The 72,089-nt window shown below is 34.6% G+C and overlaps 4 protein-coding genes and 1 long non-coding RNA gene across 6 annotated transcripts; 3 read left to right on the forward strand and 2 right to left on the reverse strand.

The window, feature by feature from the left end:
- Positions 1 to 15,308: 15,308 nt before the first annotated feature.
- Positions 15,309 to 17,537, reverse strand: LOC126707087 (uncharacterized). The gene is made up of 3 exons (XR_007648805.1): positions 17,023 to 17,537; positions 15,981 to 16,067; positions 15,309 to 15,626 (listed from the first exon to the last, which is right to left on the reverse strand). It is a non-coding gene; the product is annotated as an uncharacterized LOC126707087 (long non-coding RNA).
- Positions 17,538 to 28,473: 10,936 nt separating this feature from the next.
- On the forward strand, positions 28,474 to 39,137 carry LOC126707215 (uncharacterized). Its single transcript, XM_050406805.1, has 13 exons — positions 28,474 to 28,906; positions 29,562 to 30,669; positions 31,387 to 31,593; positions 31,689 to 31,909; positions 32,733 to 32,807; positions 33,459 to 33,530; positions 33,614 to 33,712; positions 33,844 to 33,915; positions 33,992 to 34,106; positions 35,220 to 35,288; positions 35,580 to 35,922; positions 37,367 to 37,490; positions 38,156 to 39,137. The coding sequence occupies exons 1-13, from the start codon at positions 28,757 to 28,759 to the stop codon at positions 38,660 to 38,662; spliced, it is 3,162 nt and encodes a 1,053-aa protein (XP_050262762.1). The 5' UTR covers positions 28,474 to 28,756; the 3' UTR covers positions 38,663 to 39,137.
- Positions 39,138 to 42,035: 2,898 nt separating this feature from the next.
- Positions 42,036 to 44,000, reverse strand: LOC126706160 (amino acid transporter AVT3B-like). The gene has a single exon (XM_050405471.1). It carries the CDS (start codon positions 43,532 to 43,534, stop codon positions 42,269 to 42,271), a length of 1,266 nt encoding a protein of 421 aa, XP_050261428.1. The 5' UTR covers positions 43,535 to 44,000; the 3' UTR covers positions 42,036 to 42,268.
- A 5,385-nt stretch (positions 44,001 to 49,385) lies between these two features.
- On the forward strand, positions 49,386 to 57,508 carry LOC126705873 (alpha-1,3-mannosyl-glycoprotein 2-beta-N-acetylglucosaminyltransferase). 2 transcript variants are annotated; one of them, XM_050405100.1, is made up of 19 exons: positions 49,386 to 49,678; positions 49,900 to 49,950; positions 50,042 to 50,129; positions 50,987 to 51,049; positions 53,173 to 53,201; positions 53,301 to 53,377; positions 53,466 to 53,511; positions 53,661 to 53,723; positions 54,050 to 54,116; positions 54,187 to 54,255; positions 54,357 to 54,426; positions 54,536 to 54,597; positions 54,742 to 54,831; positions 54,925 to 55,019; positions 55,717 to 55,779; positions 55,880 to 55,918; positions 56,003 to 56,173; positions 56,810 to 56,937; positions 57,101 to 57,508. In XM_050405100.1, the coding sequence occupies exons 1-18, from the start codon at positions 49,607 to 49,609 to the stop codon at positions 56,924 to 56,926; spliced, it is 1,332 nt and encodes a 443-aa protein (XP_050261057.1). In that variant the 5' UTR covers positions 49,386 to 49,606; the 3' UTR covers positions 56,927 to 56,937; positions 57,101 to 57,508. The 2 variants fall into 2 exon arrangements, with proteins under 2 accessions (XP_050261057.1, XP_050261056.1); XM_050405099.1 differs by having other exon boundaries at positions 49,387 to 49,678; positions 53,173 to 53,207.
- Positions 57,509 to 62,969: 5,461 nt separating this feature from the next.
- LOC126705276 (putative F-box protein At3g10430) lies at positions 62,970 to 64,091 on the forward strand. Its single transcript, XM_050404165.1, has one exon. The coding sequence runs from the start codon at positions 62,970 to 62,972 to the stop codon at positions 64,089 to 64,091; it is 1,122 nt and encodes a 373-aa protein (XP_050260122.1).
- The last annotated feature ends 7,998 nt before the right edge of the window (positions 64,092 to 72,089 follow it).

The following is a 72,089-nucleotide window of genomic DNA, read 5'->3' on the forward strand; positions in this document are numbered from 1 at the left end:
TAATCTCTTATCCCATTCCCGATCAAACCCTTCTTAACTCTTCTATTTATCAACAGACTCCATCCATTCTTCTTGTTTGGATTTGAAAGGCTTTATTGCCTTGGGGATTACGTACTATCCAACAGTTGGTCTTATTTCTTTAATCCAATAACTTGCGAATGGATTTCAATCCCTGACCCTCCATATCTCCCCCAAGACATGACTTCTATTTTTTCTGTAGGTTTGGAGGTGTCACATCCATTGATAGTAGTAGGTTGTAAGGAGCCTAACTCCCCCATTGTTCAAGTGTTAAATGTTTACACAAACCAGTGATCAATTCAACACTTTCAAAAAATTTCCCTATAATTGCCCTATACTTTAAAAAAAATTGTCTTATATCTGCCAAAACTAGTATACATTAATGTCATGTGCAAATGCTACCAGATGTGCGAGGTGGGATGGCTTTGTTGTCTTTAGTGAAGCTATACATTAAAAAAAATACACATAAAAAGAACAACATTAATAATGCCCTATACTTAAAAAAATAAAAATCCCTATACTTAAAAATAAATATAAAAAATGACTACATCAAAATGTATAGGATATTACTAATGTAGTATTTTCTCTTTTTATGTATAGGGTATTATTGATGTATAGGGTATTTTGGTCAACTTTTAGGTTTTAAGGAATTTTGGTCATTTTCCTATATCGTACTATCCAATAGTTGGTCTTTTTCCTTTAATCCAATAACTGTTGATTTCAATCTCTGACCCTCCATATCTCCCCCAAGACATGACTTCTATTTTTTCTATAGATTTGGAGGTGTTACATCCATTGATAGTAGTAGGTTGTAAGGAACCTAACGCCCCCATTGTTCAAGTGTTTAATGTTTTCACAAACCAGTGATCAAGTCAACACTTTCAAAAAATTGCCATATACTTTAAAGAAATTGCCCTATATCTGCCAAAACTAGTATACATCAATGTCATGTGCAATTGCTACCAGATTTGCGAGGTGGGATGGCTTTGTTGTCTTTAGTGAAGCTATACATTAAAAAAAAAAAAAAAATACACATAAAAAGGACAACATTAATAATGCCCTATACTTAAAAAAAATAAAAAAAGACTACATCATTAATCATTTAGGCATGATGTAGTCTTCAAAAAAATGTATAGGATATTACTAATGCAGTATTTTCTCTTTTTATGTATAGGGTATTATTGATGTATAGGGTATTTTAGTCAACTTTTAGGTTTAAGGGAATTTTGGTAATTTCGGTCATTTTCCTATCGTAGGCATCTTGGTATTCACTTAGACTATAGAATATAATCTTCATATTTTCCTTAAGATGTACCGCAAAAGAGTTCATGAAATTCATAAGAAGATGAAGGATACCATGAAGAAAAGAAATCAAGAACAATATAAGAAAGAAAAAAAGCATAGAGAGAAAAGAGGAAGAAGAAAAGAGAATTTGTGGAGAAATTTCAGTTCTGATTTCAATACTGCAATATCGATTACAGACCCCAATATATAGGGATTAACCACTTCCATATAATGTGGAATACACTAACTAACATAACTCAGATGCTGACACGTGGACAAGAGCATAGGATGCTGACACTTGGACTCTAAACTGTAACAAACTTATACTACATGTAGTTTCATAGTTTCATAGCTAAGCTACAGGTTGTGTAGACTCTGCCTTGAACTCAGTACCTCTCATAAGAAGAAGATGAACTATATTTGGCAAAACTAGTACATCTGCATCATGTTTTATTACTACCAGAGGTGCAAGGTCAGATTGGGCTTTGCTATATTTTTTAAAAAATATACATAAAAAAGACAACATCAATAATGGCCTATAATTAAAAAAAAAAAAAATCCTTATACTTAAAAAAAAAATTATGATCTGACTTCAACAAAAAAAAATACGATCTATTGCTTTCTTCTTTTTTCTTTTTCTTTCCTTTTTCATGTAATTTCTCTTGCATCTTCTGGTACGTGACATGTAGGGGTGGCAATTTTTATCCATATTCATGAACCCACCCATTACCCACCTTATTTGGATAAATCTTAACCCAACCTATTTGAATATTTGGGTTAAATGGGTAAATACCCATTTGGTTATTTAATTAGATGGGTCTAAATAGATAAATCCACTAATACCCACTAAATCCATCTAAAATTTAAATTTAAATAAACCCACTAAACCCTTCTAAAATCTAAAACTTAAATAAACAATATAACCTCTAGATTTCTAAGCCAAAACATTCGGCCCTCAGTCTCAGTCTCACTCTCCTTAAACACTTTCCCTCAAATTTTCTCAGTAACCATACAAAAGTAAGGAAATTCTAGAGAGAGATGGAAGGTACCTGAATAGTGATTTGAGGTCGGGCTTTGATGATGGCGTAAAAGGTCATTGAAGGCATCGTTGAAGGCATCAGATTTCTCAGGTAAGTCACTCAATTCTTGGGTTGATTTCTAAGTTAAAGTTTTCGAGAATTTTGGGTTTGGGGTTTTCGAATACAAAAAAATTTCGGGTTTGGGGTTTTTCATATTTTTTGTTTATTGTTTTGTGATTGTTGCTGACCATGATTTTTTATTTTTTGGGGGGGGGGGGTGGTTTGATTAGAGGGAAGCAATGAAAAAGACTAGGAGATAGCTCAACAAGAACAGAAACTATTTCCCTTTGAGACCTTAGCTACTGCTAAAGATTTTCACAACTCACAAGCTTGGTGTGCCCCATAAGGATAGTGATGTGTATGGTTACTATGTTATCAATAGGGCATTCCCTGTTCATAAATTGGTTGAGCGTAGTATAATGAATTGGTTGTTTGTAACTTGTTCATAAATTCGGCATTATCTAGGGTCTTTCAAAGGTACTAAAGATCAGGGGATTGATAAAATATTGCAGAGGCATTTATATTTAGTAGTAGTTACAATAATTTTAAGTGGAATTGTTTTGTCTTCTTTTATGCTTTCTAGCTACTTTTCGTTGTGAACTTCATAGGAAGGAAACTATACGAATGGCTTTTTTTAGATTGGTGGGTGGCAGGGTTGATGATAATCCCATGTTATGAGTTTTAGTGGCAACAATTGTGATCGTTTATTCTAATTTAACAATTGGCTTCACTAGATTCTTTATTATATCTGCTAAAGGCTAAAAAGCTTTGTGTTCTGGGGATAAATTAGAGGAGCTTCTTATTGTTGATCAGAAATTGAATACTGCATTTGCAATATAATTTCATTTAATTATTATAGTTCAGAGACCCAATTAACCAATCAAACTCTGATTCAAAGTTTGATGTAAAGTCTCTGGTAGTCTATAAAGAAGTTCTTAATTGTGTGTTCATGTATCTAGAACTTATTCAAATAAAAATTTAGATTGGATAATTTTTATTCAGAACTTAGATTGGATAATAAATGATTTTTATTCAGAATTGTGTTTATGTTCTTAATTTTTATTTTTTTAAATGATTTTCAAGTGATTGTATTTATAACTTATTCAAAGTTTGAGACTAACAGGGAGATGGGCTCTAGTTTTGATGGGAGTTATATGGCGTCTGTTTTGGAAATCTCAGAATTGTTCTGAATCTTACCATATTGGCATGCTGTTGTCTGGCTTAACAATCTAAGAATATGGAATATCCAATTGTTGTTGTAACAATAGTTTTGAAAACTCAAATTCTTTTATTTGAAGTGACCATCTTCTTTCTTTCAATTGACATTATTTTGGGACTCTATTGTACCATGAAAAGTGACAAGCATGTCTTTTTTGATGTTTTTTGAGTGTGCTAGGTGAGACTAAATTTATTCACCTTGGTTTGGAGATTTGCTGAAGCTTAAGTACTTCGGAAAGCATGGGACGTAAAGGATGGTGCCAATCCATGCTTGCCTTACTCTTTTGTTTTTGATTGCTTGGAAGCCCTAGTTTTATTTTAGGCAGTTGTTGGTTCATGAAAGTTGGGATGGTTTATTGCTTTGTTTTGTTGGACATGACAAATGAACGAAATTGGGTAAAATGCTATGGTACTCATCCATTTCAATTACACTTATCATTCTACTTAAACTTAATTTTAACTCTTATATACCCAGTACCATATTATTTCTTAAAGTTTGATTTTTTAATGTATGTGTGCCATTAGATACTTGCTGAGATTGATGGGCACTTGTCCTTTTGCTTATTTGTGTGGATAAAGTTTTGGAAATGAAGAGGCCATGGTTGTGAGTTTTGCAGGTTGTTGTTCCCTTGGTATGCATATCATGTCTTTGGTGTTACTTGTATAAAAAGGGGAAAAACCTCCTCCACAGTTTGAAATCATGACTTAAAGTCACGAGTTCAATTATTTTTGGGAATGAATGGATCTACACATTGTATGCAATAGACACTGCCCATATTAAAAGGCAAGTATTTGGCGTTGGAAATATGCTTTGATATCTCTAGCTTGATATTTTGTGTTTCCAAACTGTTATGATTGTATGTAGTTCCAAAAGAAATGCCTTGGCTTCTATTATAACTGGATCCTCCCTTGCCTTTGTTGGTGTCTGCATGAAGCTCTTGAGTAAAAGAGTTAACCTTTGCCTTTTGTACTGTTCATATTGCTGCCATAGCCATAAAATACTTTGAAGATAAGTCATTTGATGAGCATCTTTTGCCAACAAGGCTTAATTAGAAGTTCCTTGCTCCCAGTCAAATGAGTCCCTTGCTCCAAGTCATTCAAAAGTTCTCTAATTTGGTTGTCAAATGCTTAATCAAACTTACAAAGGTAGATTATAGTTTAAATCTTTCAGTCTTTCAGTCTATTTTACAACAAGAAGAAGATAAATTATAGTTTTATTAGATTTGTGGGGAAGGGGAAGGAAAGGAATAGGTTCAAGTGTCTTACTGAGCATGGACAATTTCATCAATCCAATGGTTTTTCTAAAAGCTTAGATTTATCATTCTAGGGGTATTTTGGTAATTTTGGATGTCCAAGGGTATATTGGTAATTTTGAAAGTGTAGGAGGTATTTGGGTCATTTTGGGTATTTAAGGGTATTTTGGTAATTTTGAAAGTCAATAGAGTATTTAACTAGTTTTAGAGGTATTTGAGTCATATTGGTTAAATGGGTGGGTTACTAATTAAATGGGTTGGACAGGTAATAGATAATTAATTTATATATAAATGGATCATAAATGAATAAATACGTAATTAGACACCCAACTTATTTATGACCCAACCTATTTATAACCCAATCCGCCCATTTGCCACCCGTAATGACATGACATAGTGTGCTTAGATTTATTTGAAAATACGTGACATGATATAGTGTGCTTAGATATGTTTGAAAATACTCCCCCATAATTTGGTAAGGACATGTAGCAGAATTACGTAATTGTTTTTGGGCCAGACTCAATACCCACAACCATCATGCCGGAGACTCTCAACCCCATCTAGATACCATAGCTGCTGGTGTTGGTGGAAGCCTGTACAGTTGTGTACATTGGCTATCCCCAACAATGATTAATTCCAATCCAATGCTACGGACTCTACTGCCTCAAATTCATCTTGACCAAGAACCAACCTCCCAGAGGATCAACAACCTTCTTAGATACACAAATTTTGTGCTGCCAAAATTTTCTTGTGTGGGGTCGAAAAACATATTTACACTTGTTCGATAGGTATGATTCTACATTTTTCTTGTATAATCTAAGTTTATTTTATTTTATTTATTTATTTAGGGTATACTTCCTAAATTTATAATCTGGTAGATTGTGGTGGAAAAAAAAAATGACCCTAGCTTTTTTGAAATTGTTTTTGGTCTGTCATTGGTTTATCCTAGAAGATGGCAGGAAGAGAGAGATGACCCACTTGCATACCTATTCTGTTTTGCCAAAAAAAAAAAAAATCTTCTTGTAATTTTTTTTTTTTTTTTTTTGATGAATTGTACTTTGTTATTCTAGTGATGTTTTTGTTCCAATGTGTTACTGTAATATGAATCATTGTCATTCTCTTAGAGCATTTATATTTTTAAATTAAGTGCTTTTAATGGACCAAGGATCTGATAATATTTTTTTGATTTTTTTTTTTTTTTTTTTAAGGGCTGGCCTTTGGAATACCCATATTTTCCACACCAACGTCAATTGGAAGACTAATCAGTATGTTTCTACTCTTTTCTAAGTATAATTTCCTTGTTTTTATATTTTTTTATTTTATTTTTTGGCCATGGAATAGAATTAGCCTTGAAAGTTGGAAATAACATAGATCTTAAGGTGTAGGATGTGATGGACAGAATGAAGATGTTATTTGCTTGTCATGAATGTAGTCTTTGGATGATAGTATGTGTTTGTGCCATATCTGTATGGGGGTAATCACTAGATTGTGGATCGTCAAGATGGTTGTAGTGGGGGCATGTTTGAGCTTTAAACATCTTGTATCTGCTGTGTTATTAATTAGTTGGTTGTGTGTGTTCCAGGGATTTTGAATCTCGTCCTCTTTAGTTTTAATATTCTTTTCATTTAGCTGTTCTAGTAAAGGATCATTGTTCTTTCTAGCTTTTGGTCCATGCCACTTGTCTTAGAAATTGTTTTAATGAAGATTCTGATATTTATCCTATTCATAGTTTTCTCAACAAACATTGATGTCTTTTCATTCATGCTAGATTTAGATGTACTCTTGCTACTCAGGCTTGCAACCGATGTGAAACTGTTTTGTAGAATGAGGATAGGACTCTTTGGAAACTTGGTTCATTGCCACCGGGGGACTCATCACTTTCTATGACTTGATGTATCCACTGGCAATGACCCAGCCCTGAATCAATAGGAGATGATAGAGAATGCCGCTATTATTCGTTTCAGTGGAAACTACAAGCCATGGCTGGATTTGGCCGTTTCAAAGTATAATTCTTACTGGTCTAGATATGTTAACAACCATTATCTTCAATTTTCTGAAACTATTCTCTCTCTCTCTCTCATGTAATGTTTGAATTTCAAGAAAAGAATTTCAAAATGCCTCGTTGCCTACCGAGGAGGTGTCAATGCTAACCTTTTGTTTTATGATCTTTCATTTACGCTGTGTTCAAATAATAAGTTCTTGGACACTTCATTTTTTCACAACATTTATATTTATATTTTAATTTATTTTACAACTCTTGACATGATACTGTTGTAATTGGTGCATAATATAAAGAATGTTAAAATTGGACCTACGTGAAATTATGTTTACATTTAGGCATTTAGCCATGTCGGGAGTTGTGAAAATGTTGTCCCTATATACTGTTGTCCAAAGATGAACATGCAGGACTGTGCCTTAAAAAATCGTGCTTGGTGAAAGAATAGAATGACTGAGGGTGACTGTTCATTTTTTTGTAGTAATACTTGGTAGAAATTTTATTAGCTAAGTAACACAATTTTAACCCTTACAAACCATTCATCTACTTTTCTTTCCTGCCAACGATATAATGCATACTAGCAACATAACCATAGGAAAAAAAAAATCTTGGAACTAGCTTTGACTTTCTAATCCACATGTTTGTTCAAGTTTCCGATACTCAAGATCAATGAAGGAACTTGAGATTCAAAGACTTGAGTTCTAATTGCTAGAACAATTGACGTAGAATATTAATTCATGTGGACTCAAGCCTCTAAATATATTTTGTTACCATTAATACCGGTATATTGTTTCGGAATTATATATATATTGAGGGTTAGTGGGTTTGTTTTTCATCTTAAAATTGATGAGAAAGAGAAACAAAGCAGGAAAGGTTGAACCTTTTTTGTCTGATAAGTTCAAGAGTAATACTACAGTCACAAACTATTTTATAACATTTTTATAAACGGTTGATGTGGCCAGCTTTTTATTGGTTTTTATCTAGGTACACTATTAACATCATTTTTTTATTTACTAATAACTACTTATTACATCAGCCGTTTGTAATTTTTTTTTTTTTTTTTTGTAAACATGTTTGTATTTCTAGTATTATTCTAAATTCAAATACTCGTGTCCAAGCACAGGAGGAGTGGATCAGCCCAAGTGAGGTTTTAGTTCCATCCGTGAATAGTGAATACCCAGTTGCAATTCTGTTATTTTATTTCCCAATGGGTTTGCTTAATTCCTCTTTACTTTGACAGTACCCACAATTTCGGGCTTATTATTGCGGGCTGTGGTCAGTTGCATGGATCTGTACTACTAGTCTACTAGTCAGTCTCTTTCCTCATCTAAATCAAAGGAATTTTTTTTTTTTTTTTTTTTTGGCTTTAATATAGGTAAATGTTAACTAATATGGTTTTCTTAACGTGGGTCTTATGTAATAAAAAAATAAGATAAATAAATGAAAAAAACATAAAAGCACTTATAAATTTTTTTTTTAAAAAAATGACATAAAGTTGCAAAAAAATTGTCAAATAAAAGTAAAAAATTTTGTTGTTAACGGGTACCGTCAAAATAGAATTAAATATTTTTAATAAACTTATCTTATTTAATTGGAATTAAAAAAAAATAAAATCTCTTATTTAATCACAATGTTAGTTTAATGAAGAAGAAGAATGCCTAAAGCATGCCACTTCCCCAAAGCTTCTAGTACATCCTCAAGACAAAAACTACCCCCCCCCCCCCCCAATTCATTATTCTCATATCCAGTTTTCTATATACGACCCTGCATAGCTAAAAGTCAGTTACAACTTACAAGTTACAACCAAAAAATGGGCTCCATAGGATAGCAATCATATTTCTTCAATCCAGTTTTGCTTACTAGCTTGTAATTGTTTTAAGGTAGTGATCTTCCTATCAGCTCTTATATATCATTGCTTCTGCTTCCACATTAGCAACCAAAGCAGCAATCACATCCTCCTTTCCTGCATCATCAGAAGGAATGGGCACAGCAGCCACAACATGCATGTTGTTTTAGGTCATCTTGAACCTGCATTAAGAATGAAGAATAATTTTACAGTCCACATAAATAAATTTTCGAGCAGTCAAAGTCAGGCTTCTTTCATTGCAAGATATGGGCTGAAATCCCAACTCAACTAAAATGCATATATATATATACTCCATAAACAACTAGTTTGATTTTTCCAACTTTGCCTTAAATGATTCTCCAAGTTCTAAATTGCAATAGGGGCATAGATGTGAGCTTGAGTACATATCATACTATGCACACTCCTGTCCATGTCATGTTATATATAGTGACACAAATTGTCTGGGTAACAACACCTAAAAACTTAAATAGTAACTCCTTCATGAGCCCCATCCCCTCCCCCTTCTCTCATCTCTCAGGGCAGTGAAGGAGAAAAAAAGGGTTGAAATATTGAGAGGAGGTGAGACTTTGGGAGGAGGGGAGAGTGGGGTGAGGGATCCAAGAGAGTGAATTATCATGGATTAATGGACACGTGGTTTGTCGTGGATCCAAGAGAGTGAATTATCGTGGATTTTGCACCCAATAATTCACTAATTATAAAACTTAAAAACTTGGATGGACATTTGGCAAAAAATTGATCTTCAATTGAAATCTAGTATATATATATAGACTCTTCGATGGACACATCTAATATTTTTTAGACTCTTTGGTTTTTGCATCCAATAATTCATTTGTCACAAAAATTAAAAACTTAGATAGACATATGGTGGAAAATTTGACTTCAATCGAAATCCAATTTAAAATCTAATTGGATTTGGATTCTTCAATTTTTACACTCAATAATTTACTTGGCACAAAATTAAAAATTAAATGGAATACATGGCACAAAATTGAGAATCCGATTAAAATCTTATTAGATTTTTTCTGAGTTTTGATCTAGTGTCATAATTTTCCTTTAAAAAAAAAATTGGTTAAGTTTGTTTTGAAGACATGGATTAGTAAGAGAGTGTCCTATTTTGTAGGCATTTTAAGTGAAGTTGAAGATATATTTTTACTAAGTTGTCCTCAAGTTTTTTCCCAGTTAAACATAAAGTTTAAGAGTATTTTAAAATTACATAAAAGTTTAGTACAAAAAAGGGAATCCTCTTATAGATAGTATAGATGATGTCATTTTTTCCTTACTTATAATTTATCAAATCCTTACTAAAATGCGTATCACTTCTAAAAAAGAAGGTGTCCAAAAAAAATTAACGAAAGGGATACTAAGAACAATTAAAGAGAAGAGAGGAGAATAACATACTCACCTCATGTGAAGATATCAAAATTTTACCCATCAAGCAATATTTTTTGTCATGAGTGAGTGTGAGTGTGAATGAAAATTATGTGTCACTTTGCATGATTCAAGCAATTAGATGAAGAAGAGTGATGATGCTCAGATCGTTAGCCAATTTTGATCGTCCAGATGGATGTCGTCCACGACCAACCCAATCCTCAGTAACGAGTGAATGGAAGAACGGGTGTAGTTCGCCGGCGTGGTGCCTGCAAAAAAGTCTCCGATGCCAAAGTCAGAAAGATTGACAAAAGAGAGCTGTGAGAATAATGTGCTAGAGTTTTTGCCTTACCTTCACCCCTTTTGGGGTTAAGTATTTATATACGTGTGCTCACAGGTGGTTTCTTCTAGCCGTTGGTGGAGTCTTGATGGAGGCTTTATTCTTGCCTGATAACGCCCCTGCGGGGTGTTAATGATGAGTTGTCCTTCCCAACAGTCTGAAGGTTGATTAATGTTTTATAACGGCTCCTCGAGGAGTAGAAATGAGTTTACCCGTCCTTGAGCGACGGCCTTTTCTTTCAGGACGATCTTGTTTAGGTCGTCCACCACTAGTCATGTATGGACGATCATAATTTGATCGAGCCTATCAAAGAGTATACAAACAAAAAATTGGTATTTATTTACAATGTCTTTCTCGGTTAATAATAGAGGACACACTAATTTTTTTTCCTCCTATAATTGTTACTTTAACCTTTGAAATAGTGGAGGAAACCAAACGCAAATATGATGACCTGACAGTGCCGCCTCTAGCCACTCGAAGGCCCACCGGTTTCTCTGCTACGATTGCGCCTCACTCTCCAAACTAGGCTCCTCCTTCCTACAACACCGTCGCTCCTCCCATCGAAGGCCTAATCAAATCCAAGCAGCGCGCCTCTTAATAAGCTCCGCCGGAGCTACTGCCGCCACAATCGGCGAAGGACTCAATGACAAACGCCCTAAGTTCGAGAATAGCGCTTCCGGATTCGATTCTCACGATTTTGGCTTCAGCTCCATTCCTCCTAATGTGAAGCCACACACAATGAGCTCGGCTCCTTTGCCACCCGTTTCATATGGATACCAGAATGCAAGCTCAAGTAAGAAGATCGATATTCCAAACGATAGAGTTGGTGTTATTATTGGGAAAGGTGGGGAGACCATCAAATATCTTCAAATTCAATCTGGAGCTAAGATTTAGGTCACTCAAGATATGGATGTGGACCCCAATTCTCCCACTAGGATGGTGGAGCTCATGGCCATGGGTACCCCGGAACAGATTGCCAAGGTTGAGCAGTTGATAACTGACGTACATTGCATCTACCCTAGTGATACATCGACTGAAAGGACATTACAGATTGATGGGACCAGTTGCTAAACAATTGGTCAATGAAGTCATCAATGAGGTATGTTGGTTAATGCCAGTTTGCAGATCTGGACTTGACTATAGACTCTTGGCTTCTCATGCGCGTAATTAAAAAATTTTGGTACCAATGTCAAAGATTAAATAGGTACATTTTGACGAACCATTAAAGAACCAAGGTATTTCATCATTGAAAAGCTATCTCTAAGGCTTGAGTTCCACAAATATAATTTAATATTTTCATCACCATCACCAAGAATCATGATGCTATTATAGAAGCATCTCAAATCACCAGGGGTTTGACACTTAGAAATCTAGGTCAATATGTGGTTGCTACACTTAGAAATCTCGGTCAATATGTGGTTGCTATTGTAAACATACGAGGACAATTATGACCCTTCCTGAGACCCTTCTTCGAGTTGTAGCAGAAAACCATTATCATTGTTATCCATAACTGATTTGGCTTAGTTGATGAGATGTTTGTTCTTGAAAACGGGTCTACTGGATCCGGATCCTCTCCATTTCAATATGAAATGGAGAAAGTCCAGTTAAAGGCTGAGATTGATTTAAAATCAATCAATGGCCTAAAATCAGCCATGCCATTTAAAATACACTTAACAGAGCAATGAGTTATAATTAACGTTAGTTTTCAACGTTTCTTCTGTCTCTATGGGTTCTCACTTTCTCTGTCTCTCTCATCAAAAATCCATGGCTCCTCTCTCTCACCTCAACCAAGTTTCTCCCTCACTCTCCCTAGCGCTCCACTCTCTCAACCCCGACTGCGCCTCCACCAGTCTCTTCACCTCCACACTTGCTCTCTGCCTCTCCCTTAACCCCGTCGTTACCGCTTCCCGCATTCCCAACTCAAACCCATAAGCAAAAACAGTACCAGCTGAGATCCCGACCCCACACACTCGCACCCTTTTTAGACCTAGATCAGAGAGAGAGTAAGGGTTGGGGTTTGGAGAGAATCGGGTGTTTAAGTGAGAATTTGATGCTTTTCAGACCCATATCAGAGAAAGTAAGGGTTAGGGTTTGGATAGAATTGGGTAAGAGAGAAGTTGATGCTCAATCTCCATAGCTATAGCTAGTAGCCACCGTGTTCCGCTCCACCAATTCCGGCGGTGGTTCCGATAAAGTTCCTCTGTCTCTCTCTTTGATTTTTCCTTCTTTTAATTTTCTCAACAAAAAAGAAGATTTTTTTTAAATTTTTTGTATTGTATTAGGATTTCATTTTCTTTTGATAAATAAATTGAATTCCCTATTGTACTTTGGAAAAAAATAATGTGGAATTTGTGTTATTTGATACAGAGTGTGTTCAAGTGAAAAGACAACAAAAAAACAGAATATGTTTGTATACTAAAGTAAATGATGGTTTACCTACTTGTTTTCCTTTTAAATAAACAAGCATTTATCTTTTGTCATTTTTCACTAGACTAAATCTCAAACTTTGCTAAGTTTCGCTTTGTTGATTTAAAGTTGTTATATATTCATCATAATCTTTAAGTTGATGAATGCGTTTTTTCCATTGTCAAACTAATTCATGAATTTTTCTAATTCATGTTCCATGTTTTTCTTGATTAGCTATAAACCGAAAATTACATCAAATAATGATTTTTTTTAATTGCTTAATAGCGAGCGAGTATTTGCTCTAGCAGACCTTTGAAATGAATTCCTCAAAAGTTATGAATTTTTTTAATCATAATCTTGTCTTGTATGTTTTTAATTTGATATGTCATTGGTAATAATTGAGCCGAATAGTTTTGTTGAATTTGATCAAAGTAGATCTATTTGAAAGACTAGTGAGAACTGATGGTCAAACTCCCTCATACAGGGAGCTGTGAAGTGCCATTGGGTTAGCTATACTTATGATCTGATTGTACTCCTTAGCAGTTAGTTGATATCTTAGATTGATACGGAGGCTTTAGGATTTATCTTGTTCTAGTACATACTGGTTGAATAATTGGTTGTTTTTTGGGACTGTCTTGTTTGTTTCCAAAGTGTTATTTCTTCAAAATGTGTTTTTAGTTGGCTAAAGGTTGAATTTTTATTTTGTGCTTGTTTTATGTCTTTCATGAAAAATCTGATTTGTAAACAGTGGCCAAAAGGCCATTGGCTATAATTGAGAAGAATAGTTTGTTGAATTTGATCAAATTAGCTTCATTTCAAACAATGCTGAGAATAGGCGTCAAAGTGCTATAAGGTTAGCTCTACTTATGATTTGGTTATACTCCTTAGCAGTTAGCAAATATGGGGGCTTTAGGATTTATCATAGCTTATTAGATATTGATTGATTTTTGGGACTCTCTTGTTTGTTTCCAAAGTGTAAGCAAACTTGCAGCACTACTTCTTGCACAGAAAAAATAAAGTTCTTTTTTTACTAGAGACATGCTTTCTTGTAGCTAAATTCATGGGCAGTATTTGGGTACAATTCCATTATCATGATCAACTTGTGAGTATTTGGGTAGTTTTAGTTGAATTATGGCTTGGAGTTCTGTGTAGCAAAAAGGCTTGATACAAATAGCTCAAGCTTGTGACTTTCAAGCTACTCACTGTGAAGCAAACAAATCCCTGCTTGATCTAATTTTTATGTTTTAGCTATTCCCATAAAAGTTTCAAGTCCTTCAAGGCGATTGGATTAGTTGTAAATGGATGTGATGGTGGTGATCAGCAGTTATTATTACCATTAAAGTAATGCATGATAGGAAATTTTTTTGGTCTTATTATCATTCATCAAGTTTCTTTACTGCTAGATCAAGTTTTTTGGAAATTTTGATATATGTTAATCAATGAAATCACTCTTTTGTTCTTTTGTCAGGTTGAATGGCATGATTGGTATGCTATTCTTCTTTTGATCACTGAGAGCGAGAAAAGGCGAGTGCTGGAGGGATTAGTGAAGACCATGAAGCTAGCTATGTTCACAATTTTTTTTTTTGGGAGAAATTGTTCATGAAATTTTAGATATAAAGAACATGACTCATATCTATTTTAGTTGGGATCAAAATCAAGATGAAGCTATTTTGGCTTTCTTGAAACACTGAAATCACATATTCATATTGTAAAGCTAATTTAGCTATGCTATAAAGCCTTTTTGTTTTGGATTTTGTTCATTTGGTTGTGGATAAAAATTTCAATGAATTTTTATTGTCTTTGAGAATCATAATTATGAGCTTGTCTTTGAGAAGAAATTACTAGCTTTTATGCGCTTTGGTTGTGCCTTTTATATAAGTACTTTGTGATAACTGATTTGGTGTCACTGAAGCAATTAAGGATTAGTTTCTTAAAGATTTATAAGATACTTAAAAGCAATCCTAACATATTTATTGCTAACAAAATCAAAGGCCATAGCTTGGAGAAACTAGCATAGTTATATATTATTTGTGCAGCAATTTTACATTCTTTAAGATAAGTAATATGAGGTGGAATACTGCCAGCCACGACAAATTTACAGTAGATACTGTAGATACTCCTCAACTGAGAATGGTCATGCTTCAATTTTTTTGCTGTATGACCGATGCTTCTAAAGCCAAAAGTTAAAAATCAAATTATTATTAGAAATTCGTCAACAACAAATAGAATGCATCTTGAAGTTAAGCACTAGCAGCTAAGGATTCTTTGAAATTTTATTTTAATACAAAATAAGAAAAAGGAAAGGGAGAGAGTAAAAACCATTGCACTATTCATAAGCTCAAGTGTGCAATCTCAGGTGGAAAATCTGCTACTGATTGTGTGAAAAAAAAAATCCACAATACTCTATTGTAGGAATGTGAAAATACCACGTGAGAGAACAATTAGTACCTAAATATAAATAATTACTACTAAGAGAAAATTACTGTGAAACAAATCATATTTTGCTATCATTTCTAGTAAATTTTTTATATAAGTACAATCAACCTGAATTTATTAACTGAATAGAAAATTAAAAGGGATAAAGGATTCAAAACATTGTTTTTCCAGTACTAATCACACGTAAATAGTGATGGTTTATATGGCAATTACAACAAATATTATGTTACATTGAAGCTCCAACTTCATCTAAATTCACTGTAGCTCCATTAGGGGCATCATCCCCATGAAGCTGAGCAGAAACATCGTCAATGGCTGAATTCAACTGAGCAGTCTTCTTTGTTAATATTTTGCGGGTTCTCTGTAGTCATCACACAACCAATGCAATATCAATGCATTGCAAACATTTTAAAAAAAAAAAATGATAACTAAAACAATATCAATAATAGTTAAAAAAGGATGAAAATACAAGTTAACACAAACAATTTGTACAGTGTTTCTTTTTCTTATTTTTTTTATTGAAGCACAATTCATAAAGCTTACTTATACATACGAACCATTATATTTTTCTTGTTTTTCTCATGACAACCAACCATAACTAGGCCTTTATTTGTAACCAAAAAGAATTTACTTTCAAAGCTGAACACATTAACAAACATGCATACACACATAATGAATAATTTGAAGGATTGCAAATGCAAGAACAGCTTCTCACCTCCAAAGTTTTCTCCTCATCATATATAAATTTTGGCAACTTCCTCATCAGATCTTTTCTGTCAGCTCCAGCAAGTGCCTTGCTTATCTGCAAAAACTAAACTCATCAGTACTTCAGCATAAAAAAATTTTGAAAAATAATTAAATAAACAGTGATTCTGAGCTGTTAATTGTAAGAACAGTATATAAACCACATCAATAGCCCAAAAGTGAATCAATAGCCCAATACTTACTGATGCATCACATGGTTGTCTAATTAGGCCAAATGATTACATACATTTACATATTTTTTGATACTATGACTTTAAATGAAATATTTTTACTCTATAGGCTCAAAAATGTGACAAAAACACATGTATTACTCCAATTAATTAGAACCTAAGGAGACAGATGCACAACACTCTCATTACAAAGCCACTAACAAAGATACTTCCACAATTTGGTTTTCCATCAAATAAACCAGATTTTAGATCATTAAAGTATCAAAACGAACACATACACTACTCTACTTAATTGATAACCTAGGGAAACATAGACACCCAAGACCAAATAAGTTGGATTTCAGTAGGTATATTTTCTCAAACATCTTCAATGCATTTCACAACTCAAACCACAGTAGTAACATAGGGAATGAGAAAAAACTTATCCATTGTGACAAACTTCAAACTAAGAAATTATTATCAAGCTAAGAATCATAGTTCTGTTTCAGTGAAAGAAACTAAGGAATAAGAAATGGATACTCTTAGGCAAAGAAATCAGGATCAGAGTAAAAAATCATAGATTTAGTATTATAGGTAAATCATCATTTACTTTAGTATACATACAGATTCTGTTTTTTTGTTGCCTTTTCACTTGAACACAATCTGTATCGAATAACACAAATTCCACATTATTTTTTTCCAAAGTACAACAGGGAATTCAATTTCTTTATCAAAAGAAAACGAAATCCTAATACAATACAAGAAATTAAAAAAAAAAATCTTCTTTTTTGTTGAGAAAATTAAAAGAAGGAAAAATCAAAGAGAGAGACAGAGGAACTTTACCGGAACCACCGCCGGAATTGGTGGAGCGGAACATGGTGGCTGCTAGCTGTAGCCATGGAGATTGAGCATCAACTTCTCTCTTACCTAATTCTATCCAAACCCTAACCCTTACTTTCTCTGATCTGGGTCTGAAAAGCATCAAATTCTCACTTAAACACCCGATTCTCTCCAAACTCCAACCCTTACTCTCTCTCTGATCTGGGTCTAAAAAGGGTGCGAGTGTGTGGGGTCGGGATCTCAGTCAGTACTGTTTTTTCTTTGTTTTTGCTTATGGGTTTGAGTTGGGAATGTGGGAAGCGGTGACGACAGGGTTGAGGGAGAGGTAGAGAGCAAGCGTGGAGGTGAAGAGACTGGTGGAGGTGCAGTCGGGGTTGAGAGAGTGGAGCGCTAGGGAGAGTGAGGGAGAAACTCGGTTGAGGTGAGAGAGAGGAGCCATGGATTTTTGATGAGAGAGACAGAGAAAGTGAGAACCCATAGAGACAGAAGAAACGTTGAAAACTAACGTTAATTATGACTCATTGCTCTGTTAAGTGTATTTTAAATGGCGTGGCTGATTTTAGGTCATTAATTGATTTTAAATCAATCTTAGCCTTTAACTGGACACTCTCCATTTCATATTGAAATGGAGAGGATCTGGATCCGGTCTGGTGATGGTGGGCTTCCAAACCTTTTGGAAAGCTATCTTTCAAATGGGCTAAACGTTAAGCAAAACTTATATATAGACACAGGTGTTGCTAGTGGCAAAGGCCTTATCAGGTATTCCCACGATCCAATGGGTTTTCCTACTAGTTTGCAACAGATGCATTGGATACGATTAATAGGGGGTTGTTTGGTTTTAAAAAAATGGTCACTCATCACTCAGTTTTCATCACTCCTCACTCATCATTCATCACTCATCACTATCACTCAAAAATACCCTAATTTCTGATAACTCTATTTGTGGCTTGTTTGGGTTAAGTTTTGAAACTCCATCACTCACCTTTATGTCAACTCACTGGGTCCCACAAATATCAATTAAAAATCAAGGGTACAGAACGGTCATAACTCTTACCCGCGTTCTCTCTCTCTCTGTCTCTCTTCTCCACGCCCTTTCCACCCCAAAACGTCCCCAGCATCCAGAAACCCAAAATTTGCAAAATGGAACTGTGCAAAAGTCCAGAATAGCAAATCGGAGTGATGCTCTTCTTCCTTACCTCGAACCTGTCTGCGCAAAACCCCAATTCCTCTCAGCATTCGAACCTGGCTTGAGGATCTCGTTGCCCCTCACTTCCCCGCCTCCACTGCGTTAGATCCTCCCTCAGCTCGAACTCTAGAAAACCCACACGAAGGAATCCCAAACTCCCAACTCTGAACATAACCCCGTTCGGGAGGACGCCGGAAAGTGGGCCTTACACGATCAAAAATCGCGGTAGCATGTGGTAATCATTCTTTTTAAATTTGGGTCGGTTTTTATTTTTATTTTTATTATTTTCATTTTTATTATTTATGATCTTGATTATAATTGTTTATGATTATGATAGTGTTTGTTATGTTTATGTAGTGGGTTTTTGTTTATTTTTGCTAAGAGTGTTAACTATGAAATTGCCTTATTTTTAGAATTTTTTTAAAAAAATCTCACTTTATTTTTTGTTTTAATGAGAGTTTGCCGTATCCAACGTTGCTCATCTTCCTCACCTTCAACTTGTAAACTCATCGCAGCACTGTGGGTCTGCTGAAGAGAAACTCGTGAGCCCTCTGTTGGTACATGCACTAAATTTCTCTCCGTTCTCATGATTTTGCCTTTATATTTCATAAATATTTTACTGCAGATTTTGTAAATTGGATTTGAACAATCAAATGCTGTGAATACTCTGCTTGGATTTGAACATTTTTATGTTAGGTTTTTGTTAATATGAAGATTGTAAGACCTCTGTCTTTTGAGGCCTCTGTCTTTTGCTTATTAGGATGGGTGATTTCCCTCTGTTTCAACTATAATCCATGGGTCTGTTGAGGTCAGAGAGTTTTGTTTGGGTAAAAGATGATAATCGGCTGGTTATATAATATTTGTAACATATATCTGACATGCATTCTTTATCTCTTTGAACATTTGTTTTTAAAAAATTTTGAGAAACAATTATCTCTTTGAACTGCAACATTCAATTTTAGTTGTGTATACTCTTTACTTACCCAAATTCATGTACCTAATTGGAGTTGATTTGAAGCATTGGATGTGCAATAAAGGATTTGATTAATATTGTAACTTTATAGGCACCACTATACCTCTCTATTTGAAGAAATGCCTTTAAATTTTCATATCTTATTAAGTGTAGCACTCATCCTAAAATATAAACACCCAAACAACATTAGTTCATAAAAGGCAAAGAAGGGCAGGCTGGCTAGGCTGGTCTGGTCAGAATTTGCAGGCACTCTTTCTAAATTGAAGGGTCAATGAAAATAAGGTCAACTGAAAAATAAAAATAAAACTATAGCAGGACTACAATCTGCACTAGTGTCATTGACCAAAATAGGATATAAAATCTGCATTACTGTCATCTCTTACTACATACATGTTGATGAAAACTTTTAGTACATGGTTGGCTATGTGTTGAATGACAGTGAATATGCCTTGTAGGGCTAGACGATTCACCACAATGTCGGAGGGAAGTGCCAGTAGCTATAACTCCAACTATAGGGGGCATGTGTGTGACATGAATCAGTGCGTGTTGCGGACATCTTTGCAGCTCCATAATTTCGGTAGACGGTTTTATGGCTGTAGACATTGGAAGCCTGTAAGTATCAGCTGGGCGCTTACTATCATTGTTGTTTCATGGTTAAAGTTGCTATGCTCCTCAGTTCATGTACTTACCAGCTTTGTTTAATACGCAAGGCAGTGACGAACATTGTAAGTCCTTTAAATGGTTGGATGGCATCCCATGTAGGCGTGGAGCTGAAACCGCACCGATTGTCATTGCGAAATTTACTAGGCTTGAGGCCGAGGCAGCTATGACAAAAAACAATGAGATGGAAGCCCGTGCAATGATAGCAGACCTACTCCACAGGGAAAGAGTAGCAAAGTGTAGTGCTGAAAAAGCAAAGGTTTCCCTTCGTATGGCCAATGCGCGAGCACGTAAATATCAAGCTGCTTTACTTATGTCATGGTTGGCAATTGTGGTGTTCATTATATGTTCACTTGGTAATAGGGATGTTGGATTACGACAAATGTGTCTGCCATGACCTTTTTAATTTTTATTAGTTGTTTGGAAATGTATTGTACATGTTGCGAGTGCCTTTTAGTGTAGGTGTTCGACCTGGCAATTGTATGTGTCAAATGACAGACTTATTGTATGATTCGTATACATATAATTGTTGTTTTGTAATGGTAGACATTTTGGTAGCATTCTTATTTTTAGTCATTCCTATTGTTTATGATTTAGTTGTGTTGTTAGTATATTTAAGCATTGATATGAATAAAAACAGGGCAAGCATAATAAATTGCCAAAGGTTCAGTTGTGTTGTATCTGGCTGTACCAGGGTAATAAGTGTACTATTAATAAAAACCTACGTGTTTATCAAAAAAAAATCTACACTTTTTAACAAAATAAAAATTAAGAATATGTTCTTATCTCAAAAAAAAGAAGAAAAGTGCACTCTATATATATGTTAGGTGTAATATGTTTCAAAAGAATAAAATTACTTATTACAAACAAAATACTAGTATAAAAAAAATTAGTCCTTTAAAGAAAAGCTTTTTTGATAAACCCTTTAAAGAAAAACTTAGAGAAACTCCTGATATTTTCCCAATCATTCCACATTGGAGGCTAATTCCACATTGGAGGCTAATGCCACTAGTTTGTATTGTGAATAGGCTTTGTTCTGAAACTCTTTTGGTTGTGTTAGTGTTTTATGAATTTCCCATCCTACCAAAAAAAAAAAAAAGATTACATGCCTTGTTTTGAGTTCCTATATATTTTAGAAGGTGATATAACATAACTATCCACCTATAACCATATCAGATACACAATAATTGGTCCTTCAAAAATACTCCATTGCAAAATACTCCATTGCTCATCAACAGTGGGATCGTCTTGGGTTACGCCCTCCATGTTGGGATTGTAGCAATCATCATCATCCAACTGGGTACGATGTGCCTCACGTTCCTCATTGGCAAGTTCCTCTTCCAGGACACGCTCTTCATCACTATCTGGGGCTGGCGTGTTTGAGGAAATTTGAAGGGAACCAGTTGCAGTATTAGGGGCAAAAAGTTGCTTCAGCTTCTCATAATCAGGACACCCTTTCTTCCGTAATGCGACTGCCTTATTATCCCCCTGAAATGACAATATATACATCAAAATCATGCTAATATGAAATAGAAAATTACAAACAGATATACAAAGAATTAGGATAGTAAATATAACATATCGCAATCACGTTAGCCCACACCTCATCAGAAGCCGTCACCGTTTGGGTTGTCTCATCCCACCCCAACCCGGTATGCCTCAAAAGCTGACCCCACTTTCTTTGTTTTTGCCTAAGCCTATTATGCTTGTCTTTCACTTGCTTAGGGGTGAAACCCTTCCCAGTTTGCTCATTTAGGGTTTTCGTAATTGATAACCAAACTTTGGCCTTAAAGACACCATGTTCCATGTTCCCCTTTTGTTGTTCATCGACCATGAGGTCAATGAAAAGATGTTCAATGTGGGGAGGCCACTTTTTCTCCTCAACATTCTGTGTTTCTTGTGCCATCTAATACAAGTTTCCCAACACAATTGCATATGTTAATATTTGTATATTCATAGTTCTATGAATTGGCCACTAAAATGATTCATTTATAGAGTTGTTTGGGATTACCATTAAAAATAAAAAAACTACAATAGCATGTGATTATATGGAGGGGATTCATGAGGCAGGTTCAGGGTTGGGATTTTTTTTCCTTCTTTAATAATTAAATAATGCTTCATGTAGGAAAATTTAAAATTATATAAGGAACCAAAGCACACAGGCAGTGTACTAAGTAACCAGCAAGAAAAAGAAAAAAATGAAGAAAAATATGATTTATAAAATTTTGAGACTGAATTATATAATTGTGGAGCTGAGTAACATATTATTTAAATCCTAGATTTTAAGTTAGGTTGTGTTTTCATGGAACAAGCACCTGAGCAATCTTGGGCTAGTTTTCACCCCTATCTGAATCTGGCAGCATTAACACACCATAAGGCTATATAAAATTCTTGTAAGCGGCAACATTGATTATCTTATTACCCAGCCCTTTAAATCAGTACAAACTAGTCTGCTATGGTCATACATTGTTTTTTTTTTTGGATAAAATGCATCTAATAAAAATAACAATGTATATAGCATTCTAGGCTTCCAATCACAAAATCTTCAAGAAAAATTTCACTTAAGACTAAATATAGTTTGAAAAAAACAAGCTGTGGCATTTAATCTAAATAATGGCTCATTCTATAATACTCCTGATTATCTCCCTTTTTTTTTTTTTTTTTTTTTTTTTTTTCACTTACATGCTCTGTTTTGGACCTATGGTATTAGAGTAAGATAATACAAATTTTCCCTAAAAATCCATATGGGAAGAATTCAATCAACATGTCTCACAAGCCACAACCAACATCAGTAGAATAAATCAAAAACCCCTTTCACATCCAACGAAAAACCCAAACCAGAACCAGACCAGGGACATGGAAAATGGAGAGGGAGAGAGACAGATTTACTGCACCTGGGAGATAATGTCGCACCTGGGAAGGGGAGAGAGAAGTATGGACACGGTGACAGAGAGCTACACTCGCCGGTGAAGATTCCGGCCTGGTTCAGAGCTTCGATGAGGCGTTGTTCTTCAAACACGGACGATCTTCTCAGGCCTCGTTCAGTCTTCGAACACAGACTGTGGTGCCATGGAGCTACCTCGCTGGGATGTGAGGATGGAAGTGAAAATGAGAGGGAAGTGAGAAGATGGAAATTTTTTAGGAAAAAATTTTCGGACAAATGCAGAGTAACAGGGAAGAAGCTCCAACGGTCAGATAGATGGGACAAGTCACTGGTTGAATGGGCCCCACTGAGACAGCTTATTACAAAAGTGCCACTGAGTCATGGGTGATGAGTCTTGAAAACAAGGAAATTGTGTTTTCATTTTTGGTCTTCATCACTCAGTTTTTTGAGTGATTGGATGACCAAAACCGGGTGACCAGATATGAGTGATGGTATCCAAACAAAAATTTTTCTGTGGGTCCCACAAATTTTGGATGATGAGTGATGAAAACACAATTATATCACTCAAAACTCTCTCATCCAAACAACCCCTAGACTACCAATAGGATTTGAAAACCAACATGAATTTCTAAAATGATAATGCCAAAACCCAACAAATAATATTCCAAATATGAGTGAAGTAGGTCGGTATATTTTAAACCATCAATTGCAATCCATTAGTTTGATCATCATCTCATCATTGGTTGACACTAGCTTATATCAGTATTTCTTCCAAATATCTTCAAAAACTTAGATTTAACCAAAAACAAAAAGTAATTAAGGCAAGCCAACAAATATTAATAGTGGAGTCCATTTTGGGTTTTGGCAAAAAACAAAAGAACGAATAACATAAAAAAAAAAACATGAAAATGAGTCAAAGCAAAAGAACTTGATCGGTACGTAAGAAATCTCTTGAATTGCTTGATAGCTAGCAACTTAAACATGAGAGCCAAATGCATGCTGTTGTAAGAAAAGAAATAGACAAACTAGAAACTCCCTGGCCTACTATTGCACACTACTGTTCTAGTGATGGAAATAAAGATTTCAAGCAAAAACAAAATCGTATGCCAAAGATGTGGGAACTTGTCAGCACCATCGAAGGGCTACTAATTTTGTTACCATGTCTTAGTCTAGTTTTTTATAAGTTCATAAAATAAAAATAATTTATATTTCATTAATTATATATTTTTTATTAGAATATATTTCCTTAATTAAGGGATAATATTTAACAATTTTTTAATTTAGTTAAAACTTTAACAAATTTAAATTCTATTCAAACTAAAAATTTATTATAAATAATTTATAAACTTAAATCTCACACAACAACTCCTTTTTTTTTCCTTGAAAAAAAATTACGTTTTGACTAAGAGATAATATTTAACAATAATTTAAAACAAATTTAAATTCTATTCAAACTAAAAATGTATTATAATTTCTAACCTTAAATCCCACACAACTGACGTTTTTGTTTATGTTTTTTTTTCTTCAGATTGAATGATTTAATAATAATTTAAAATAAATTTAAATTCTATTCAAACTAAAAATGTATTATAATTTCTAACCTTAAATCCCACACAACTGATGTTTTTGTTTATGTTTTTTTTTTTCTTCAGATTGAATGATTTAATAATAATTTAAAATAAATTTAAATTCTATTCAAACTAAAAGTATATTAAAAAATTTTCTAAACTTAAATCCCACACAACCCACATTTTTTGTTTTTTGTTTTCCTAAATTTGCATCTTTTTAAATTAATATTTTATTAGGATATTAAGCTACAAAACTCTTGACTAAAGGAGACGATTTAACAATAATTTAATTTAGATAAAGCATTATCATCTAAGTTTTATAAATTTAAATTCTACTCCGACTAAAAATCTATCATAAAAAAATTTAGAACTAATATTGTAGGGTTAAGGGCTCAAAATCATGCATTGAGTCAAAGCAAAAACAATAATAATAACTTCAAAATAATAATAATAATAAGAAGAAGAACAAAAACAAAAATAAAATTAAACATGAAAATGAGTCAAAGCAAAAGAACTTGATCGGTAAGAAATCTCTTGAATTGCTTGATACCTAGCAACTTAAACATGAGAGCCAAATGCATGCTGTTGTAAGAAAAGAAATAGACAAACTAGAAACTCCCTGGTCTACTATTGCACACTATTGTTCTAGCGATGGAAATAAAGATTTCAAGCAAAAAAAAAATCGTATACCAAAGATGTGGGAACTTGTCAGCACCATCGAAGGGCTACTTTTGTTACTATGTCTTAGTCAAGTTTTTTATAAGTTCATAAAATGAAAATAATTTATATCTCACTAATTAGTAAATTAATTATATATTTTTTATTAGAATATATTTCCTTAATTAAAGGATAATATTTAAAATTTTTTAATTTAGTTAAAACTTTATCATTTAAATTTCAACAAATTTAAATTCTATTCAAACTAAAAGTCTATTATATTTCTAACCTTAAATCCCACACAACCAACGTTTTTATTTTTGTTTTAAATTTTTCTTTAGGTTGAATGATTTATCAATAATTTAAAAAAAAATTAAATTCTATTCAAACTAAAAGTCTATTAAAAAAATTTCTAAACTTAAATCCCACACAACCTAAAATTTTTTTCCCCTCAATTTGCATCTTTTTAAATTAATATTTTATTAAGGTATTAAACTACAAAGCTCTTGACTAAAGGAGACGATTTAACAATAGTTTAATTTAGATAAAGCATTATCATCTAAGTTTTAGAAATTTAAATTCTACTCCAACTAAAAATCTATTATAAAAAATTTTAGAACTAATATATATTCAGCCATGACTTTTCAATACAATCCATCTTAACCAATCCCTATAATCAAATCCCACACAATACACCCCACGTTGTTATATATATATATATATATATATATATATATATATTTTCAAAATGCAACTTACGCTTATATTTTAATCTAATAAATACATCTTACTTATTATTCTTTACTTATGAATTTGTGTGTGGGATATTAAGCCAAAGAAAATTTACTATAAAGAAGCAAAACAATGGACACCCATTTAAGTTCTTGGTCCTCCTATGTAAGTTTTTATTTAATTATTTTTATATTTTCAAATTTGAACTCTTTTGTGTATGTTTTGGTTTTGGTTATTGTATTTAATTTATGAGTGTGTTGATTTTTTCAATTAGACTATCACTAGTAAAAAATTGGTATTAAGGAACTATTTTGTTTATTATTGTTTGTGTTGGTTAGGATATAGATTAAACATAGCCTAAATAGGAATGATCAAACTCATTCCATATCTTATATTAAGAAGTTAACACAAAACACAAAGAAAATTTGAAAATATAAAAATAAATAAACACCGATAAAGTCTAAACTCTGTACAGTCAAAACTTAAATTAATTTTTTATTAAAATTGTAGGGGCCCTATACTTGAGCCTCCCACTATTGAACAGTTAAGGAAAGCCCAGCAAGCCCAACACAATATATTTGTTAGAGAGTAGATCCTACAAGAAAGAGTGTTTCAACAAACCAAATATAGGCCTCAATTGAATGAGATTAAACCATTAAGAAAAACACAATATGGCAATGGCATTCCTCGGTCAAGTCCGAGGATAAGTTGTTCTTATATATATTCAAGCTTTTTCTCAGTACAAGATATTCTCTCTCTATTTCGTTTGTCTTTCCCAAAGATTACATACCCCATTTCTCACGACGTCCTTTTCTTTATAAAGTCCTATTCTTTTTCAATCCTAGCATTCCACTTGTTGATTGTATAGGTGATCTCCTAGATACTTGTCCCATCAGAGCCCTCATGGAGACTTTGTGTGTAGCTGTAACGCTAAATATCATTGTTCAGGAGTCATTTCCACATAAATGCGGCCAGTTGGTTAGGTGCAAAATATTTAATGTGGTGGTAGCAGTCTTCTTCTCAGATATTTCTTAGTTCATTGTTGACTCCTTTCTTTGAATCATATCTTCTAAAGTATGGTTGCCTTTTGCACGATATTCTTTGGATGGCCGGGCTCCAACCTCCCACAACGCCTTGGGAGACATCACTCATTTGCTGTTATAGGTCCTTGTCCTCGGCCTATTAACCTACATGCTTATCTTATTGTTTGATCATCCTTAGGTTCCTTGGCATCCTTGGGCATGGCCCACGCCCCAATACTCCTACTCAGTTCTTTTACCCCACAAAATTACTTACTTATTTTATAATTTATTATTACTATTTATTTAATAATTTAGTTTTAATTATTTTAAAATTTTTGAGCTTAAATATAAATTTTTATCAAGTTATGCATCGCATATGAATAATACCAGTTACTAATATAGAAAATAATGTTTTCCATAAATATTGATATTTTCTTCTCCAAACAGCATGAAAATCATGCATCCATTTGGCGTATTTTATTTTAAATATTCATATTATGTTGCAAAGGCTAAAACTGTTAGAATAATAAATAAATTATTGGTTCTTAATCTTATAATAATATAATAATATTTTACCTCTTTTCTATGTATTAAGAGGATTAAAGTTAGTTATAACTTTAAAAAATACCAAAAATACCTCTAATCTAATTAAATAATTCTTGTTCTTAAAAAATAAAAAAGTAGGTTAAAATTTTAATTAAAAAAATATCAAAGAAATATTTTTTTAAAAATTAGCACATACTCTATTTAAATATGAGATGTGGTACGTATACAATATTTTTATAACATTCTCATAACAAATCATAGGTGATTAGTTATTATTGGTTATAATTTAAATTTACCACTGAAATTAATTTTCTACTCCATCAATAATAACCTGTAACAACTTGCCATGTGAGATTTGTTGTGAATATCATATATCATTTATCATTTAAATATGAGAAATGATATTTCCATAACATTGTCACAACAAATCCTAAGTGGCAAGTTGTTACTAGTTGTTATTATTGGGGTAAAAAAGTAATCTTAGTGTTAGATTTAAATTTGAACCAATAACAACTAACCATTTATAATTTGTTGTAAAAATGTTCTGGATATCTTAGGTACGTTTAATAAATTTTTTTTCTTCTAAAAACTAGCACACACTAAGAGCATTTCCAGCAAATTCATCAAATTTTTGTATTGTTTGGAGATTGAATAGTGGCTTTTACCTTTTATCTCCAACTTTTTCAAATACACTTTCCAACAGATTCTCTATCCAATTTTCTATCTCATTTAAATATTATTTCTTCATTCATTATTTATTATTTTTTTAACAACTACACATCTTCTAACATTTTTTTTATTCAATATTTGATTATTATAATAGAAAAAAAAAATTTGAAGAATGAATAGTAGCCCATTAGACTTGATGAACTACTGTTCATGAGCCAAAAAAATTTTTGGGTATAGAGAATCCATTGGAGTGACTTTTTTTGGTCTCATTCTCTATTATAGAGAATATTTTACTTTTATATAGACCATCAGAGATGCTCTAAACCCAATAGTTCACTTCATTTCAAATCCTAAATTCAAATAAAAAAAATTACATTAATTTTATATTATTTATTTAGCTAAAAAAAAAAGAAAAAGAAATTTATCATAGTTAGGTAATGGGCCGGAGGGTGGTGAGTGGGTCTGGGCCAATGGTAGTTTTGAGAAATGAGTAAGAAGACAGAGGTAGTTTTGTCCTTAAAACAGAAAATTAAAAACATCCATCATTTTTTTTTTTTCAATCTCTTTCTCTCTCACTATCTCCATCTGTTTTCTCTTTCATCGAATCACACACCCAAAAATATATAAAATTCATTTCATTAACAAATCGAAAAATCGAAACCATATTTTTTGATCGTTCCCGGTGCTTCTCACCATAACGATTTTTTTCTCATGCACTCGCGAACGATTTCGATCACTGCCTTTATTTTGATTCCAATGTTCTGACTGATCGATCCTCCACACACACACACGCGGAGGCTGTTTTGAATTTCGGCGGCGGCGGCGGCGGGAGCACAAGAAATGGCTTCGGCGCAGAACCAAGCGTCGAATGTGGATCTCTTCGATGCGTATTTCCGTCGCGCCGATTTGGACCGCGATGGCAAAATCAGCGGCGCCGAAGCCGTCTCCTTCTTCCAAGGCTCCGGTTTGTCCAAGCAAGTTCTTGCTCAGGTCTCTCTCTCTTTCTCTCTCTATCTATCTATTTGTGTATGTAATTTGATATTGAGTTGGATCGGATTGATTCGAAAATTTTGATGTATTTTAGTTGTTTAAGCTTTTGTAAATGTTATGTAGTTATCTGATTGGTGCTAGGGTTTTTTGGATGCCAAATTTTGATATCAATTGGGATTTCGATTATAGTTAGGAACATGTGTACGTTAGAGCTGTGTGCAATGGGACATAGAATGGGTTAATGCATTGAATAAAGTCTTCTCTTTTTGAAGAGTGTTCTTGATTCACTTTCGGGAGTGGTAAAAAAGGATATGCCTTTTAAGGATAAATGTGGCGACTGTGATTAGTTTGTTGAGAATTCGTAGCTGACTGCAAAATTGTTGTTATTTTGATAGTAATTACTCGCCTGTCGCACTGAGATAACAGAGAGTATTGACTTTTAGATTTTCTTTACTGTAAATTTTAGTGCTTGATATAGCTCTTTGGGGGAATTTCTCGTCTGTATACTTCTTGTTGTGTATATGGGTTGCAGCTCCTTTGGCACCTAGCATTCTTAGTTATATAAGAAATCGAGAACAAAATTATGGGAACAATGAACATGGGAAAGTGTATGATTTAATCAGTTTTAGTTTTATGTTGGTGTCTTTATCTGCAGATATGGGCAATTGCCAACCAGAGCCAGAGTGGTTTTCTTGGTCGGCCAGAGTTCTATAATGCCCTTAAACTTGTCACTGTGGCACAAAGTAAACGAGACCTAACCCCTGACATAGTGAAGGCAGCATTGTATGGCCCAGCTTCAGCTAAAATACCTGCACCACAGATCAGTGTTACTGCCATGCCTGCACCTCAGTTCAATACTTCCGCTGCTGCATCAGCTCCTACCCCTCCAGTTGGTCCGGTTACTCCAACGTCCTCCCAAAATCTTGGGTTCAGGGGACCACAAGTTCCTCCTAATGCGGGTATCAACCAGCAGCATTTTCCTTCACAAGGAAGTCAGTTGATGAGGCCTCCACAGGCTGTAACTTCCTCTGCTCCCCGCCCGACACAGGGTGTTGGCATTCAAGGATTAACTGGTGGAGTAGCTGGGACTGGGCCTCGCCCTCCAAATCCAAGCATCTCAAGTGATTGGGTTGGTGTAGGGACAGGTGCCTTACAAGTCCCAGTCAGTGGAATGAGTACCTCAGTCAGTTCTGATGGATTTGGGCTGGCAACATCTGGATCGCCTGCCACACTGCCACCTAGGCCACAAGCAACATTTGGAATGAGGCCATCCGGACAACCGGCTAAGGATTCTAAACCCTTGGATGTATCTGGAAATGGTTTTGCATCTGACTCAATTTTTGGTGGTGATGTTTTTTCTGCTACCCCATCTCAACCAAAGCAAGATTCTTCCACACGTACTATTTCTGCAAGCAATTTACCAGTCTCATCATCAGTTGTTCCGGTATCTTCAGTGATCCAGCCTTCTTTGCAGACTTCACTCACAACACAGCCTGTTGGTGGTCAGCGTCAGCAGGTCCCGGCACTTGCAAATCAGTACCAAAAGGTTTCAACACAGACCACTTCTGCATCTAGATCATCTGGAATATCACTTGGTGCTGAGATTTCTGCTTCCAGTCAGTCCCAGCAGTCATGGCCTAGGATGAGTCCAACTGATGTTCAGAAGTATACCAAAGTATTTATGGACGTAGACAAGGACAGAGATGGGAGGATTACTGGTGAAGAAGCCCGCAATTTATTTCTTAGTTGGCGACTGCCAAGAGGTAGAACTATTTTTCATTATGGAATGTATCTTTGGGCTTTATGCCCATTACTAAATTGCTAATGTGGTTTATGAAAGGTTTATACTTTCTTGTATTTTCTTTTAGTCTGAATGCATAATATGCTATCAGTTTAAAGCTTCTGCTATCCTTATATCTGAATTTAGGTTGCCGTGAATTATTGTTTCTTTCCTGTTTAACTTCCTGCTGGAATGTTTATTCAAATTATTAAATTATGGCTTTAAGTGCCCAATTTCCAGAATGGTCTAGATCATCTGATATATAACTCTAGTATAGAAGGAGCTTGGCTACTCGGTCAGTTATTGTGCGTTTGTGACTTGTGTGCTGTTGAATATCTTTGGTGATCACAAAGCCTCATGAGTTTGCACAAGCTCCATGTCATGGACCTATTGTTGTATAAGATGGGTTTTATCATGTACTAATGAATTTTTTTTTTTAATCTTGGTATGCTTAATGTTCAACTCTAGCAGATAATTTTATTTACAGAAGTTTCTAAAGTTTAGTGGCTTCCAAAGACTGGCTTTAATCCAGGAAAGGTCTATCTTGGTATTTTCTAAGGCTCAACATAGCCAGGTCTAAGGCTACGTCTTGTTTTTTGGCCCAACTTCTTACATATGTTTTATGCAGATAATTTCTTAATGGCAGCTAATAATTCCATGATCACATTGTTCTCACTAGTATATATTGTTCATATTTCAGAGGTTTTAAAGCAGGTGTGGGACTTAGCGGATCAGGATAATGATAGCATGCTTTCTCACAGGGAGTTCTGTGTTGCTCTGTATTTGATGGAGCGGTATAGAGAAGGCACTCCTCTTCCAGCAGTGCTCCCAAGCAGCATTATATCTGATTTACCTACCCCTGGCCAACCTACCAACTACTCCAATGCAGCATGGGGACATGCGCCTGGTACTCTTCCACACCATGAGTCTTTTAGTTTATGGTACCAACTGGTGCAATTTTTTACAAAATAGATCCTATCTTTACCCTTTTTTTGTTCAAAGGTTTTCAACAACAGCATGGGATGCCTGGTCCTGGTGCTCGGCACATGGCAGCAGGAAGGCCTCCGAGGCCTGTTGCAGTCCCTCAGGCTGAAGGGTCACAGGCCAGTCAGCATAAGGCAAAAGTTCCAGTGTTGGAGAAACACCTTGTAGATCAACTCAGTACCGAGGAGCAGACCTTGCTCAATTCAAGGTTCCAAGAAGCAACAGAGGCTGATAAAAAGGCACTTATTCTATCTCTGTTTCTTGCATCATTTTTCTTTAGCCATTTGATCTTTTTGCTGGATTCCCATTATTTGCTATATCTGGGGATGTTGCAGTAAAATTAGGTGTCCAATGACATTTGGTTTCTTTGACTGGTTCTCCACTTGATTACCCTTGTGTTCTACTCTTTGCCAAACCTTGCAAGCTGAACACAAATATTGCATGATCAACCACCAAGAGAAAGCTTTTTCAACCATGCTGGGCCTGTAGCCTTTTTTAATTGTTGAAATCTACATCAGTTTGGTAGTGTTTGTTCTTCTATTTCTTCATTATATTTATTTCACTTGGAACCCTATACTTTTCCGTAACCTCTTTATTTAGCATCTAAATCTATCTACTATTTTTAATATCACATTTCTGTTTTTCCCCCCTATCTTTGTATCTTACATATTTTGTACCATAGTTCTCTAGTTGTTAACTTGTTATAGGTTTATGGTTGCATACAATTGACCCATTCACCCTACCCAAGCCCTTTGTGTTTCTCTTCCAGCAACATAGCAAATTATAGATGACCCTTCTTGCAACATTGAAGTTTTAACTTTTGGTTTTTCCCTGAATTTTTTGTTTTCTTTTATTATTTGTTCCAATTTGAAGATCTATGCTAAGGTGACATAAAAGCTTTCTGTTGTGACAATGAGTCTTTAGTGCATGGCGTGGTATAGACTTGAATATACTTTTTATCATCTTCACCTGGTAGCTTTTTTACTTTGACCAAGATTTTGTGTTCCTCTTTCCTTCAAGAGTTGCTAATCATCTTTTGACCTGATCCTTTCTTAATTGTAGGTAGAAGAACTGGAGAAAGAAATATTGGATTCTAGACAGAAAATTGAATTCTGCCGCACTAAAATGCAAGAACTTGTGAGTATTTAATGTTCTTTTTGAAGGTTATATGACATTATATGTGTGTTCCTTTGATTGTTGTTGGGGATCTAATTGTTACATATTGATAAATGAAAATACTTGTTTGTCCTTTGGCCTACAGCTAATGACAAGCTTTTATGAACAACTTTTTAAAACTTCACTTTTTCAAAATACAAGTATACTTCAACACACTTTCAACAAAAAAATTAAAAAAAAAAAATCGAACACACGTAATATATGCAATGCTCTGCAAAATAGTGTTTCCTTTGCATGTGACATTGTTAGTTATGATAACTGAAAAAAAAATGTTTTGATGCTAGCAGCATGGACATGTCTTTAGTTATATAATCCACCTAGGTTTGTTTGTTTGTTTTTTTTTTTTTGGTTCCCCAAATATGAAAAAAAAATGACTTATTTAATCATCAATTTGTTAGTAGACCTCTTTTTTCCTGATCATTATTCTGATTGCAATCTGTATTAAGGCGGATAAAAAATGTAAAGACATGTTTCTTACTTTGAACTTATAGGTGCTTATTCTGGATGGCTGGGAACTGCACTTGTTTCTACTATTCTCTTTGTAGTCAGAAGCAATGATACTTAATTATTCCGCTATGTTTTCCCTAAATTTATTTTTCACTTTGGTACAAGGTTTTATACAAGAGCAGATGTGACAATCGCCTTAATGAAATCACAGAAAGAGCATCTGCTGATAAACGTGAGGTATCTTTTGGATTCTTGAGCAAATGTATGTTTCCTCATGTTTCTTTTGTAATATGGGCTCAATGATCAGTATCTGTCTTCAGGTTGAGTCCCTGGCCAAGAAATATGAAGAGAAATACAAGCAAAGTGGAGATGTAGCCTCCAAGTTAACTATTGAAGAAGCAACATTTCGTGATTTACAGGTAGCCATAATTTCTTTTCATGAATGACCTATAAATGGCCTGCCGTTGGTCATTGAAGTATTAAAAGTGTGTCATTGTGCTGGTCCTTCTGTTAGATTTATGTTAAACAATCTTATACTTTTTATTTGTAGGAGAGGAAAATGGAGCTTTATCAGGCCATTGTTAAGATGGAACAAGATGGCAGTGCTGATGGTGTTCTTCAGGTATGTCTTCACAAATTTGGTCTGGTGCAGGCCTATTTAGAACTTTTTTATGTTCATTTTCAACTGCAAATTTCAGGTTCACGCTGATCGTATCCAATCAGATCTTGATGAACTAGTAAAAGGTCTAAATGAACGCTGCAAGAAATATGGATTACGTGCGAAACCAACCACATTGACTGAGCTTCCCTTTGGTAAGTTTTTGTCACTTGCCCTGTTTTGTTTATTCCCTGTACCCAATAAGGAAGGCTCGGTAATCCTTCACTTATTTTTCTTTTTGTTATGTGGGAAAAGTATTTGCACTGTAATTGGATATTAATATTAAATTATAGAAATCTTAAGTTGAAATGTGATTATGAAAGGATGACGAAGGATAGGGAAAAAAATAATATTTATTGCAAACATTTTTGTTATGAACTACCTAAGCATTCATTTAAAAAATTTCTATCTTTTCCTTGTTATTATGTGGAATGCAACATTTTATTATTTTAAGACGGTTCCTTAACAAACTTTTTGTCCCTCAAGCTATGCTTGAGTCCTTTTGCTTGGTGGTAAGAAACAGTGACACTTGTCTGTGAAATACTCAAATTCTTTTTTCCATTAAACAATGAAAAGCAGTTTCTTTTCACAGGGAATAAAATTTATTCCTATTTGTAATTAATCATAAGCTTTCATCATGTTTAATAAGGGTCTGTCTGGGATCCGCTTATTTTGCTGAAACTGAAAACTTTTTGCTGACAGTATTATAGATAAAGGTAAAAGTTAGCTAAAATAGTGCAGTGAGGCCCATGAATAATACTAAAAAGTGCAATGTGACCCATGAATAGCAGCAAAAATAAGCTGAATAGTAAAATAAGTTGGGTTTTTAATTTGGAGCCAAACGCACACTAAATGTGACTTATTAATTGCTATCTCCCCATTTTGAGTGTGAAATAGTAATGCATCTGACAAGGATGGATTGATTATTGAGAAGAAATGGTGTTGCAGCATGATTGGACGTTGCTGCCCCAATTATTGACCTATATTTTTCCCTTCTTCAAGGCTTCAGTTGATTTAATCCCAATTTGCTATTAGTTCTGTCAGTGTTATCCTGGGTTTGCCTTTTCTGTTCATCCAATTTTATTTTGATGATTCAATTGTTACAACAAGTGCAGGAGGGGGGATTCAAATTGTGTTTCTCCTCATAAAGAAGACCAAGCCATTGAGTTACAAGGCTCTTGGCTTGTTTATCCTATTTCATACCGCTGAAGATTTTGTTTTGTGTTATATTGCATTCACTTACCTGAAGTGTTTTTATTATTTTTTAGGTTGGCAACCTGGGATCCAAGAGGGTGCTGCTGACTGGGATGAAGATTGGGACAAGTTTGAGGATGAAGGTATGCAAAAATAATTCCACGTAGGATGAGATCAGTCTTTACTTATTAACTTAAAGAGATCTTCTGGGCATATCAAGTGGTATTTCACCTTTGAGCATGTGATGCATTGGGTTACCAATCATGCATTGCTACATATACAACAACAAAGCCTTTGTCATTAATCATTTTCAAATAAATATGTTATGATAATTGTCTTGCATATTTTGGTATTGCCATTTGTCCCTTATGCAATGTCCTCTGGTTGTGAGCCCGATGCCTGTGGTTGCTAATGAGTAATGTCCAATTTTCCAGGATTCTCTTTTGTGAAGGAGCTCACTCTTGACGTCCAAAATGTCATAGCACCTCCAAAGGAAAAATCCAAATCAGCTAGTAATGAAAAAGCCTCCACAGTTGAAAGTCCAACAGCGGCTTCACCTAAAGCTGATGTTAAGGTGGAAAAGCCGCAGACTATGGATGAACAAGCTGTTGAAAATGGATCGGCATATAATAGAAGTGAAGATGAGTCCGCAAAAAGTGCCCCTAGCAGTCCCTTTGCAAGGAGTGCTGTTGAAAGTCCACCAAGAGAATTCCCTGATTCTAACTTTGACAAGGCTCATAGTGCAGATGCCTCACCCAGTAATAAAGATTTTCAAAGGTATTCTTCCAAAATTGGTATATAAGTTTTTGTCTTGCAATATGTGCTTAGTTGACGCTTATTGATGCAGCATCTTGTTTCAACATTGAATGTGTATCTTTTGATTGAATTGCCCATTAAGATTTGTATGTCTTCTTCTTTGTTTTTATTTTGGTGGAGTGTTATTGTTCCCTCATTCTCTGTTCATTATGCCTTTTACTCAACAATATATCAATTTATTCTTATTATCACTAATGGGCCTATCTCAGCTATCAGAGGTCATTATTTTAATGGTTTTTTCCTGAGTTTATTCTGTATGAGGAGAAGGTATTTGGTATCAAATGATATCATATCAGCGGTATCAAAATCCATTAAGTGTGAGACATGTTAACAAAAAATAATTAACCCACTAACAATTGAAAGACGTGTTAGTGGGTAGTTATTTTTGCACACATGTTTCTCGTTTATTAGATTTTGATACATATGACATGGTATCATTTGATACAAATGATACAAAATACTTTTTCCTATATGAGACCCTTTCATCTTTCAATGTAAATTATTAGTTACCATGTCTGATGTATTCAGAGAGATGGATAAAAGAAAAGGAAGCTATAACTTAATAAAAAGAAAAAAAGAAGCTATCATGTCCAATCTCAAAATATTGCATTGCAGTCTTTTTGACGTCTGTTTGTCCTTGTGTGGCATTTACCTGCAGATAACAGATAATACTGCTGGTCTCTTTCTTTGTTTGATTGTTTTTGGGTTTTTTTTTTTTTTTGGTGTTTTTTGTTTTTTTTTTGGGGGGGGGGGAGGGGGGGAGCAATTGGAAGGGGACGTGACACCAAAAACTAAACCTCACAAAAGGAGTGAATGCCACTGCTCATATGGCTACTAGTTTTAGTAGTCATTGCAAGTGATAGCAATCTAATCCTACATGTTCTCTTCTTTGTAAGGGGACGCGACACCAAAAACTAAGCCTCACAAAAGGAGTGAATGCCACTGCTCATATGGCTACTAGTTTTAGTAGTCATTGCAAGTGATAGCAATCTAATCCTACATGTTCTCTTCTTTGTAAATGGTGATACCTTTGACTTCTGACATTTATCTTTAATTCATGTGTCTCATCATCATTGGATACATGCATGAGGCACATTTACCTGCCATGACTTTGTTCATTTATACATAAATTGAAACACTCATATTCAATACCCCATGTTCATGTCAAATGGTAACAGTTGAATGCTTGAAAGTACTGTTTTTTTTTGTTGCTTCTGTGATTTAAGTTTATTAGTAGCTTTTAGAATACCAGTGCATATCTTAGTCATTCTACGACATTCTCTGGTTTTTCCTCTCCACTGGATGTAAATCTTATAATTTATATTACACCTATCTTTTTTTTTTTTTTTTTTTTAAGAATAAATATTATATTACACATCTAATTATGTATTTACTATATGTGCAGTGATGGTGGTGCGGGGTCTATGTTTTCTGGTGATAAGAGTTTTGATGAATCAGCTTGGGGAACATTTGACGCTAATGATGATGTTGACTCAGTGTGGGGCTTTAATCCAATCAAAACAACCAAGGTATGCAAATCTACATAATGTTATTGAATATTTTATTTAACAAAGAACTTGACGTACTATAGTCACGCTGCAAACATATCCTGTAAACCTTGTGAAAAAGCAATATAATATATTATGTAAAATAAGAAACATTTGTTGAAGTAAAAATCTAGAAAATAAAAAGGAGGGCCAAGCCTAATAAGATAGCATGTATACAAAAGTTCCCAACATACGAGCATGTATTCCTTTAAAATTTCGTAGGTTGATGTAATTTTGCATTATTTTTCTTCACTCTTAATTGACAACTCAATCAATCCCACACCCTTAATAAGATAATTCTTGAGGTGGCTCAAAGATTATTTTTGGGAAAAGTTAATGGATGGGTATTGGTTTAAGAAATATTTTTAAAAAACTTTTTATGGGAAAAGAAAATAGTAACTGATTTTTTGAATCTTTTATATTTCCCATAAAAGTTATCAAAAAAAAAAAAAATTTCCATAAAAGTGGTATTAAAACTTTTTAAAAATGGTCCATTAACAAATGCCCTAAGGACACCCGTTAACAGGACCCATTAATTAATTCTATGGCTTTGATTGTATAGCCACTTGAATCTTTATGTTTGGTCATTAATGTGCTGGGTTCTAAATTCCACATGCTTTCATATAAAAATGACTTGAATTGTGCAGGAGCCTGCTCAAGAAAGAAATGGAGATAACTATTTATTTGGGTATGGGGATTTTGGTTTAAACCCTATCAGAACAGGGTCACCACAAGCAGGTGGCCTTTTCCAGAAGAAGAGTACATTTGCTTTTGACGAGTCTGTTCCTAGCACACCCGCTGGCCTTTTCCAGAAGAAGAGTACATTTGCTTTTGACGAGTCTGTTCCTAGCACACCACTCTACAGTTCAAGCAATTCGCCACATAAATATGAGGGATCAGGACCTGCTTTTGATGGCTTTTCAAGATTTGATTCTTTCAGCACGCATGACAGTGGCTTTTTTGCCCCACGTGAATCTCATACACTAGCACGATTTGATTCTGTTCTCAGCAGTAGAGACTCTGATCAAGGTCATGGATTCCCAACCTTCGAAGACTCGGACCTTTTTGGATCTGAGCCATTTAGAACATCCATAGATAGCCAACCTGCCAGTCAACCTGCTAGGAAAACAACTGATAATTGGAATGCATTTTAGCTGGTTGGTTCTGCATCTTATCTGTGTGCGCTTTTCTGCGTTAAAACCTTCTGAGTGCTGTTTATTTCATGATGATGCAATCTTTGGAGTGGTTTGAGTCAGCATGCTTTGGTTTGCAACCATCGAGTGCTTGTAATGTATTTTTGTATTACTCCTTGTGTATCCATCCTCCCTTTTATCTTTCTTTTAATTCTTTTTCTTCCATTTACTTTTCTAGCTCTTTGGGTATTCTTTTTTTCTTTTCCATCTTTGTCAGTCTCTAGTTCTGTTAAAAGAAATCTTCCAAATATATATATAAATATATATATATATATATATATTTTTTTTGTAACACATTGATGAGTGTGTATCTTATCATCAAGGAGTTATCTTTGTTGTATGCAATTAAAAATCTTAAATAAATTTTTTGGTCGCTGATGTGTTCTATGCAATTATTGAATAAATTTTGTTAAGTCAATGTGGCTTTATTGGGATCTTTCCATTGAATAGAATGTATGTATGCATTGCATAATTATATTGGTAAGGGTAATGGGCCAAAACTTAAAATTAATTTTTAATATGTTTCAGTGGGTGGCTCATTGCCTTTCATACACCCATCTCTTCCACTTCTCTCTCTCTCTTTCTTTTTCTTCTTCTTCTTCGTCTTATCACTTCGTGGAAGGGTTTGACCAGTAATATGGCCTTCTTCTTCTTCTAATCACTTCGTGTGTGAAGGGTTTGACCAGTAATATGGCTTAGCCGGATCTGTTTGAGATTCTCATTGATGATGAACTTGATGTTTTGAGGGTGTGGAATCCGGCAAGAGTAGTGTCGCGATCAGTGTCATTACTTGTAAGATTTAACATAATAGTTTCAACGGTTGTAGCTGGTCATAGAGATGGCAATGAGATGAGGTTGGGTAGATCATAGGTGCTCCATTCCTTCTTTGAGGGGGGATCATTATAGGTCTGGATTATACATGGAGTTATTTTGCCATCCTTATTAGGTAGGGTGGTAGCATTAACATTGACAGAGTTGAACTGGTCAAGTCAAGAAAAGGTGGGAATATTTTGCTGAAAACTAAAAACACGGTAGCAAAATAATTTTTAAATGTGTAAATAGTGCCGTGAGACCCATTTTTAATGAAAAAGTTGCTGAAAAGTAAAATTTGTGGGTTCGTGAACAATGCACAGATGCATTGTTTACCGTGGAAAAGTCAACAAATGCGGGTTGAAAAAAAAAAAGAAGGAAAATGCGGAAGAAGGAAAACGTGGACGTGATAAGTTGGATCCAAACCTACACTTTGTGTCACCCTAACCACTTGGAGTACTCTTCTATTGCCCAAAGCATATGCACTCCCTCACTTTTAAGTTGGTTTTCTATTTTGGAGTTTTGAACATTGTTTCATTTGGTCTTTATTTATGAGGTTAAGTGGGAGGATAGAAAATTGTGGGAGAATGAAAAAATAGGAGGATAGAAAATATTTTAATTTTCCTCATTTCTATTTGGTTGGGAGTGAAAAAGTAGAGGGATGGAAAACATGAGTTTATATAAATTTATGTATAATCACAAAAATCACATCTAAACAAAAAAACTAAAAACTAAAAAACACAAAAGAAAGAAAAAGGAAAAAAAAAGAAGAAAAAAGAATATGAGCACCAGACAAAGCTTGCCCAAAAAAAAGAGAAAAAAAAAGAGAGGCAACGTCCAAGAGAAAGGAAAGAAGAGAGTAAAGAATTAGAAGAGCAACGTGGATGAAGCTCGTGTGCAACTGCACATAAGCATTTTTGTCCAAAAATGATGCCCAATTTCTCTTTTTAGTTTTCTCCTCATTTTGGAGAGAACGCTTTGGTGGGCCATGGAAAAAATATCTGAACCTCACTATTTATTTTCTTTCCTCCTCATTTAACCAAATACATTCCAAAAATGTTTTAATTTCCATTTTTTCTCTAAAATTTTTCATCCACCCTATTTTACCTCCCTACAAACACACTCTAAAGGAAAAGGTGAAAATGGTACCGGTTAAATTAATTTTTAGATCTTTAATGATTTCCATCTCCAGGTACAAGCACCTAAAATTCAACTCGTGTTAATTAGCAAGAAGTGAAAACAGTACTCATTTAAATTAAAAAATTTGAATAATCAATTAACTTATTATAGCTCTTGGGTCATTTCAAAGCTGTCTCTGTGGGTTATATATGTGCAATTTAGGTCTTAAGGACTAAGTCAGGTCTAATATATATAATAGGTCTTATGACCTACCTTAACCCCCCATTTGACACTCCATTCTTCTAGAAGATGCAGACATTGTTGAATTTTAAACCTTTTTTAGAATTAAAAAGGATTGAAAGATGAACAACATAGTCCATTTCAGGGGCTGGTCCACAACCATATCAAATATACACCTACACGAATCTTACACCGCATTCTTATCACTTTCCTGATATGGACACCAACACTTACCCCAGTTGATTTTGCAGCCAATGAGCATTAGCAATCAGAGAAGATGTTAAAAACTGATTTCAGCTGCCAGGTCATAGGGAAGATTTCTTGTGAAATAATTATTTATTGTATCCGACATATTCATCATCTCTCTCACAATCTATGGTCTAAAAAATCTTGCTCACAACATGCAAGTCCCACAACTGTGTAGGTCTAGATATTTTAAGAGGAATGATATATGCCAAATGCATTAAAAATTATGACACATCAACCTGTTGGGCAATGTGTGTGTTGCCCTTGTTTATGGGCTTGGCCTACAAACATTTTACAAGAGATTTGAAATGGGTTAGAATTTCATGCCTAACCTTGAAAGTAAATAAATATTTTGAACCATTTTAATGTAGAACAAATCAAATTAATCAACCTAAGCATTTCCCTAATAGGGAATTTCTGAACTAAGGAATTGCCATATCTGAAGATTTGATCATCTAAAATAAACATAGGTTCAGAAACCAAAAATGTTAATGTCTTCTACGTGACAGAAATGCAAAATCAACTGATAAATCAGGTTGCACTTGCATCATCACAAATAGACGATTTAAATTTGAACACATCTATCAGCCCTTTATGAGACAAATTATGAAGTAGAAGACCTTGTTCCTAGAACTGCAAAACCAACAATAAATATACCATGAACACCTACAGGCAAGACAAAAGATGGTGCATGGCAGATGCCCCTCACTACCAAAGACGAGATCAGCAAAACTCCAGACTAATGGAGCCAAATTGAATTGGTTCATTAAAAGAACCACTGAGTTGACAAAGTAACTTGGAACAACTCTGCAGACATTAACAAAATATACGCCAAGCTGAAGTCTGATTTTTCCAAATGGAAAGTAACTCCAATTCTAGTCCTTTGAAGACAAAAACAGCTACTCCATACAAGAGAAGATGAAAGAACAAAAGCTTTAAATCGAGATTCTCATAACAAATTATTGTAAAATCATATGAAAAATGGCTAAGTAATACAACTGAAACATATCCCACAAGAAATTCAGAATTTCTGTAAGATTGTAATATTGTACCTGCATTTTTTTATGACTAATAATGCCATTTCTTACCAACATTGGTAACGTGGTTCATAGTTCACTCTACACTACCATTCATAGTACACTCAATTTGAAATCATTCAGTTTGGAAGAAAATCTCCAGCAGAGCAAACCAAGTTCCTGAAACCCCAAGAACAATTCCTAACAACATAATCCCCACATCCAAAGTCCATCCTTTCCATCCTATCTCGCTCCTAAACACCTTTAAGTGAAACAAGGGAGGCAAAACAAAGCCCAAAGCACAGCATACACCACTCCCCACCAAAGACAAGAAGTCAGCAAAATTTGGGACAGACAAAGCCACCAAACTCACCAATACAACCAGCAACCATCTCAGCCACAGGCAGTAAGTCCCACCCCAAAACCGCCTCTCAACAATCTCATAAACTGGGTTCATCATTATAGGCAATGTAAAGAACAAATTCACACAAAGACCAAGTTTAACGAGAGTGCTCACAAAGCCTCCACCCAAATTAGCTGTGATCATATCCTTTGTATCTTCTCCAAAAGCAAAGTAACCGAATGCTCCAAATCCCCCATACATCAAGGCAATGAAAGCCATGGTCAAGGCCAAGACTTTCCCAAACTTGTCCTTATCTTTCATCTCTGACTCCAAAGGCAAAGCCATCCCAACCCCTTCAAATGAATAAACAGCCACACCCATTCCATAAAAGAACACAGAAACACCCCCAAAGGCCTTCACAGCATGGCTCTGTTTCAAAAAAACCAACACATCCTCAACCATCACCACCCCAATTGCTCCAATATCAACCACATCAGCAAAAATACTCAAAGGGGCTAAATGGGTCAAACTTGCAATTGAATTCAACCCCAACTGAAAAGGCAAGCACCCCCATATGTAAAAACTCTTGGGTGTCAATCCCAGAATACTGGTGCTCAAATTACCAACATCTACCAAAGTATTGCCAATGAAAATCAAATAACCAACACAAAAGCCAGCTTGTGATAAAATAATCAGAATATCAACAAGGAATCTACCAGTTGGGCCACAAACAGTGAACCCCAAATCTCCAAAAGATGCAATCTTTGAGAATCCATTAGAAGATTCAAGCTTCCGGCGAGTGTAGACCAAGAGCATCATGCAATAGTGAGTTAGAGCAGCCACAGAGAAAATCATGAGGAGGTTCATGACCCAACCTGTGCGCTTGAAAGAATAGGGAAGGCCTAAAACACCAGCACCAACAATGGCAATGAAAACATTGGCAAAGGTCTTGGCTTGTGAGGACAAAGCTTCTGGTGAGTGACCAAGAAGAGGTGTGTCTTCTCTGGGTGGTGATGGAGCTTTCAATGCATTAGAGGAAGACCCTGCTTCAAAACCCATTATTCAAAACTCTGATTTTGACTCCAAAAAGTTTGTCTTTTCTAATCAAAATTTTGGTTGACTCAAAAAGTTCTGATTATTTGTAAAATTCCACAGAACTGAATGAATGAAAAAAATATGTCCATGAAAGAGAGAGAGCTCTGATCGTGTTTGTTAAGGCTTGGCAGATATATATAAAGAGATTGAGAATTGGCAACGTGAATGGAGAGAAAGCTTTGGTTTCGGGTGTTTCAGTTTTCAGTTTGTGACAGAAAAAGTGGGTGGAAAATGAAAAATGAATGAGAAATTCTTATTGGCCGATAATTACCCGGCGGAAATCTAAACAGTCCTAGCTGAACTGGACACTTTTGTGGTTACAGTTTTTGTATGATGAAAATATCTGTGATTCTTTTTGGAAATAAAAGGGCCATTAATGGTTCCTTAAAATGTTGGGAAATGATTTGCTTATTATAGAATAGTAAGGCCGTTGGTACTGCTGTTTGAACAAGACTTTTCGTTGTTTAAACACCACCGCACTTTTTCACCCGTATTATAACATTTAAATAATGTTATTAAAAACCTCTTATCAAACGGGATGAGGTTTTTCATTTTTTTTTTTTTTTTTGGGCAAAAATGTAAAATTAGTCCTCTAACTTTCACATTTTTTTCATTTCAGTTCTCTAACTTTCAGTTTTGTCAATTCAGTCTTTTAACTTTCAATTTTTGTCAAATCAAGACTCCGTTACTGCTGCCGTTAAACCCACTAAAACGACGCAGTTTTTTTATTTTTATTTATTTTTAATTTGGAATTAAAAGAAAATTCTAAAAAAAAAAAAAAAAAAAAACACATTAAGGGGAACTACCCCGAATCACATATTTTTGCTCGTAGAGAAAGATGGAGCACTTACTTTAAGTTTCTCTTATGTAAACGATTCTTTGTTGCATTATGTCCTAACTACGCAAGGAGATTTAGAGCTAAGATATTGGGATAATGAGAAGGAGGTTTGAGAGGTCAGGTGGACATCTTTGAAGAGTGAGTGCAATGTTTATGGTAAGTGTGGGGCATTTGGAAGCTGTGATTCACGGAGTACATCAATTTGCAGCTGTTTACAGGGGTTTGAGCCAAATAACACGAAGTTTCACGGAGTACTTCAGTTTTGTCAATTCAGTCTTCTAACTTTCAATTTTTGTCAATTCAAGACTCCGTTACTACTGCCATTAAACCCACTAAAACGACACAGTTTTGCATGTGGTTTTTTTTTTTTTTTTTTTTTTTTTTTAATTTGGAATTAAAAGAAAATTCTGGAAAAAAAAAATTTAAGGGGAACGACCTTGAATCACGGATTTTTTCTCGTAGAGAAAGATGGAACACTTACTTTAAGTTTCTCTCATGTGAACGATTCTTTGTCGCATTATGTCCTGACTACGCAAGGAGATTTAGAGCTAAGATATTGGGATACTGAGAAGGAGGTTTGGGAGGTCAGGTGGACAACTTTGAAGAGTGAGTGCGATGTTTATGGTAAGTGTGGGGCATTTGGAAGTTGTGATTCACGGAGTACATCAATTTGCAGCTGTTTACAGGGGTTTGAGCCAAATAACACAAAAGAATGGAATAGAGGAAATTGGACTAGTGGTTGTGTGAGGAGGACACCTTTGCAGTGTGGAAGGGTGAACAGTACTGGCGGAGAAGTTGGCAATATGATGAAGGGGAACGACGACCCTTAATGTTTGTTTGTTGGTTTTTTTTTTTTTTTTTTTTTTTTTTTTTTTTTTTTTAAGAATTTTCTTTTAATTTCAAATTAAAAAAAAAAAAAAAAAAAAACGGTGTCGTTTTAGTGGGTTTAATGGCAGCAATAACGGCAACAGTAACGGAGCTTTAAATTGACAAAAATTGAAATTTAGAGAACTGAATTGACAAAACTGAAAGTTAGAGGACTGAAATGAAAAAATGTGAAAGTTAGAGGGTCAATTTTGCCTTTTGTTTTTTTGGTCTAGTGTTATATATATATTTATTAAATTTTGGATAAGGTTTTTTTTTTTAATACAAGGTAGAAATTCTACTCTTGCATAATCTAAGTGTATATATGTGTGGAAGCTCCCTCCTAGAGACTTGAACCCTGACCCTGACCCCCCACACCTTACAAGCACTTATATTTGTGGAGTGACCATCACACCAAGTGTGTGCGGTGGTGGATAAGTTTGTTTTGAAAATATGAATTAGTAGGAAAATGTCCTATTTTGTAGGCATTTTAAGTGGAGTTGTAGATATATTTTTACCGGGTTGTCCTCAAATTTTTTTTCTTGTTAAACTTAAGGTTTATGAGTATTTCTGAACCGCATAAAAGTACTACAATTCAAAAAGGAGAATTCTATTATAAATAGTATATAGATTATATAAGAATAGAAGGTGAAAATTGTGCCAAGTGCCAACCTAATAAAGAATTTCCCATGTAAGTTCCAGTTAGCTCAACTGATAAAGCCGCTGATAATTATATAAGAGATCTGGGGTTCAATCCTCGCCTACACCAAAAACTGATTGGTGTCTTGGTCAGATAATAAAGAGCTATTATCAGGAGCGGACGCCATAGATTGAAACTCTCTCTCAAAAAAATAAAGAGTTTCCCAATTTTTTTTTTTTTTTTTTTAAAACTTAAGATTTATAGAGATAATTGACTTTTTAAGATTTAGATTAGAGAAAATGAAGGTTCTAAATTGTGCCAACTTATTTAAAAATTTATAATTATTGATTTTTTTTTGAGATTTTTATAATTATAATTATAGATTAATTTAACCATTTAAATTTTAAATGGCTCAACCTAAACTTTATAAATAATTTACATTTACATTTTTTTTTTAATAGGAACCCTACATTTACTTTAACTTTAAATCTTAACCATTAACTATGATTTAATGGGGAGGACTGTGCCAACTCATTTGGAGATGATGAGTTAACTTTCCAAGAAAGGGTTTGTGGGGTTCAAGTGATAGGCTAATGATATCCTTTATTTTTAAGTTCAAGAATTTGATTAATAACCTTTCATTAAACCAATCTGAAATGCAAATATTGCTATGCTCTTCAAAAAAATCAATACAATTTGGCAAACATTCATATGCTTCTCTAAGGAGAACATTACAATTTGACTCACCCCAAAAAACATCAAAATCGGATCTAGAAGAGAAGTCTAACCTTTCTCCACCGCAAAGATAACAGAGCTTGGTGTCATGAAAGGAAGCAATTGGTGCAAGATCCAACTGTTTGTTGCCAAGGAACTCAAATTTGAACCAATTCAAGTCGAATCTAGGCCAATCTTATACTAAAACAAAATCTCAAGGCAATACGTGCTTGTTTTGTAACTAGTTAAATAAATAATTTTTACTCAAAAAAAGAAAGTTACATAAATAGTTACATAGAATAGAATTTATATCTTGTATTAAAAAAAGAAAAAAAAAAAAAGAGAACTAGTTACATAGATATGTTATCTTTCTGAATTTCAAAATTATATCTACAGATTAAATATCTATATTACTTGTGGGGACATTAGAAGGCTTTTGTCCGCTCTGGGGAGCCAGTCCCTCACGGTTTTGTCCTCGTCCCCGAGTGTGGAACCCCAGGATTTTTGCCCTTGTGGTGATTGACACCTAGGCTCACCCGAATCCCACATCGGTTAGAGAACCCTCCCACTCAAGGTTTATAAGCTTCTGGAGCGACCAAGAGTGTACCACTACTACTACACACTCAAGGTTTATAAGCTTCTGGAGCGACCAAGAGTGTACCACTACTACACATGTGTAGTAGTGGTACACTCTTGGTCGCTCCAGAAGCTTATAAACCTTGAGTGTGTAGTAGTAGTGGTACACTCTTGGTCGCTCCAGAAGCTTATAAACCTTGAGTGGGAGGGTTCTCTAACCGATGTGGGATTCGGGTGAGCCTAGGTGTCAATCACCACAAGGGCAAAAATCCTGGGGTTCCACACTCGGGGACGAGGACAAAACCGTGAGGGACTGGCTCCCCAGAGCGGACAAAAGCCTTCTAATGTCCCCACATTAAAAAGAGCCCTCAACAATGAATTTGTAGAGAGTGGGTCACAGAACTAGGTCTTGATAGAGTAAACGTAATTATTAGTAAGCCATGCAACCACTTGAACGTGGGGATATTTCATTAAACTCCCTGGGATAACAGTCCATGGGGCTGTCTCTTATGCTTTGTTTACAGAACTCCTCTATCTTTTCTCTTTTTCTTCTTTTTTCTCCCTCTTTTTCTGATCCCCTGGTCATGAGGATTTTCTTCTCTTATATAGCGTCCTTCAACTGGTAATGACCCTACACTTGTTAACCATCTGGGCCTCTACTTGAGTGCCTGTCTCATAGGACATCCCTCTTCTTTTCTGTGAGTTGCACTGGCCAAGAGAATACTATTCTCCTGTCTTTTCTTCATTAATGCGGCTGGAAAAGTAGTTTCCTTGCATTTAATGCAGTAGTTGTGGTTGCCCCTTGCACGTCTAGCACCCCCCTTTGATTTTGGACAAGTTCTCACCATGTAAAAGGTGTGCGTTGGACTCCCATTTGGTGCGTCCGAGGAGACACTCCTCCTCGGACGCCCCTTAAACAAGCCCGGCCCAACAGGATTGGGCTGGAAGTCCTCTAGACATGTCTTCACTTCCTGTTATGGCTGGGCTCCGCACGGATACCAAGGCCCACTGTTGACTGATGAATTTTACCCCCACATTACTGCAAAAGGTTCAAATGGTGCAAGTTGAAATTATTTAATTGTCAATAAGGTCATAAAATCTAATCTTAAAAAGAATGCTAGAATTTTAAATACGTGCTTGTTTGATAGTAGTTGATATCATTTAATTTTCAGTTTTGGTTTACAAAATATATATATCTTTATATCTATATATATATTATAGCTAAAACAAATAATTTTTTTTAAATAGATGCATTTACAAATTGCTCAAATAAATAGAATTGAGTCATATACTAATGCATAACTTTTTAACTAAAAAAAATTAATAACGAGACCAATAATGCTACTTTTTTAAACTTATGAGATTTCTAGTTTTACTTTAAAGTCCAATAACTTTCATTTTATAAAACTTTATTACTTTATAAATTTTAGGGACCAAAATAATGTATACGGGCCAAATTATATTTCTCTTATGAAAAAAATTAAAACCTAAAAAAAAAGAAAGAAAGAAAGTAAGAAGATGAAGGTGGCCCATGTTAGCAAGTAGTAATCTATACTATTTATAAGAGGATTCCCCTCTTTGGACTGTACTTTTATATAGTTCAGAAATATCTCTTAAGTTGAATAGGGGAAAAAACTGAAGAACAATCCGATAAAAATATATTTCTAACTTTATTTAAAATGTCTACAAAATATGACATTTTCTTATTAATCCATATCTTCAAAAACAAACTTATCCAATTTTTTTTTTTTAAGAAAATAAAAATTATGACATCCGACCAGAAAAGAACAAAAAAAAAGTTTCATCACACGTGCAAAGCCTAAGGTTTTATGATAATTATGAGATTATGGGTTTGAAAGCTCTTGTCAACATATTTGACCAACCTGGAGCATAAGACAAGATTACATATTGCAAAATAGTTTTTTTTTTTTTTTTTTTAATACAAAATAGAAATTCTACTCTAACTTAATCTAAGTATATATATATGAAACTTGAATCCCGACCTTTACTATCTCACATCTCTCAAACACTTATATTTTTACTTATATTTTTGAAGGAGGGACGCACCAAAGGGATGTGGTACATATTGGAGAATAGTCTTGACGGAGTCAAAGTGGTCTAGATACTCTAGTTTGTAAAAAATAAAATAAAATAAAATAAAAATGTAGTAATAAACAGAGTGAATTGACTGACTCTTCAGAGCCAAGTCGAGAGTAAACCCACGCGGATCTAAAGAAATGAAATTCTGAACCTTAAACCATTTCCTAAAACTAAACAAAACAAAACTAAATATTTTGTTTTGCAGAGGAAGCTTTAGCTTTAGCTTAGCTTCTAGTTCTTCCAAATTCATAGTAAAATTTTTGATAAAACAAACTCAATTTTTCTCAAAGAAGGTAAAAAAAAAATGGCGAACATGGTCTTCTGTGACTATCGCTTCCTTCTCGTCGTTGCAGCCGTGGCCTTCATCTACATCCAGGTACCACTATCGATTCCTCAGAATTCACGCTCAAATTGCTTCCTTTTGTTGTTGTTGTTTTGTGCCAATTTTGCTAAAGCCATGAATATCACTCAATAATACTCTCTGAAAAAGTAGTAGGACTTTTCATTTCACAATTTTGTAATGTGGGTATTTATGTTACAAAGCTTTTAGCTTTCTCAATCCTCTTTTTTTTTTTTTTTTGGGTTGATTTTGAATAGATGAGACTGTTCGCTACACAAACAGAATATGCTGATCGCCTTGCTGCTGCGGTATGTCTAATCATGATGCTTGTTAAAAGAGAATTTTATGGGTATTAATAAACTTATCATGGGGTTGCACATTGATTTTTTTTTTTGAAAGGTTGAAGAAGAGAATCATTGTACGACTCAAATGCGATTACTAATTGATCAAATAAGCATGCAACAAGGGCGAATTGTGGCACTTGAAGGTGGGTGTGTGGTTTTGTCTCTTTTTCTTGTAATTTTGATATTGCTATAGATGTTTGTTTTAGGAACATCACGCATCAGTTACTGGTTTTACAAGGTCTCTTCCAAGAGATGTGTTAGACTATGAGAAAGTTTGGGGAGCCATTGGTTTGGTCACGATTCGGTGATTGTAATGTGTTAAAGTTTTTGGGTAATTAAGTGATCAGCAGATACACATAATGGTTGAAGAATGTGGCCATCATCTAGATATGAGTTACATTAAATGTTTCTGATTAATTTGGAATTGTAACTGTGACATGTTAATTAAGGAGGTAATAGAGAGTATGACTTTGGATATGATAGAATGGTGAAAAACAATACATGTGGCTAACTGTGATTAGTCTGTTGAGGGTCCATAGCCAACTCCAAAATTATTAGGACTAAGGCTGGGTTGTTGCTGTTGTATTGGGGAAATTTTGTTAAAATCCTTATGGAGCAATCAGTCTAGGTCATCGAATGAAATCCATGTTTTGATTTGGGTCATATTGTCACTATGATTGTGGCACATATTTAACTTTAACACTTGAGATAAATTTCTCGCATATGACATAACGCATACGTGATCCCATGGTAGTGGTAGTCAATTTTGCATAATTGCTTGATCTTCCTTGGGCATTGCATGGTCATTCTGTGGCTATTTTTTGTCCGCTGTTGTTCCCCTGTCAAAAAGTGAAAACATTTCATATATGTAGTTCCTCACAAGGATCTGGACAAGGATTATTTTTATTGCTTCATTATTTCTGTTTCTCTTTGTCTAAGTTGTTAATAATTAACAGAGAGTTTATTGGTACTTATTCTTTTAAGACTGCTTCTATTTCAGAAGAAAGGAAACGCCGAGAGCAAGAGTGTGCACAACTGAAGGGCCTTGTTGAAGAACTTGAAAGTGCGTGTTTATCAATACTTAAACATAACTCTTGTTTTTAAGTCTATTTTATCTCTTAATATTTCCTTCCCCATGCATAACATCTGATAATCACTGCTATTTTGAAAATTTGTGGATATTGATTAAGTGATTCCCTATATGCTTTCAAAGCATGCATGTATATATGTTCAGGTTGTGTAATCTTTAAAAAAATGTATGTACACAAGTAAATCCTTCCCAAATATATCGAATCAAATTAAAAATATGGTTTAGTTGTTTACATTTTGGAAAAAATTTTCTACTTATATGTGAATTTTAATTGCTGGCAAAAGGCTGGAAACTTGAAAATAGCTAATTTGAAATAAAAAGAGCTTCAAAGACCAATCTTGAGAGAGGGCAATGCATACCCCCCCCACCCCCCAAAAAAATGTCTTCATCATTTGATGAATCTGGGTTCACGTTCTCAAAGGCATTCGGGGAGAACTAGCTTCCCTTCCTACGTACTCCATGTGATTCTTTACCATACCAATTTCTATTTAAAAAGGTTGAGAAAACTTCAAGAGAGATTTTTAGTGGGGAGGGAAGGGCAATGTTTCTAAATTCCATCTAGTGAATTGGGGGTAAGGCATGTTCACCAATGGAAGGGGAAGGATTGGGGATTTGAAAATTGAGTACTTTTATCAAGCCCTTTTAAAGAAATGGTTGTGGAGGTTTGGAGTCGAGAATGAACATCTTTGGTGACATTTGATTTTTGCAAATATGGAGAAACATGGCTGTTGGACAAAGGTGGTAGTTAGGGGTCTATGGAAAGTATTAAAGGAGTGTGCAATACTTTTTCTGAACTTATTAGGTTTATGGTTGGAGATGGCTCCTGAGTTCATCTTGGCTTTGACCGTTGGTGTAAGGATTGCTCTCTCAAAGAGTTCTTTCTTAGCTTGTTTAGATTAATAATGGATAAGATTTCTCAATCACCATGTATCTTGTTGATAATTGAGGTACATGGCATTGGAATCCTTAATTCACACAGTCCTTTCAGGATTAAGAATTAGATTCTGTGGAGAATCTGTTTGATTTGTAGTACTCAAACTTTCCGTCTAATAACAAGAGGATCAATTATCCTAGAGCTTGACTAAGGATAGAAAGTTTGGGGTTTGACATTAGTACAATGGTTTTCTTAGAGAATCTACAAGAGTACAATTTTTAATGGAGGACAGTATCTTAGAAAGTTGCTTCTTCTATTTCTTTTTTTTTTAAATTTTTTTTATTATTATTTTTTATAACTTGGATAAAACTATGATGGCAGACAATCTTCAAAAACAAAGTCTTGAGGTTTTTGATTGTTGTTTTACTTGGATAAAACTATGATGGCAGACAATCTTCAAAAACAAAGTCTTTAGGTTTTTGATTGGTGTTTTAAGTGCAAGAATAGTACGGAGTTAGTTGAGCACCTCTTACTTCATTGTTTAGTGGCTTGGGATATTGGTAATTTGTATTGGCTAAACTCAAGGTAGCTTGGGTTATGCCAAAAACTGTGCAATAGATGCTAGAATGTTGGCAAGGAAGATTTCATCGTCACAAGAGTTCGAAAATATGGAAAGCAGTTCAATTATGTGTTTTGTAGACAATTTGGCAAGAGAGGAACAATAGAACATTTAATGGCATGTAACGCCCATTATGCAATCTATGTTAAGATCTTTGACTACATTGGGTAGTGTCTCTGCATCATCTTTTCTAAATTTTTAGATCTTTTGAATCTCATATTGTAATGATTTAGGAGTGGTTCAATGAACACTTTGCTTATTCATACTAGCTTCTCTTTCAAATAAAATATTTTACTTATCAAAAAAAGAAGAAGAAGAATGCTTTAGCCTTGAAAGACATTGGCAATTCTCTATTCATGTTTGTCTTCTATGGATTGTGCAGATTTATTTCCTTTGCTGCTCTCTTTACGGCCAATCGACCTTAGTTTTTTGTTTTTAAATTAATTGGTTACTTGGTGATTTCCTTACTTGTGAGTCTCCAAATTATTGAGTAGATTTCTTTGCTGTTGCGTTCAGGCTCTTTTCTTTTATGTCATTTTGATATCATATGAAATTTCCTGTTTGACACAAGGCACTTAGCATCCTCTCTTGTTAAATTTTCAGGAAAGGGCCTACAGAGACTGACTGACAAAGTACAGGTTCTGATGAAATATGATGTTTTCTAACCATGTTTGTTGTTTCGGGTCTTTGCTTCTAATCCTTCTGACAAGTTGGTCTGCCAAACTTATTAGGTGCCGGTGGCTGCAGTTGTGATTATGGCATGCAATCGTGCAGATTATTTAGAGAGGACAATTAATTCTGTCTTAAAGTATGTTCACTGCATTCTATGTTTTGTGCTTTTAACTCAGTTTTTCATATTTTCAGCTGACCCTCTGGCATGATTCTCCATTTTCCAGATATCAAAGTTCTGTTGCTTTGAAGTATCCTGTCTTTGTATCCCAGGTACTTACATTTATAGGCTTGTTAGTGCTGTTTTACAAATTAAGGTTTGTGTTATGGGCATGCTTGATGCCCTTAAAACTATGTTATTCCTTAAGCTGTGATTTTGAAGAGACTCACCGCCAAGCATGGTGGCTTTTATTTTCTCTCAGGATGGATCACATCCAGATGTTAAAAGGAAGGCATTGAGTTATGATCAGCTGACATATATGCAGGTAACTGTTGTGCTTTTGTGAAATTGTTTTTCGTGGTCAAATACCACTGGATAGTAGGGATTTCTTGCAACTGTCAAACATGTAGATGTTTTAAAACTGTCCTGTATGTATCATATATCTTCAAAGTAAATTTTCCTTGGCAGTGCTTTTAAATGAACATGAGACAAGTTTATCATGTTATATAAAGATTTGATTTTGTTGGTATACTCATATACTTTTAATTAGAAAGTGATTTTAATGTTCAATCATCAACTTATGTCCTTAGGAATAGCCTTAACTTGAGAGCTGTCCAGATTACCTTGAACACTGACTTCATTTCACTGCAGCACTTGGATTCTGAACCACCGAAAACTGAAAGGCCTGGAGAGATGGTTGCATACTATAAAATTGCTCGTAAGGATATTTTGCTCCTTCTTTGATAACTTCTATAAACTTCACTGCTTATGTACTTGCTTATTTTTAGGTCATTACAAATGGGCATTGGATGAATTGTTCTATAAGCATAACTTAAGCCGAGTAATCATACTTGAAGGTGAAACATTGTTGCTTTATTTTTTTTCTTTCACTTCTTATAATATTCCTTTAAGTTTGTGGAACAAGTGTATACTGATAAAATAATATCTCTGTGCATAGATGATATGGAAATTGCACCCGACTTTTTTGATTACTTTGAGGCTGCAGCAGCACTCCTCGACAAGGATAAGTACTGTCTTCTGGGAGAACTCAAAACTTTTAAATGATGGATATCATTTTATTTGAGTTATACTTCCAAAATTGATTTTTATCATGTTTTTGATTTTGAACCATGCTAGGTCCATAATGGCCGTTTCCTCATGGAACGACAATGGACAAAAGCAGTTTGTGCATGATCCTTGTAAGTTCTTTTCATCCCCCTTTTAGTATCATTCATTGATTAGACATTTTATTTGCTAATGTTTAAATAATATTTTGATAATTATTGAAACAGAACTTTCCTGTACTTTTGTTTGCCTGATCTGCTATTTGATGTGCTCTGCAGATGCACTCTATCGTTCAAATTTCTTTCCTGGACTTGGGTGGATGCTGACTAGATCTATATGGGATGAGCTGTCTCCAAAATGGCCTAAGGCATATCCTTGTTTTAATTTACTTTTGTGCTTGGATCTAACTATCCATACATATTGATGCGTCTCTGTTTAAAATTTTCTTTAACAAAACCTTACTTACTGGGATGACTGGTTGAGGTTAAAAGAGAATCACAAAGGTCGACAATTTATTCGTCCAGAAGTGTGCAGAACCTACAATTTTGGTGAGCATGTATGTATTGATTTATGTGTTAAGGTTTTTATTTTTTATTTATTTATTATTATTATTATTATTATTTGGTTTTTAGGTTTTCATTATCCCCCACCTGAGGTTTGCTGGTAATGCAAGCATGTATTGGAATATTTAGTCAGTGAATGTCTATTATTATATGTGCATGCAGTCAAATACTTGAAATTTATCAGTGATGCCACCAAATCTTCTTAGACAGTTAAAATTGTTCCTTGCAACAGCAAATATTCAGGAAATTAACGTAGTGAATTAAATGTGTGTGTTTACATTGGACAATTCAACCTGGTTATATGCAGTCAACAAATTTTTTTAATGGATAATATACTGTTAGATGTCTACTTCTTTTGAATCTTTATTTGAAAATCACCCATTTTCAGAATTTTGAAGTACCATTTAAAGTTTGATGCTAAATGCTGTGCTGATTTTTGTTGTTTCACTGAGGAATATTAGTGACTTAACTCAGTGATTAAAGTAAACCTAGAGTGCATGCAGCCATGCCAATGAGCTCTAGTTCAAATGGCACCTCCTTCCCTTGTAAGAGCAAGGTCTAGGGTGAGGTCTTGGGTCCAAAACCCTCTGAGTGCATAACTTAACCATTGAAAAAATGTGGATGTAGCTGTCTTTATCAATGTGGATTTATTATGGATTTCTTTTGAAGTCTTTACGTGATTTCTTGTAGGGTTCTAGCATGGGGCAGTTTTTTAAACAATACCTTGAGCCAATTAAGCTTAATGATGTCCAGGTTAGCACCAATTTCTCTCTGATTATTCTGTCTTGTTTGATTTAGTACTCGTTTCTTTTACATTTTAAATTTTAAAGATTCTTCCTTTTCTTTCCAAAAGGTTGACTGGAAGTCCATGGATTTGAGCTACTTGATGGAGGTAAAATATATCTTAGTTCTTTTTGAAGTGACTGCAGCCTTTGTTACATTTATGGTTATATAAAATATCCTCTAATCTTCTTAGGAGAAGTTCACAAAGCACTTTGGTGACATGGTGAAAAAGGCTAAACCTGTCCGCGGAACAGATGTTGTTCTGAAGGCATATAATATAGATGGTGATGTACGAATACAGTACGAAGACCAACCAGAGTTTGAACGCATCGCAAACCAGTTTGGAATTTTTGAAGAGTGGAAGGTAATCCCTCACGGTTATGGCATACATTTCCTTTCATTTAAACTCATATGGGGACTAAAATGTTCGATTTTATTTGAATGTAGTGGATGATATGGTGGATAATTCCTGTTTTGTCCATCGACTTTGTTAGTGCTAGAGCTTTGATTAATAACAGCAGAGTTTTTAAGCTAAATAATTGCATACAATTTCTGTTATCATTGCGCAGAGGAAGTGATGAACTTGGTATTCAAAAGATTTTGAAATCCTCTTTGGCATTCTTATTATCGAGTGGTTGGATAATTCCTTTTTGCCTAGCTATTATTGTCAGTCTGACTTGTAATGTTTTGGGTCTATTTTGAATGTAGCATTCAATCAAGTGTGTGGTAATGAACCTAATGGTGCTTTTGTTTTCACCTTGACATAAGGAAACAATGAAAAGTTGGAGTTGATCTCACTCTCTCTTACACACTCCAATACTTGCACTAGGAAACTAGCACATTGACAGAATTCTAGCTGAATTATTTTAATCTGGCCTTTTTGGCTTTATGTGTTGTTGCAAATGTGCTTGTATTATCTTTATTTGAAACTGATTTTTCTGCTGCTTTTTCATAAAAGCTTATGCCATGCTTATCTTCTTGCTTTTACTCTATTTTCCAGGATGGTATACCAAGGACAGCATATAAAGGAGTAGTTGTTTTCCGGTACCAAACCTCAAGGCGTGTATTCCTTGTTGGTCCAGATTCCCTCAAGCAGCTTGGTATTGAAGGTGCTTGATGCAAAAACAGGTTAGTGTAGTGACCACTTACACTTCATTATTGTCTTGTAACATCACCAGAACCACCTTCAATATTGGTTGCTTAAAACTGTTGAAATTTTTTTGAGAGTAACTTAGTGATGAGTTCTTATTTATTAATTGGCACGAATGATTGTCTCTCATTTAATGGACAGTTTATGGGGAGAGAATATGTTAACTGGATTAGACAACGAGTCCAGGCAAAAGAATTGTTTTCGAAGTAGACGGGGCACTGTTACAATTAGACATACAGCACCATTTACACTAAAGGATCTGGCCCCGAGTTCACAGGTTGAGTTTCTCAACAGCAATACCAACTTCTGTAATTGACACATTTAACAACTTAATGTAGCAGACACATATCTCTGCGCTCGTCAAGGTGGTTATCTCCTGAGGTTTAAACATTTGCAGATGGTCTTAATATATAGGCAAGAAGATGCCATGACTTAAGTGTATACTTTTTCAGTTTTTATTTAAGCCCTTTTATTTTCTTTGGTGGATAGCCACAATATGAGAATGTAATTCTAATTGTTGATTTGTGGCATCAGATGTACTTGTTGACACATTGCAGTTTTGATATCAAATGAACCTCACCACGATAGATTCACAAAGGGTTATACTTTATGCACCACCATATTAAATAGGACGAGGCTTTCGAGTCAAGACTCAAGACTAAGGAGAGCTCTTTATGGATCTCATACGAAAATTCCTGAAATTGTAGGATTTGGCAATTAGTAGCCAAAAAAAAAAGAAAAAAAAAAAAAGAGAGTAATACTAGAAATATCACAAATTGAAGTGTAAACTTTTAAACTCAAGACCAACTATATATATATATATATACATATTTGATGTGATATTGGTACAAATCATATTCATTATCACTTGGGTTTATTAGTGGTTTTAAAATTTTTCACTCTATCAAAAAAAAATAAAAAATAAAAACTTTAATGCATCCAATCAGAAGTCAGAACTCACTACTTGCAAGTTGCAAGGGTGTTTCAAACGCTAGCGTGCTTTATTATTATTACTTGTATTTCAAGGTTTTCCCGAAAGTCAGAGAAGTACTATATAAATTGTAGGATCATCACATTAATTTAACTAGTTGCAGACTCATACGATGTGTAGAAATAAATAATTAATTATTTTGTAACTTATAATATAATGTATAATTTTTTTTTTCTTTAAAATTTGTTGAAAACAATTTGCTCTTTCTAAAATTTAAAATATTTCTATTCGATCAAATTAGGTCTACTTTGGTCTCATTCCGTCCAATTTGGTTCACTTGGTTAATTTCGGTCCCCTTCGATTCATTTTGGATTGATTGAGCTTTAAATTGATTCTTTTTAAAGGTTGTTTTTATATGTTGTCTTTTCAAGTTTAGCTCAAAAATTATTATTTTTTCCATAATTTTTTAGTTGAAAAATATGAAATTTTATTATATTTGAGCTAAATTCTTTAGTTTTGAATTAAAAAAATACAAACAAAATAGACATTAAAAATTAGAAATATGAGTCCTAAAATGCAATAAAAATGATATATATTTAAAAGTCCAATTCGGTCCACTATGTCCTCTTCCGTCCACTTCAATTTTATTAGGACCACTTTGGTCCACATTTGGTCCTCTTTGGTCTTATTCGATTCATTCTGTCCACATTGGTTCTATTCGGTCCACCTCGGTCCAATTTAGTCCAATTTGTTCCTATTCGGTCCTTATGTCTACTTTAATCCTAATCAGTCCATTCGTTCTTATTCGGTCCCCTTCGATCCTATTCTGTCTACTTCGGACTTATTCAGTCCATGTCAGTCCAAATTGTTCCCATTCAGTCTTATTCTGTCAATTCGGTCCACTTTGCTGCATTTGGTCCAATTTGGTTCATTTCGGTCCAATTTGGTCCATTTTTGTGGAGTTACGTATAGGGAAAAGACATGTTTGGGTTGAGAAAACCTATTTTAAATCTAAATTTATTAAAAAATACATAGATTTCAAATTCATAATATCTAAAATTTTAATCATAATATTTATTATTGCTATACAGTTGTTGAGCCACATTAATGTAGCATTTCAAATCATTTTGGTTTGGCTAAATTTAAGTGAAAGTCTTTCTAAACATGAAGGCTATGAATATAATCTAATCTTTAAGGCAGTTACTCATTTGTTTTAAAGTCATTACTTTCAAGCAACACACACACACACATATATATGTTTGTATGATTTTTGTTTAAATAAATTTATACTGAATATGATAATCAAAACTCATAAGAACTTGTACTGAATATATATTGTTGGAACACTTCCCGCATTAAGCAGTTTTTTTCCGCTTTGGGGAGCCAATCTCTCACGGTTTTGTCACGAAGGGATGGGAGCTCAGGATTTTCACCCTTTGGGCTTGACACCCGAGTCCCACATCGCCTAAGTAACCCTCCCACTCATGGTTTATATGCTTCTAGAGCGACCATGAGTGTACCACTACTCAGCACATCCCACATATATAATTTATTCTTTAAATTTTATTGTACATAATTTTTTCTCCCTAAAAATTAAATAATTTCGATCAAAAGCTAATTTCCATCACTCTATTTTTACAAATATATAATTTAATAATATATATATATATATATTTATATAAATATATATATATATATATATATATTTTTTATGTTTTTTATTGATATTATTCTTTTTTGAAATGATCCACATTTTTCTAACTATTGTTATTATACATTATATTTTCCCAGTTTCTTTTAGTATCCGTTTGGATACACGTCCACGTCCACGTTTTCAGCTCTAGCGCGTTTTCAACATTTTTTTTTTTTTTTTTGGTTTCAGCCACAATTGTTGACCAATTCTCCCGTGAATAGTGCGTCCATGCACTGTTCATGGGACTCAAAAATTTCACTTTTCAGCAATTTTTTCATTGAAAATGGGTCCCACGACACTATTCACACATTTAAAAATTATTTTACTATAGTGTTTTCAGTTTTCAGTTTCAGCAAAATAAGTTCTATCCAAACAGACCTTTAGTACAATTAAAATTTTTAAGTTTCAAAGTTATTATTCAAATTCTAATTCTCTTAAGGAGATTATCATGATAACCAAAACTTATTATATAATTACAATTGATATTACTCAAATAATTAATAGTACTCTCAACCCAAAGTTGTATTTTTCCATTCTTAAGTAGGTACACCAAATTGGATTAAAGTGATTAGAAATAGACCAAATGGATCAAATAAATCAAAGTGGATTGAATGGACCGAATTGGACAGAAGTGGACCAAACAGGACCGGAGAAGACCAAATGGACCAAAATTGAGAGAAGTGATTCAAATGGACGGAACGGGACCGAATAGACCAAAGCTTTCTGAATTGACCAAAGTATACTGAAATGACTGACGTGGACTAAAGTAGACCGAATTAGACCAAATAGATGAAGTGGACTGAAACAGACCAAAATGGATTGAATGTCTATATGTAATTAGCATAGTCAAGAATGTGTTTTGATATAAACTCATATTCTTACTTCCAAAATAACCAAGTATTAACTCAAACAAAAATCAAACCGAAATTATAAGAGAAATAGAGATACTACTTGTAATGGGGAACTAAAAAAATACAAAAACAAAAAGTATGGACCCAAAATAAAGTTTTAAAAATCACAATGATCCATCACTATAAAGTAGAGTCGCAAGAAAGAATAAAAAATCGAGAGAGAGAGAGAGAGAGAGAGAGAGAGAGAGAGAGAGAGAGAGAGAGAGAGAGAGAGAGAGAGAGAGAGAGAGAGAGAATAATATGAAAAATTATAGAAAATAATATGAGAAGAAAAATAAGAAATAAAATAATAAACACTAAATTACTCAGGTCATGTTATATTATGTAATAAAATAATATTATATTCTTTTATGCTATAATACCTCACCACGATAGATTCACGAAGGGTTATAATTTATGAACCACCATATTAAAAAGGATGAGGCTTTAAAGTCAAGATTAAAGAGAGCTCTTTATGAATCTCATAAGGAAATTCCTGAAATTGTAGGATTTGACAATTAGCACAAAAATATAATAAAAAAAATGTTTTTTTTTTTTTTTTTTTGAGTTTCAACCTATAGTTTTGACTCCTAATGATTGCGAAGAAAAAAGAGTTATGTTAGGGATATTACAAATTTTATTATTATATTAATCTTTCAAAATCATGTGTAAAATTTTAAACATTTGACAAATTAATAACTAAGTTATTTTATTATTCTTTTTTATTTATTTAAATTATTATGTTGTTGATGTGGCACTAATTATATTTATTATAACATGAGCTCATAAATCTTTTATTTATTTTACAGTAAATTTGATAGTACTTATAACTCTCTTTTTTTTCACATAATTTCTCAAGCTGGGAAATATTTTATAATCCCATGAAATTTTTGATAAATAGAGTAATTTTGGACTTCTAGTACCACAACCAATTCCATACTCGTTTTTACAACTACCCTGTTCAATGACATACATATATGTGCTGTGGTCAAAAGCCTTCGCCCTACTTGCAAGGGTGTTGTAATTAAACTCAGCCGTACAATCTTTCTCTCTAGATTTTCCCAAGAGTGTGACATGTACCCCAGATAAGTTCTAGGTCAAAGTTTTTTAATTCTAACACTGTGTTTTTCTTTTTCCTTTTTTGGCAATGAGTGCAAATATAATTTTCTAAAATGCGAAAAGTTTAGAAAGTAAAAAATCACCACATAGAACAAAAAAGAAAACCATCAAAAGATCTTCTAAACATATTGAGGTGCCAAGGATGCCAAGTCTATTGTTCGTCTCTTTCCCTATAGTTTCCCTTCTAGACAGAATAGCACTAGTATGGACTTGTATCAAGAAAACAAAAAAAAGAAGAACAGGTATGTATTTTTTTAACTTTTTAATGGACTATAATTTATTTTCATTTATGATTTATCGTTTAGTAAAAGTGTTGAAGAATGTCCAAGGGTCTTGTAGCTTAGTGACATTACCAGCTTCTTCTTGAAAGAGAATCTTGATTCAAAACCTCCTCCCTGCTTATTCATGAAACTAAGATCATTTTTCATGGGCTAGATACCTCCCTTAGTCATTTTCAACCAAAACAGAATTTTTGTAGTTGTATAGTTATAAATATGAGTAATTTAAGTGTGTATGTGTGTGAAGATATTTTATTTTGGGAGTTGCTCTTGTGGGGTTCTAAAGACTTTCCATCTTCTAAAGAAAATGGTTATCGAATTTGTTAAACTTGTTATTCTCCTCTTAAATTTATGTTATCTCAATTAATTTTTCATATAATTTTATATCAAAATATGGAGTTCATTATAGCCTATAAATGGAAAGTTCATAATGATTAGTTCATATCTATCTTAGAGCATTTCTATTAGCTTCTTAAAAAATATATGCATTTTGTACTATTAAAACACATTTTATTTATTTTATATTGCCACTTTAAAAACACACCCAACATCCCATTTTTTATTTTAAAATTCATCACACTAAAGTAATATATTTTCTTTTTCTCCCACATACTTTTTTATTGTTATTTTCTTCTTCTCAGACAAATCAAAGGAGAGAGTATAAAATATTAGTTTTCACAAAAATACACAACACTACAGTAATCTTTAAAAGTAAAGAATGCAATAGCAACACCTATATAGAGTTTTAGTGTTTTTTTGTTTGTATTATCCAATGGGAATGCTCTAAGGTTTTGGAACAATCAGTAATTTAACATAGTATCAGAGCAAGAGATTTTGAGTTCGATCCCTGTCTTCACTCTATTTCCCATTTAAAATGTTAAATTCCCACTTGTTGGGCCTCCACTTATTAAGGAGAAGTTTAGGCCTACAAGTGAGGGAGGTGTTAGAATTATGGTTAAGTGATTAAACTCACAATTTCTTAATAGATTAAGTTTTGGGGACAATCGGTAATTTAACACTTGTAACTCATACTTTTTTTTTCTCTTTTTTCTTTTTTTAATTTTAAATTGCAGTGAAAACTTCAATAGTAAAGTTGATCATGGAAAATGAGTCACATTCTCACATAGCAGATGAAAATTGCTCTTTGGGTCAAGATGTCATCTTGGAAATATTAGCAAGATTGCCAGCAGAAAGCCTTCTCCAATGTGAGAGGGTTTGCAAAAGTTGGTTTAGAATGATTCATGATCCAAACTTCGTACACAAATTTAAGCAAGTATTCATCATTGGAAAATTTCATCGGCTTCAATATTTAGTTTTGAATGTCAACAATGGCAATTGGACAGGTAAAGTATTAGAAAATTCCTGGTGCACATTTTTCCGAATTGAAGATGCCTATAATGGGCTGATACTTCACAAAACTACAAATTATAGCAATCTCCACGTCTATAATAATAGCAATGACAAGATGACCACCATCCCTCTTGTGCCACTAACGAGTTCAAGAAACTACTATTCATTGGTACATGATGTTTCCATCCAAAAGTACAAGGTCGTTTGCTTTTGTTTGCGTAATAATATTGTGAAGTGCTATATATATGTTCTGGATAGTAATGATGAAGAAGTAAATGAAGCTCCTACTTGGAGGGAATTGAGCTTTTCTTTCCTCGTAAACTTTCCAACTCGTCCCACAATAGACTTCGATAGAGTTCTGTGTAATGGAGCTTTGAATTGGATTTCAAAAACTGAAACAGATCTGATGGCATATGTATCATCATTAGACATATCAAGTGAGAAGCTTGGGAAAAGAATTGAGTTGCCATCGAAACCCAGCTTGTGCAACATGACAATATTCTTCAATTGCAAGTTATTAGCTTTCAATGGATTTCTTTGTTATGCTAATCCAAGTTCCAAGGATAGGTTTGATTTTTGGGTCTTGAAGGGTTGGGATAAACTTAAACCTATTTGGATCAAGCAATATACGTTACGCCTTTCATCGATGATCTGCAAGCCAGCAGGTTTGAAGAGTTTCGTTCATGATAATTTCTTTCCTCTTGCAATATACCATAGTGTGCACTCTTATTCAGTTGAAATCATGATACAGTTTTGCCGCAAGTTGTTTGTATACAACGTGAAGAGCAAAGAGTTGAGGAGTATTGAGGTTATCGAAGAAGAATCAGTGGATGCATGCTCCCTTCGTCATTTTATCATCACACTAAAATAATATATTTTCTTTTTCTCCCACGTACTTTTTTAGTGTTATTTTCTTCTTCTCAGACAAATCAAAGGAGAGAGTATAAAATATTAGTTTTCACAAAGATACACAACACTAGAGTAATCTTTAAAAGTAAAGAATGCAATAGCAACACCTATATAGAGTTTTAGTGTTTTTTTGTTTGTATTATCCAATGGGAATGCTCTAAGGTATTAAGTGATAACCCATGACTAATGTCATTATTTGTATTGCATCATGTTTCTGGTTCTATCACTCCCCCTTGCCCCATTATGCCTAAAAAAATAAGAATAAAAACCTACTTTTTTGCCTTCATTTTAACTAATCAAAGTTCTTATTTCTTTTATTAATAAATTTTTTAAAATTTGGTGGGAAACATAGCAAAAGGGTATTATAAGAAAGGTAGTCAACATAATTAAAATTGGTTCCTTGTTATTAGAATTATGCTTAAGTGATTAAACTCACAATTTCCTAATAACTTAAGCTTTTGGAACCATCAGTAATTTAACATGGTATTAGAGCAGGAAATCTTGAGTTTGATCCTTGTCTTAACTATATTTCCCATTTAAAATGTTAAATTCTCACTTGTTGGGCCTCCACTTATTAATTTAAATCCATAAGTGAGGAGGGTGTTAGAATATTATGGTTAAGTGATTAAACTCACAATTTCTTAATAGCTTAAGTTTTTTGGACAATCGGTAATTTAACACTTGTAACTCATACTTTTAAAAAAAAAAAAATTTAAATTGCAGTGAAAACTTCAATAGTAAAGTTGATCATGGAAAATGAATCACATTCTCACATAGCAAATGAAAATTGCTCTTTGGGTCAAGATGTCATCTTGGAAATATTAGCAAGATTGCCAGCAGAAAGCCTTATCCAATGTGAGAGGGTTTGCAAAAGTTGGTTTAGAATGATTCATGATCCAAACTTTCGTCCACAAATTTAAGCAAGTATTCATCATTAGAAAATTTCATCGGCTTCAATATTTAGTTTTGAATGTCAACAATGGCAATTGGACAGGTAAAGTATTAGAAAATTCCTGGTGCACATTTTTTCGAATTGAAGATGCCTATAATGGGCTGATACTTCACAAATCTACAAATTATAGCAATCTCCACGTCTATAATAATAGCAATGACCAGATGACCACCATCCCTCTTGTGCCACTAACGAGTTCAAGAAACTACTATTCATTGGTACATGATGTTTCCATCCAAAAGTACAAGGTCGTTTGCTTTTGTTTGCGTAATAATATTGTGAAGTGCTATATATATGTTCTGGATAGTAATGATGATGAAGTAAATGAAGCTCCTACTTGGAGGGAATTGAGCTTTTCTTTCCTAGTAAACTTTCCAACTTATCCCACAGTAGACTTTGATAGAGTTGTGTGTAATGGGGCTCTGAATTGGATTTCAAAAACTGAAACAGATCTGATGGCATATGTATCAACGATAGACATATCAAGTGAGAAGCTTGGGAAAAGAATTGAGTTGCCGTCTAAACCCAGCTTGTGCAACATGACAATATTCTTCAATTGCAAGTTATTAGCTTTCAATGGATTTCTTTGTTATGCTAGTCCAAGTTCCAAGGATAGATTTGATTTTTGGATCTTGAAGGGTTGGGATAAACTTAAACCTATTTGGATCAAGCAATATACATTACGCCTTTCATCGATGACCTGCAAGCCAACAAGTTTGAAGAGTTTCGTTCATGATAAGTTCTTACCTCTTGCAATATACCATAGTGCGCACTCTTATTCAGTTGAAATCATGATACAGTTTTGCCACAAGTTGTTTGTATACAACGTGAAGAGGAAAGAGTTGAGGAGTATTGAGGTTATCGAAGAAGAATCAGTGGATGCATGCTCCCTTCGTCATTTTTCAAAGTTCACTTTTATCAATAGATCTTTTGGCAGTTTGTTGGATCTTGGAACTAATTATTACTTATTAAAGATGTGTGTTAAGATAAATATTTGGATCACTGAGCACCCTTGACGTGATGGTCACTCTATAAATATTAAGTGCTTGTAAATTGTGAGAGGAAGGATTAAGATTCAAGTCTCTAGGAGGGAGATTCACACACATATACACTTAGATTAGGTTAGAGTATAATTTTTATCTTGTATAAATATATGTGTGTATATATATATATATATATATAAATATTTGGATTTCAATTTATTAGTTCTTTTTTTCATCCTCAATTTTGGGCTATTTTCTTATTAAGAATGTAATTAAAACATGGAGATCATGTCTTATTACTAGCTATATATGTTCACTTTTATTAATAGACCTGTCCATTGAAATTAATAATTATGTTATTAGTTATCCTAATTGGTATCCAATGGCATTTCACAAATTTGACCTAGTCCCATGCTACATGCTTGATTGTTGTATGTATATAGGAGAAGAATGAGCAACCATAACTTGAATGGTTGCAAAAACACAATGGGAAACTAATTAAGTTAGAGAGTACCTTTTTCACTCCTATATTTTGCTTCTTGGTATGCTCAGAGAGCATCTTGTAGATCTAATGGCCAACCTGCATGGTCTAATGGCTGAAGTCCCACCATACCTCATCTTAAGTGCTTTCCACATCTCTAGAGGCATTTGATACTCCTCCAACGTCTCACCAATCACATCATTGTGCATGTATTGCATAATATTGTAAAGTGTGTGCACTGATTTTTCTTAAGCCAACTCTCGAAGGCAATAAAATCATGATGAAGTTGTTCGATCGATATCGCCTTGATTAGGGTCAGCTAATTAATGGGTTAGTGTCTTCAAGACCTCGATCGTGTTCATTTAGGACATCTTGGATCTAATGATGCTAGATTTCATAATCATTCCCATCCAATTTATTTCCCATATTCAAATTAACAAGGATGCCTTTTGAAGCCATATAAGATATAACTACAAAAATTGTGTAAGTAATATTATACACATGTTCTAAAAAAGATTTGCAACATCAATCTAAATTAAATTAAATAATTTATCCCTTACTAGCTTGTAACTCATGCATGCACATAGATGCATTTAAAAATTAATAAACATGGTTTTTTTATCATAAAAATATATATAATTTGTCAAATCATTAGAAAAAAGTAATTGTAATAAGTTGCACGTTAAAATTCTTGCCTAATTTTAATACTACTTATGCTCTTTTTTTTCTTCTAATTTTTAATAACATAGAACATGTGGTAACCTTTGTTGTGTGGTGATTTTTCTTGAGTAGATATATGATTGGTTTTTTATTTTTATTTTATAGTTCATTAATATATTGAACTCTTAGTATTTTATATTCATTAACTCACTTAGCATAAAGATTCAAAAACTTAAATGGACACATGACACAAAATTAGTCCATAATTGAAATCTAATTGAATTTTCTCTAAACTTTAACTTTAAATATATATTAGTATGTAACTCATGTTTACACACGGAAACATTTAATAATTGTGATGATGAAGTATTCATCTCGGTTTCCACACTAAACATTATGAATGAAGGTCACTTGGCCCCAAGATTTAAAAATTTTATATTCTCTTTAAGTTTTAACTTGTTGGATCTCTCGTTCTCACAATAGTGTAAATTCATGCATTAAAACTAAAAAAAAATTCCTCATTATATTTTGCGTTGAATAATTCATTTGACATCAAAATTAAGAAGAAATTAGAGAAACATGGTACAAAATTGGACAGTCTAATTAACGACTATTTGGATTTTTTTTCTTAGCTTTATATATACTACTATTTAAAGGGCTTCCCCTATTTGAGTTCCTCATTTTTTTTTATTCAAAAAAGCCCCTACACCCTTATATTTATGTAGAGACAAAACTAAAGGAAAATTGGTAAAAATATAACTCTAACTCATACTGAAATATTGCCTAAAAAATAGGGGCACGTTTGGTACACTGTAATGATTATTATATGAGAATAGTAGTTTGGTGACCATTTACGAATAGAATCTTGAATATGCATCCACAATTTAGTAGAATATAAAAAGAAATTGTAATTAAATCATTTTTAAGTAAAATTTCCTAAAATAAGTGTATTTTAGGGTTTTCAAAATAGAGCTAATAATTAACAATAAGGAAAATTTATTTTCTTTTATTTTGAAGATGTCGTAACTAATGGCTTTTTAGGAAATTTTTAAAAATAGTTATTACATAAGGTGAATGAATAAATATTCAATACTTTTGATAAGGAATAGTAATTCCTCATTTTGAAGAATAGCTATTGTAAGGACTCAATTTGTAACGATCCCAAACTAGCATTGGGTTCACACGTTTAAGGCCCAAACAATAAAATTTGTAGAGCGTGGGCTGAAAGGCTAGGCCTTGGTCACCGGACAGTAGTTGGCCATGGTGTTCGTGGTAATCGCACGAGAGTGAACTTAGCGTATCTAATAAAACTTTTCCCCCGGCACGGCCTGAGCAGCTCCGGTCCTTAGACCTCGTCCAAGGAGCTTCATGTTCTTATTATTCTCCCTTTTTTAGGATTCAATAGCTTGGGAGACGATATGTTCCCCCCCCCCCCCTTTCCTGAATTGCTTCTCTTTCTTTTTTATACCAGTCTTTACCCTTCCTCCAACGTCCACATGTAGGTTCAGCTTTCCAGGGTTGATACTTGTCCCATCAGCCCATACCCAAAGTGGTTGGGGGTGGTTGTAAAAATTGAAAAGCATTGCTCTGTTAGGCGCAAAGTATTTAATTGCAGTAATGGCAGTCTTTCCTTTGTCCTTTGTCGCCATATTGTTCAGGGGTCTTTTCTCCATCAATGTGGAGGTGTTCAGCTTTTCCTTAAACTGTTCCTATACCATACTTGCCCTTTCTTTCAGGAGCGCTTTGGGATGCCGAGAACAGAATCGTCCTCGGCTATATCTCTAGGCCATTTGAACTTTCATTGTATGTCCTCGACAATGTCCCTCCTCGGCTCGGGCCTTGAGCCCTAACGTGAAGTGGGCCGGGATCACAAGTTCTCTGGCCCCACAATAGCCCCTCAAAATCCTGCTGTCCGGCCCCTCGGACGGAGAGGAAGGTTTTGGTGACGTCGGGCCTATGTCACGGCTTGCCAAGCCTCGTCCTTCATCAATGCCGGTGCCCCTTCATTTGCTTGGGACATGCTCCTGGTTATGAGACATTCCCTTAGCTTTACTCACGCCGCGTTCTTGCCGTTTCGGTGCACGAGGCGCATCTTTAATAAGTTCCCTTTACGAGGCGACGCAAACCAACGGTTGAAGGTGGCATTGGGAGTTGGGTGGAACTTATCTCGTTTGTAGCTTTTCTTAGAGATTTGTACAGAGTAAATGCCACCAGGCTTGCCCCCCATATAAGAAGTACAGAGTTGGGAGGTCATTTTCTTTATTCGCAAACCCTTTAAGCCTTCCAAATCCCTAACTTTGCAGTTGTGCCCATAGCCTCTGTTACTAGTATGACTGAGCCCTAGGGTGTGATATGGTCAAGTCTGGGATGAGGGCAAAGAGACCACACACTCTCCAGAAGCATTGGGTTTCCCCGAAACTCAAGGTGGCCCAGTCCGGGCAAGGGAGACAGAGACTCAAGACATTTCTCCCCCTTGATAAGGCGGAAAAGAAGCTTCTTCCTCCTTCAGCCAAAATCCGAAGCATGTGTTGGTCGCATCAGATTTTTGGTGTGACAGCACTAGGGTTTCTCATCGTCGGTACCATCCGCTCTCTCTCGAGTACTGCTAATATGGCACTTGCCTGATGGGAGTCAGAGCTGGTATGAGGACTAGGCATCCCCGCTTCCTCCTCTCTTCCTTCGCTGGTGCCCCCTTTTACCTCTGCTTCTTCTTCGCTTCCATCACTGGGGACATCCTGGTGCTTCTGTTTCTTCTTTTGCTTCTTCTCCCCTTCCATCAATGGGGCCATCCTGACATGCTTAGTCGCTACTAGAGCAGAATTTTGAAAGATTTATCGTTCCCTTGTATCTTTTTCCTTTTTGCTTTTCTTTTTGCTTCTGTAGTTGGCTTCTGATATAGGCTTGCTTAAGCCCCTAATTGTACGCTATACTATTTCTTTGCCTTAATAAAAAATGACTTTATTTTATTCTACATATTCTTTCTTTTCTGCAATAGTTATTTTGTGAATGGATGTGCCGTTTTTTTTTTTTTTGAACGATACTAGGGCCGAAACCCTTGTTAACAAAAAGCTATTATTTTGGACTTATTGAGACTAACAGACACAATAATGCCGACTTGAAGAAGGTTATACATATAAGACTAACCGAGATAACAGCTGAATGCTCTGTATTGCGTATGAGGTGATCATCCGAGGATGGGTAACCCAAAATGAATTATCTGAGAGGGTCGCCGAGTACTAGGGTGCTTTGCCACGTTCCTGACAACATTTATAGCCGTAACTATTTTTGACATCCGGTCCGAGGACCGAGGTATGACTGTACCGAGCCTAAACACTCGTTTGCATTAGTTTCCTTAGAGCTGGGGATCCGAGGACAGGGCAAGATTTCCATTCTATCTAGGGCTTAATCCATTTTCCAATGACTAATCTCCCCATAGGTCTGAGTCCGAAGACCATGCAATACCTTGAGGACCATGCAATACCTTGAGGACCACGCAATACCTTGGTTCTGTCCAAAACTCAGATTTTCTTTAAGTAGTTGGTTTCCCCATAGGTTTGAGTTCGAGAACCATGCAATACCTTGGTTCTGTTCAAAACTCCGATTTTCTTTAAGTAGTTGGTTTCCCCATAGGTTTGAGTCCGAGGACCATGCAATACCTTAGTTCTGTCCAAAACTCAGATTTTCTTTAAGTAGTTGGTTTCCCCATAGGTTTGAGTTCGAGGACCATGCAATACCTTGGTTCTGTCCAAAACTCAGATTTTCTTTAAGTAGTTGGTTTCCCCATAGGTTTGAATCCGAGGACCATGCAATACCTTGGTTCTGTCCAAAACTTAGATTTTCTTTAAGTATCGAGGACTAGCCCCTCGGCCAAGGTGTGGGGTGTTGACTTAATGTTGGAAGCCCCTAGAACTGCCCATGCCACGGGCACTTTGAAGCGTAGCCCCTAGTGGGACTTTATATTAGGGCAACAATAGCGAGCTGCTGGAAATGATGGAGGGGCTTTCGTAGACCCTTGTTTGACAGGGGCTTGATCCTACCACCGCCTGTGCCAACGCACAAGCCTTCCCATAGATGGCGCCAATTGTAAGGACTCAATTTGTAACGACCCCAAACTGGCATTGGGTTCGCACGTTTAAAACCCAAACAATAAAATTTGTAGAGCGTGGGCTGAAAGGCTAGGCCTTGGTCACTGAATAGTGGTTGGCCATAGTGTTCAGGTAATCGTACGAGGGTGAACTTAGCGTATCTAATAAAACTTTTCCCCCGACATGGCCTGAGCGGCTCCGGTCCTTAGACCTCGTCCAAGGAGCTTCATATTCTTATTATTCTCCCTTTTTTAGGATTCAATGGCTTGGGAGACGATATGTCCCCCCCTTTCCTGAATTGCTTCTCTTTCATTTTTATACCAGCCTTTACCCTTCCTCCAACTTCCACGTGTAGGTTTAGCTTTCCAGGGCTGATACTTGTCCCATCAGCCCATACCCAAAGTGGTTGGGGGTGGTTGTAAAAGCTGAAAAACATTGCTCTGTTAGGCGCAGAGTATTTAATTGCAGTAATGACAGTCTTTCCTTTGTCCTTTGTCGCCATATTGTTTAGGGGTCTTTTTTCCATCAATGCGGAGGTGTTCAGCTTTTCCTTAAGCTGTTTCTATACCGTACTTGCCCTTTCTTTCAGGAGCGCTTTGGGATGCCGATGACAGAATCGTCCTCGGCTATATCTCTAGGCCATTTGGACTTTTACTGTATGTCCTCGGCTCGGGCCTTGGGCCTTAACGTGAAGTGGGCCGGGGTCACAAGTTCTCTGGCCCCACAGCTATTCATAATGAATAATTATTCATTGTAATAAAAACATAACCAAACAACTGAATAGTTATGTCATAGAAAT

Source organism: Quercus robur, chromosome 11, assembly GCF_932294415.1.
Source record: "Quercus robur chromosome 11, dhQueRobu3.1, whole genome shotgun sequence".
Lineage (NCBI taxonomy): Eukaryota > Viridiplantae > Streptophyta > Magnoliopsida > Fagales > Fagaceae > Quercus > Quercus robur.

Bases quoted from the DNA above. Each gene is read 5' to 3' on its own strand.
- LOC126705276 (XM_050404165.1), top strand. From the start codon at position 62,970: ATGGAAAATGAGTCACATTCTCACATAGCAGATGAAAATTGCTCTTTG.
- LOC126707215 (XM_050406805.1), top strand. From the start codon at position 28,757: ATGGCTTCGGCGCAGAACCAAGCGTCGAATGTGGATCTCTTCGATGCG. The intron at 28,907-29,561 runs GTCTCTCTCTCT...CTTTATCTGCAG, and splicing joins CCAAGCAAGTTCTTGCTCAG to ATATGGGCAATTGCCAACCA. The intron at 31,910-32,732 runs GCACTTATTCTA...TCTTAATTGTAG, and splicing joins CAACAGAGGCTGATAAAAAG to GTAGAAGAACTGGAGAAAGA.
- LOC126705873 (XM_050405099.1), top strand. From the start codon at position 49,607: ATGGCGAACATGGTCTTCTGTGACTATCGCTTCCTTCTCGTCGTTGCA. The intron at 49,679-49,899 runs GTACCACTATCG...GATTTTGAATAG, and splicing joins TGGCCTTCATCTACATCCAG to ATGAGACTGTTCGCTACACA. The intron at 55,919-56,002 runs GTAAAATATATC...TAATCTTCTTAG, and splicing joins ATTTGAGCTACTTGATGGAG to GAGAAGTTCACAAAGCACTT.
- LOC126706160 (XM_050405471.1), bottom strand. From the start codon at position 43,534: ATGGGTTTTGAAGCAGGGTCTTCCTCTAATGCATTGAAAGCTCCATCA.